This window comes from Suillus subaureus (assembly GCF_016647635.1).
Source record: "Suillus subaureus strain MN1 chromosome Unknown BJ212scaffold_21, whole genome shotgun sequence".
In the NCBI taxonomy this organism is placed as follows: domain Eukaryota; kingdom Fungi; phylum Basidiomycota; class Agaricomycetes; order Boletales; family Suillaceae; genus Suillus; species Suillus subaureus.
The window spans coordinates 243197-307974 of record NW_024538577.1 but is presented as its reverse complement, the minus strand read 5'-3'; the positions used below and the strand labels follow the sequence as shown (position 1 = coordinate 307974).

At 48.2% G+C, this 64778-nt stretch overlaps 20 protein-coding genes across 20 annotated transcripts; 11 read left to right on the top strand and 9 right to left on the bottom strand.

Moving 5' to 3' along the window:
• Positions 1 to 145: 145 nt before the first annotated feature.
• Positions 146 to 1939, bottom strand: BJ212DRAFT_365351 (chitin synthase III catalytic subunit-domain-containing protein). Its single transcript, XM_041343019.1, has 4 exons — positions 1353 to 1939; positions 1104 to 1288; positions 568 to 1053; positions 146 to 512 (listed from the first exon to the last, which is right to left on the bottom strand). The coding sequence occupies exons 1-4, from the start codon at positions 1498 to 1500 to the stop codon at positions 246 to 248; spliced, it is 1086 nt and encodes a 361-aa protein (XP_041191782.1). The 5' UTR covers positions 1501 to 1939; the 3' UTR covers positions 146 to 245.
• A 4133-nt stretch (positions 1940 to 6072) lies between these two features.
• On the top strand, positions 6073 to 8651 carry BJ212DRAFT_1362908 (cyclin-domain-containing protein). The gene is made up of 4 exons (XM_041335967.1): positions 6073 to 6552; positions 6604 to 7129; positions 7181 to 7865; positions 7915 to 8651. Exons 1-4 carry the CDS (start codon positions 6318 to 6320, stop codon positions 8323 to 8325), a joined length of 1857 nt encoding a protein of 618 aa, XP_041191781.1. The 5' UTR covers positions 6073 to 6317; the 3' UTR covers positions 8326 to 8651.
• A 387-nt stretch (positions 8652 to 9038) lies between these two features.
• On the bottom strand, positions 9039 to 10050 carry BJ212DRAFT_1362905 (uncharacterized protein). Its single transcript, XM_041335966.1, has 5 exons — positions 9860 to 10050; positions 9756 to 9807; positions 9630 to 9689; positions 9410 to 9553; positions 9039 to 9326 (listed from the first exon to the last, which is right to left on the bottom strand). Exons 1-4 carry the CDS (start codon positions 9911 to 9913, stop codon positions 9435 to 9437), a joined length of 285 nt encoding a protein of 94 aa, XP_041191780.1. The 5' UTR covers positions 9914 to 10050; the 3' UTR covers positions 9039 to 9326; positions 9410 to 9434.
• A 34-nt stretch (positions 10051 to 10084) lies between these two features.
• Positions 10085 to 14698, top strand: BJ212DRAFT_1463308 (meiosis protein SPO22/ZIP4 like-domain-containing protein; the record flags this gene model as incomplete). Its single annotated transcript, XM_041338946.1, has 29 exons — positions 10085 to 10206; positions 10269 to 10430; positions 10491 to 10565; positions 10618 to 10677; positions 10732 to 10782; positions 10841 to 11043; positions 11104 to 11158; positions 11208 to 11245; positions 11292 to 11474; positions 11522 to 11543; positions 11601 to 11704; positions 11757 to 11841; positions 11909 to 11960; positions 12017 to 12052; positions 12101 to 12261; positions 12324 to 12379; positions 12442 to 12691; positions 12747 to 12761; positions 12816 to 13053; positions 13105 to 13145; positions 13201 to 13355; positions 13406 to 13502; positions 13558 to 13601; positions 13647 to 13838; positions 13893 to 13952; positions 14004 to 14102; positions 14153 to 14341; positions 14392 to 14459; positions 14512 to 14698. The coding sequence occupies exons 1-29, from the start codon at positions 10143 to 10145 to the stop codon at positions 14696 to 14698; spliced, it is 3042 nt and encodes a 1013-aa protein (XP_041191779.1). The 5' UTR covers positions 10085 to 10142.
• Positions 14699 to 14812: 114 nt separating this feature from the next.
• On the bottom strand, positions 14813 to 16781 carry BJ212DRAFT_1482062 (WD40 repeat-like protein; the record flags this gene model as incomplete). Its single annotated transcript, XM_041340356.1, has 5 exons — positions 14813 to 14977; positions 15036 to 15216; positions 15271 to 15794; positions 15846 to 16484; positions 16536 to 16781. The coding sequence occupies 5 exons, from the start codon at positions 16779 to 16781 to the stop codon at positions 14813 to 14815; spliced, it is 1755 nt and encodes a 584-aa protein (XP_041191778.1).
• Positions 16782 to 16977: 196 nt separating this feature from the next.
• BJ212DRAFT_1300631 (uncharacterized protein) lies at positions 16978 to 17951 on the top strand (the record flags this gene model as incomplete). The annotated part of the gene is made up of 2 exons (XM_041333015.1): positions 16978 to 17024; positions 17087 to 17951. 2 exons carry the CDS (start codon positions 16978 to 16980, stop codon positions 17949 to 17951), a joined length of 912 nt encoding a protein of 303 aa, XP_041191777.1.
• A 2260-nt stretch (positions 17952 to 20211) lies between these two features.
• BJ212DRAFT_363811 (guanine nucleotide binding protein, alpha subunit) lies at positions 20212 to 22514 on the top strand. Its single transcript, XM_041343016.1, has 10 exons — positions 20212 to 20675; positions 20764 to 20793; positions 20849 to 20896; positions 20951 to 21246; positions 21303 to 21570; positions 21630 to 21701; positions 21758 to 21829; positions 21877 to 21989; positions 22039 to 22094; positions 22150 to 22514. The coding sequence occupies exons 1-10, from the start codon at positions 20586 to 20588 to the stop codon at positions 22152 to 22154; spliced, it is 1050 nt and encodes a 349-aa protein (XP_041191776.1). The 5' UTR covers positions 20212 to 20585; the 3' UTR covers positions 22155 to 22514.
• Positions 21964 to 22684, top strand: BJ212DRAFT_1362867 (uncharacterized protein). The gene is made up of 4 exons (XM_041335965.1): positions 21964 to 21989; positions 22039 to 22094; positions 22248 to 22546; positions 22617 to 22684. The coding sequence occupies exon 3, from the start codon at positions 22317 to 22319 to the stop codon at positions 22536 to 22538; it is 222 nt and encodes a 73-aa protein (XP_041191775.1). The 5' UTR covers positions 21964 to 21989; positions 22039 to 22094; positions 22248 to 22316; the 3' UTR covers positions 22539 to 22546; positions 22617 to 22684.
• A 2084-nt stretch (positions 22685 to 24768) lies between these two features.
• BJ212DRAFT_364751 (uncharacterized protein) lies at positions 24769 to 28524 on the top strand. The gene is made up of 11 exons (XM_041343017.1): positions 24769 to 25279; positions 25331 to 25790; positions 25839 to 26122; positions 26173 to 26307; positions 26364 to 26402; positions 26453 to 26572; positions 26628 to 26823; positions 26875 to 27158; positions 27207 to 28053; positions 28105 to 28377; positions 28439 to 28524. Exons 1-10 carry the CDS (start codon positions 24930 to 24932, stop codon positions 28342 to 28344), a joined length of 2955 nt encoding a protein of 984 aa, XP_041191774.1. The 5' UTR covers positions 24769 to 24929; the 3' UTR covers positions 28345 to 28377; positions 28439 to 28524.
• A 1288-nt stretch (positions 28525 to 29812) lies between these two features.
• Positions 29813 to 31334, top strand: BJ212DRAFT_1482058 (uncharacterized protein; the record flags this gene model as incomplete). Its single annotated transcript, XM_041340355.1, has 4 exons — positions 29813 to 30490; positions 30546 to 30994; positions 31046 to 31121; positions 31182 to 31334. The coding sequence occupies 4 exons, from the start codon at positions 29813 to 29815 to the stop codon at positions 31332 to 31334; spliced, it is 1356 nt and encodes a 451-aa protein (XP_041191773.1).
• Positions 31210 to 35594, bottom strand: BJ212DRAFT_1588349 (uncharacterized protein). Its single transcript, XM_041342426.1, has 11 exons — positions 35117 to 35594; positions 34281 to 35065; positions 34091 to 34223; positions 33996 to 34034; positions 33838 to 33942; positions 33587 to 33782; positions 33252 to 33535; positions 32438 to 33203; positions 32151 to 32386; positions 31862 to 32014; positions 31210 to 31777 (listed from the first exon to the last, which is right to left on the bottom strand). The coding sequence occupies exons 1-11, from the start codon at positions 35464 to 35466 to the stop codon at positions 31708 to 31710; spliced, it is 3117 nt and encodes a 1038-aa protein (XP_041191772.1). The 5' UTR covers positions 35467 to 35594; the 3' UTR covers positions 31210 to 31707.
• A 48-nt stretch (positions 35595 to 35642) lies between these two features.
• On the top strand, positions 35643 to 36906 carry BJ212DRAFT_1588348 (uncharacterized protein; the record flags this gene model as incomplete). The annotated part of the gene is made up of 4 exons (XM_041342425.1): positions 35643 to 35980; positions 36477 to 36599; positions 36682 to 36819; positions 36859 to 36906. Exons 1-4 carry the CDS (start codon positions 35867 to 35869, stop codon positions 36904 to 36906), a joined length of 423 nt encoding a protein of 140 aa, XP_041191771.1. The 5' UTR covers positions 35643 to 35866.
• Positions 36907 to 37113: 207 nt separating this feature from the next.
• BJ212DRAFT_1362828 (NAD(P)-binding protein) lies at positions 37114 to 38528 on the bottom strand. Its single transcript, XM_041335964.1, has 9 exons — positions 38397 to 38528; positions 38328 to 38338; positions 38210 to 38271; positions 38029 to 38154; positions 37943 to 37977; positions 37764 to 37888; positions 37523 to 37710; positions 37306 to 37476; positions 37114 to 37254 (listed from the first exon to the last, which is right to left on the bottom strand). Exons 1-9 carry the CDS (start codon positions 38482 to 38484, stop codon positions 37185 to 37187), a joined length of 876 nt encoding a protein of 291 aa, XP_041191770.1. The 5' UTR covers positions 38485 to 38528; the 3' UTR covers positions 37114 to 37184.
• A 316-nt stretch (positions 38529 to 38844) lies between these two features.
• On the bottom strand, positions 38845 to 40769 carry BJ212DRAFT_363440 (uncharacterized protein). The gene is made up of 2 exons (XM_041343015.1): positions 40466 to 40769; positions 38845 to 40400 (listed from the first exon to the last, which is right to left on the bottom strand). The coding sequence occupies exons 1-2, from the start codon at positions 40670 to 40672 to the stop codon at positions 39096 to 39098; spliced, it is 1512 nt and encodes a 503-aa protein (XP_041191769.1). The 5' UTR covers positions 40673 to 40769; the 3' UTR covers positions 38845 to 39095.
• Positions 40770 to 41785: 1016 nt separating this feature from the next.
• BJ212DRAFT_1482054 (uncharacterized protein) lies at positions 41786 to 43951 on the top strand (the record flags this gene model as incomplete). The annotated part of the gene is made up of 13 exons (XM_041340354.1): positions 41786 to 41892; positions 41943 to 42037; positions 42090 to 42130; positions 42180 to 42200; positions 42257 to 42404; positions 42614 to 42685; positions 42742 to 43069; positions 43122 to 43203; positions 43257 to 43363; positions 43427 to 43509; positions 43566 to 43576; positions 43628 to 43728; positions 43783 to 43951. The coding sequence occupies 13 exons, from the start codon at positions 41786 to 41788 to the stop codon at positions 43949 to 43951; spliced, it is 1365 nt and encodes a 454-aa protein (XP_041191768.1).
• Positions 43952 to 46823: 2872 nt separating this feature from the next.
• Positions 46824 to 47637, bottom strand: BJ212DRAFT_1300622 (uncharacterized protein; the record flags this gene model as incomplete). Its single annotated transcript, XM_041333014.1, has 3 exons — positions 46824 to 47193; positions 47250 to 47554; positions 47611 to 47637. The coding sequence occupies 3 exons, from the start codon at positions 47635 to 47637 to the stop codon at positions 46824 to 46826; spliced, it is 702 nt and encodes a 233-aa protein (XP_041191767.1).
• A 2633-nt stretch (positions 47638 to 50270) lies between these two features.
• Positions 50271 to 51218, bottom strand: BJ212DRAFT_1447591 (NADH-ubiquinone oxidoreductase 20 kDa subunit; the record flags this gene model as incomplete). The annotated part of the gene is made up of 6 exons (XM_041338419.1): positions 50271 to 50283; positions 50334 to 50448; positions 50504 to 50836; positions 50887 to 51030; positions 51089 to 51139; positions 51191 to 51218. The coding sequence occupies 6 exons, from the start codon at positions 51216 to 51218 to the stop codon at positions 50271 to 50273; spliced, it is 684 nt and encodes a 227-aa protein (XP_041191766.1).
• Positions 51219 to 51684: 466 nt separating this feature from the next.
• Positions 51685 to 54914, top strand: BJ212DRAFT_1300619 (uncharacterized protein; the record flags this gene model as incomplete). The annotated part of the gene is given in 8 exon segments (XM_041333013.1): positions 51685 to 51793; positions 51813 to 52110; positions 52312 to 52458; positions 52490 to 52511; positions 52853 to 53110; positions 53164 to 54636; positions 54687 to 54766; positions 54824 to 54914. 8 exon segments carry the CDS (start codon positions 51685 to 51687, stop codon positions 54912 to 54914), a joined length of 2478 nt encoding a protein of 825 aa, XP_041191765.1.
• Positions 54915 to 56156: 1242 nt separating this feature from the next.
• Positions 56157 to 56524, top strand: BJ212DRAFT_1362790 (uncharacterized protein). Its single transcript, XM_041335963.1, has one exon. The coding sequence runs from the start codon at positions 56320 to 56322 to the stop codon at positions 56485 to 56487; it is 168 nt and encodes a 55-aa protein (XP_041191764.1). The 5' UTR covers positions 56157 to 56319; the 3' UTR covers positions 56488 to 56524.
• BJ212DRAFT_1362789 (uncharacterized protein) lies at positions 56374 to 56895 on the bottom strand (the record flags this gene model as incomplete). The annotated part of the gene is made up of 1 exon (XM_041335962.1): positions 56374 to 56895. A coding segment is annotated over one exon (306 nt), but the record flags the coding sequence as incomplete, so codon positions are not given.
• Between the last annotated feature and the right edge of the window lie 7883 nt (positions 56896 to 64778).

Sequence of the window (64778 nt, the reverse complement as noted above, 5' to 3'; positions counted from 1 at the left end):
ATAAACTCCATCTTTACTCAGATCTGTGGTCATCTGGATATCTAGAGCAACATCAGAGTCCTGCGAGATAATGTAATGATCAGGTGGCCGGAGTCCCCGAAATAGTGCAGAGTATCTATCTGCATGATCATGTCACTTGTAAAGCATCCTGATCATGAGAGTGAATTAGAGCTGGTATCTGTAGAAAGTACCGTAAATCACTGTTGTCCATATCATCATTCACGTAATAGTCCTTTTCAAAGTCCTCAATAGCCTTCAGATGTTGGTGGATAAGCCCTTCGCGCGCCACCATATCCTCCTTGTCCGTAACCACCCTGGGCACCATACGCTTGCTTGCCGCCATAATATTGTGTACCACTAACACCGCCCACAAGGCTCGCGGCGCCAGCGTGGTAGCTTGATGCATCCTCCTCGTAATCTGTACTAGGAGCTGTAACTGAAGCCGTGAGAAGTGGGTCCTTAACTTCCCAAACCGCAGCTTTAGATCCAACAGAGAATTCCAGGTCTTCACGCTGTGTAAAATATATATATAGATAGACAGAACAAATAAACGGGGAACAAACGCACCGTGATACTGTCCCAGTATTTATAGACCATCATAACACTCAACAAAACACACAGAGTGAAGAAGAACAGGCCATCCAAGTAATGCGTGATGGCATTACATATGGTGACGCTGAAAGCGAACAGAAGAACTTGAGCAATCGCGTAGAACGCGATTCCAAAGATAATGTCACCGAGGGGCCAGCGGTCGTCAAGAGTCCGGAATACAAGAACGAGTTGTAATATCGTATATGTGGCGACGCACAGGATGGGCCAGATGAGGTAAACGACGAAGAGTGCGATAGGTTTTGATGGGGAGAATGAAACATAAGATTTGAAGGTGGCGATAGAGATGAAGAATGATCCTCCGAAGACGGCAAAACAGCATATCCGGAGGAGCCAAAGAGAAAGAGGTGTCCCGTCTTCAGCGAATTGGAACCCAACGAAGCCGTTGATAAGCAGACAGCAGTAGGCAGTTGCTACTAGACCTGTATAAACTGCAGCAAACCACTACGTACATTTGGTATAGGATCATCGCATGATTTTGCATGATAACTCACGGGATAGCTGACGTTTGCAGTCGGTATGATTCCCGAGTCTAGGAACATTGCGAGAAGTTCGATGACCATGTACAGCCAAAAGAACATCACGATCTCTTTTCGCCCAACTGCGGTATACTTTGAGCGAATATGATAGATCATAATTGCAGTCATGATTATTGCAACGATGTGAACAAAACATGTGGCTAAACGGATAAAAGTCAGCCTCGATCGGTGAGCACACTACACCAATGGTCTCGGAATACATACAAGGCTGGAAGATAACGGTCTGGCCGATTTGAACGTTGCGTGAGTAACATGTAGGCTCTATGCCTTGTCCAGAGGTGCCTATCAATGGACAAATGACGAGAGCAGCAGTGCTACACACTCCATCGAAAGAGCCAAACGTGATGGTCATGGTTCGGCCTAGATAAGGGTAATTAGAAGGGTGTTTTCTGAGCTTTTGATGGGTGAATGTCGGGTGACGTTTGGAGTGTGCGTTGGCAGGGCTCTGGCCTGTTACGTTCAACGCGCTTTGTGAAGAGATTGAACAAAAGTGAGCGAAGCGTGATTAGTTCGAACGATCCAGACAGGATATTTGGCGAGTCTCCAGCTAACTGGCCTGGAAGTAAACCACCTGGCGGGTGGTTGTGTGAAAAGACAGAGAGCGGGCTGGTCGCCCTATGTGAACGGGGTAATACTGTTCAAGCCGAGATGGCAGACAACGACTACAAGGTTGAATTATGATCCCACGCCACCTCCAGGCGAGTCCAGCATGCTTGCCTCTCCCTAAACCCAGTGCAGCAACTTAGAATCGACGACTTGTCCTCTCGTGGTCTTTCTAGGACATCATGATGTTCTCGTCGATCAAAGGCAGCCGGTACGCTCGTTATGTCCACCTGAAATGAAGTCAACGACACGACACGCCATTCCACTCCTCTACTACCACGGCGAAGACATGTTTCGGAACAGTTTCTTCAATAGACTTCTTTTGCCTTGGTGACCTTGCATAAACATTTCAATATAGCTCCTCAAGGACTCTACATTGAGGACAATCGATTCTGATTACAATTCAACACACTGTTTAGGAGAGGATGCCGCGCTCCATTGCAGGGCAATTCCTGATTAGGTCAGATTAGGTGCGTTCGCCCTGGCCCACACCCCGCCCATGCCGGATTGTTAACGTTGTACGGTTCGGTTGTTGGATGACCCTTTGCGGACTGAAGCAGAACAGAGCAACCGGTGACTGCAAGATCCGCGTTTTTTTTTTACGCAACGTGCGCCTGGTCAGACACGGTACCCGTTGATATCTCCCACCATGTCACACGTAAATAACGGATCACCTACATATGCCTATGATTTCGCCGCACTGTGGGGAGAATGTACGTGCACTGCACAGACGCTGCATTACCTTTGTTAAACTGTTCTGACATCCTTAGTCTGAATACCACGTGCCTCGCCATCACATCATACACGAACACGTGTACATAATTACTACAACAGCCCATGTTACTGGTTACAAGTATCAGTATTAGAACTCGGCTCTTCAAATCCAGACACCTTTCGTATTTCTAGTCTGATCATGACTTCTGCGAACACCGGAACACTAGTGCTGACGACATTGCACACGCTGATCTATGTGGGAATTTCGGGAATACAGTGCGTCACCTTGACTATTCAGTTTGGAGCATAACAGAAGTATCTCCTTTGGGAGTAAGCCGTTAGTATCTGAAGACTGTAGCTAACTGAGCTTGAGTCGTACGCCCACTCCCATGGATGGGGTAACGGCCTTGCTCCATGGTTCTCAAGGATCGTTTTGTGACACGCGATTTCTTTCGGATCGTCCGTTTCAAATCAACGCACACACCGGCTGTGATTCTTCGCAAGAAGTTTTCAGCGCCAACAGCGGCCAACAGCCACGTTGGCACAGAACCTTACTGGGTGGCGTCTTACGAACCTTTTAGTTTCCTAACATTCTAGGCCTTTGACTACAAAGTGTTACAGTACTAGTTCGTCTGCTGAGATACTCCGTGGTTCTATTGACCAAAAATGAGCCCTGGGCCAAGTCTTATTCGTTACCGCCAGACCAATGGCCACAGCCGAAGATCAAAAACATCGAAAACCCTTTTCCTTGCGTTCATCAAATGTATAATGACACCGCAGGGTCACGTACTCGCAAGTTTGGAAAGGTTTGTTTATAATCAGATCCGGATGGCCTGGCTCAGCCATTTTGGTGTGCCACAACTCAGTACTATGGATAGCAGCTTCTCGGAAGACTTCCTACAGCGGAACCCATGTGGAAAGTACTAGTCCGCACTACGCAGGCCGAAGCCGCGCATCCTTCACAAAGGCCATTTCGACCGATATTTCAAAAAACGGGTCTACCCTCATTTCGCGGGCTGAATTCGACCAAGATGTCATTTTAGCGACAGTGAAATGCCTCGGTGATTATAGGTACAAGCGCAGAATCCATTTGGTCTGAGCTGCGGAAAGTAGCGGCTAATACTGTTGTCAGCCAAACACGGCCGATGATGATTGAACGTGGCATTGTCAAATGTCGATATGGTTTCTGTGATTTGCGTCTCAGCCAACTTGGCTACGGTTTGCTCGCCTCCATGGGCTGGATTACGCGTGACAGTCATACTGCAGACTTGTACATGCGGCAGAGAAGACGTCAAATAGGGCCGGTTAACCCGTTGCGTAGCGATGGGGCCATGGCTGTTTGCCAAATCCGTGAAAGTTCATGGGGAGCGCCTATAAGTAGATTGCCGTCTATTCTGGACACTGACTCAGTACAGCAAGCCCGCTGAAAGTCCATGATGCGGCGTTGAGTCCAAATCTTCATATGTACGCCACTTTCTCCGCTTCAGGCGCATGGAAATCACTGTTGACTTGTGCCAAGTGATCAAGGAATCAGCACGATAGCGCCTTGCGGGGACTTCCTGTCTCCTGCTTAATACTTGCGATTCAATGGATGCGGCTGGGCTTACCGGATCAAGTTACGTTCAATTAACCCCTCGCCTGCCGCTGCGGCTGGCTTGATATCGAAGATGAACTTCGAAGTGATATTGGTGTTTGACGACTGCTTACCATCTTGGCTAACCGCTGCCCACTAGCCCTGCCACCTGCCTCAGCTTCATCAATCAAGCGAGAGCTTATGTGCTACGTTAGCCAACTCACACCCCAAATGTAAAACAGCCTTCCATGACGAACATTTGTTTGTACCCTCACGTACCTTAGCCACAAGGTGTCAATAGTGAGAAAAGCCCGTGCACTGATTCCGTAGCATACCCCCTGTATCGTGTACTATGTGGAAAATTGTCGAATTCTCCTGAAACACTCCTGAGAGCCACGGCTTTATAATTACGTGGACAAAGCGTGGCCTGGCCTGACGCGGCGATATCCATATTGATCAATATTGCGCGGCTACGTTGAATTATCTTATCTGTTTTTTTTTCAGGTCAAGTAATACTCGTGGCTGTACGCCGCAAGGCACCACGGGAACTTTATGAAAACAATGCTTTTGTCAAGCCTTTGTAGTAATTTTACGATCTTTCACTTCGGGCATGCATGGTTCACCAAGAAGATTCGTATCGCTACTCGGGGCTGCACTGTGAATGGGTGTGCCACGGCATGCTGTAGCTATCTTGGTACCTATCCATAAAAGTGACTCCAATCGGATGTTTTGTATGGCATTACCTGGCCCTTGATCTGAGCTTAGACCGGTAGGTGGTACTACCGCATCTCATCGTGTCACATTGAACCTTGCAATATTTTCCTAGAAACAATTGGGAACTTCTTGGAATTCTGCCGCGAGCATTTACCATGGCATTTTGACGGGAAGTGGCATCTTATTCACACCTCCATGTTATCGTAAGTTACCTCTACCAGAACATTTTTTGATGTATCATGGCTCTGAGGTGGTGGCACCCCCATTTTTAACACAAAGGGTAATTTGTTGACTTTTTCGTGTGTCCAGGTTGTCTATGCCAGGTTGACGGTAGTCCTGTGCCCGATCGGCACAGCATCCGACTCAATCACGGGAGAAGGGTGTCTGTAAATTAATAAAAATGACTGTTTTGGATGAACCAGGTCCGGAAACTTACCGCCTTGGAAGGTAGTATAATCACTTTCCGAAGTCGCATGCCATTGCTATGGATCGTTGGTAGTTTCTCAGCAGAAATCTCACGTCACAGCTGAGCACCGCGGGCTTGATGAAAACATGATCTTTCAAGTTGGTTCTTACCCATTGCAGTGTGCATCCTAACGGCGCCGGACCAAGATTTTTAGAGTTGATTCTCGTACTTAGTAGTCGGTGCAAGAAATCTGATAGATGATTAGTGATTACTCCGTTTGCCAAGCGCTAGCGGGATACACTAGCGCGAACAAGTTACCCGTTGAACAATGGATATGGGTAGGCTTCCCAAGTAGCAGCCCTGATGATCAGTGACTTGACCGAGTCCGGACTCTGATCCGGGTGTGGCGACAAAGAGTAGGTATTGTAGGGGCACCACCTCTCCATTGTATCTGTCATAATTATTTTACATATTGAAATAAAAACACCGAGTTTAACGAAATTGCCGCTTGCCGAATTGAGTAATTTTACTGATTACTGGCGTTGGCACACGCCAAGTCACGTGGGGGTGAAACCGAGATCATGGCTAGTACTTGTTCCAGCACGAACAAAGGAGACGATGAGACGCGGCGTCGATGGAATTGACCGCGGCCAGTAAATTTATAAGTGTGTTTTGAAGAAGGGAGCGGCATCGAAGTAGGAAGTCATGTGACTATGAGTTACCTAAATAGGAAGTAGGTTAGTGGTAAGGCTATGGGGATTCCCTGGGGAATCCCCTATGCCGTTGATGCCGATGAAAAAAATGTTAAGCAAGTAAATAAGGTTAAATCTGTGAAAATCAAAGAAATTTAACGGGTACAAGTCAATCTTAGCAAAAAAACGTCTAAGATCTAACGGAGCGCGAGCTGTTACTAAAGACTACGAAGCGGGCTCGGAGGCGCTGCAATTTTGTAGTTCTTCCAATTCAATCAACTCAACTCAACCCTTAGCATTCCGGGTGGCTAGACACGGTATCCCCTGTTTTTGTCTCTAAGCGGAATATGTCAACCATGTCCGCCAATTTTACACCTTCAAGCAATACATACGACATTTCCTTTTTATATATCTTCATGATCCCGACACTTGTATCTACAGCCCTCCCGAACTGAAGTTCCTTCCTCATGGCCCTTTATACTCCACCATCTTTGCCATTAACTCCTTGTAAAATGGGCTCATCATCACGTCCGTCCTTGCCCTCTGAACTCCTAGCGACTTGGTCTGCTTGGCGTCCATTAGGGCAGACCGGTCTCCTGACTCCTCCAATGTCGGCTTCTCTACCAAGGCTTGGTGCACCACAGGTGACGTCCTTGCCACCCATTACTCATTTTGATCGTCAGGTATCATACATGCATCCAAGTACGTGTTTCTTTCTTTCCTTGTCATGATTAGTTTTTGATCTAGCCAAAGTAACACCTCCGCGTACTCAAGACGCGTCGACCTGGTCGCGACCCGTACAGCAATTACACGTCGCTCGTGTCTCACCTGAACCGTATGCGGACGAGTTGGACCAGCACGTGCATCCCTTTGAGCAAAAGGTTGCAGCGTCTGAAGACGTTCCTCGACCCATTGATTGGTTTGACGACTCTCTAAAGAGATCGTCACATTATATCGCAGAGAAAACTTGCGAAATGATATGCTACCTATGGTTCTCTGGGTCACTTTCGAACTCTACATCTACCCAACCACTCACTCCTCCCTACTCCCCTGAAATTCCTGCCGCTACTTCTTCCCTCCAGCTCGCTGCATCACCGGCCTTTGTGTCCTTTATGCAGAAGTTGCTAGAAACCACCCAGGTCAGCCAATCGGTGATCGTCCTGTCTCTCCATTACATATGGCGACTCAAGGAACGTAATCGTTACACCGCTGGTTTACCGGGAAGTGAGTTTCGCATCGCAGTCGCTGCCCTCATGATGGCAAATAAATTTCTTGACGAGTGAGTCCGTCGTGCCTATTCATGTTATTGTGTTCTCAAGTTTTATTCTAGCAACACGTACACCAATAAGACATGGTCTGAGGTTTCTGGTATCGAGTTGGCTGAAATCACCCGAATGGAAAAGGAGTTTTTGATGGGCATTGACTTCAACCTATATATTTCGAAGAAGACGTACGATTCATGGATGCACCTATTGAGGGGGCTCGTCCATGCCAAAGAAAGAGAGTGTCGTAGATGGCGTCATACTCGCACTCGGCATCGGACGCCTCGTCATACTCAACCGATGTCTGCAGCACCAATTCGTTCCTACAGGTGGAGGTGCCACTCGATATCCCATCGTGCACGTTCAACCTCGCCCGAGCAACCTGTTCATCCTCGTACATATTCATCTTCGTATCATGTGACACCACCAAATCCCGTTGTGTCGCCATGTCTTGCCCCAGGTGTGAAACGCTCGGCTGCTGATGCGTTCTCACCTACATCGTCATCGTTTCACGGATTACCGCCCTTGAAGCGTCCCACTGGCATGACTTTGCAAATTCCAGAAACCAATTATCCAACTGCACCACATTCGGCGTCGCCAGTTGAATCTTTGCAGTCCTTTGCCAAGATGTCGTTATCATCATCGCCACACTCGGTACGGTCCGCACAGTCCAATCAGTCACACCAAGGTGATACACGCCCGAAAACTTTGGTAGCTGCGTACCGTGCGGAAGGACCCGTGAACGTCCCTCAAGTATGTGCTTTCTCCGTAATTCACACGATTTGTCTCACATTCGTGGTAGAACCTTTATTATTACTCGCTTGCTGGGTCATCAACTGACTATGCAGCGGAAGAGGAAAGGGTGCGTCGCAAAGCCCGATTGCGGTGTTACCAGCCTCAGCCTCCGCCTTCGCCATCTTATCCGCCACCTTACGTGCCACAGGACATTCAGTCCGAGTCAGTTAGCCCTTACGAAATACATGTCGACGTGCGAGCTGTGCCTCTTCCTCACCTACACGATGCTGTCTGGTCTCGTAAGCTTGCTCGGCCTCCTTCGTATGGCGAAAGTTCTTTGCAATTGCCCCCCTTACGGGAAAACGCAGTTCCGTCGGCTCCATTCGCCAACGCAGGACCACCTGGCGTCCATTTTTACTCAGCTTCTAGTCAGCGGGAATCACCCGCATATCCTTATAATTGGTCTTATGGCAGATAGTCCTCAGCTACTCATTTCTGTTTAATGCACACGATTATTGCATCTCATCGGTTCCCCTTTCACATCGAACTTCAACTTACTTAGCACTTTGGCCATATCATTTCGTTGCACGCAATATCATTCATTGACACTGACATACATTCTCGGCATCTTCATTTGTATTTCACTTACATTTCCACTCTGTTATCAGAGATCAACCAGAGATTACATTACCCTCATAGTTAGCTACTACTGTACGAGAAAGAATGCCAAACTGGCCAGTACTTCGAAGTCGTCGGAGCTCGTAGATTTGCTTGTGAACCAATTGCACGCTATATGAACTTGATATGATGTACTTATTAAGTCTACTAACAATGGCAAGTTGGCAACAATTTAGACAGTGCTGTCATTGGTGCGGCTTGACAGATTTATGGCCGAAACAGCCTAAAATTTCGATGTCAATGATATGATCTTCTGAGTCTGGAATGTATGTGCGCAGAAGCCATCTTTTTTCCGCATAGGTCAGTGAGAATAACGATATCATGTCTGATCATGCTCAGTTCCGCACTCCGCGGTCCCCATCCTGTCATCGGAGCCCTGTTACAGATCGCGCGCAAGACTTTTGATGCCCCTGCTACAAGTACGAGTTGATTTGTCTGCGTGGTATTTGGCACGGATAACTCCGTGTGCCTCCCGGGAGACATCCATTTCCCAGTACTTTGTACCCCTATGTCCTCATTGTAACGAGACTTAAGTTCTGGACACGTTCTCACCATAATCAACCGGTGCAGCTCAGAAATAGGTTGGTCAGTGTGACGAAACGAGCTAACTTCATACGAAAGTATTTAGCGTTCATCCCGGAGTAATCCATCACCACTGCAACCAGAATGGCATGTGTAGGAATCATATCACGGCTGGATGAATCAGACGGATACCAGTCTGATAGATACGCATGGATCTTTTCCGTCCTACAAAGGCATTGACAATGAGGGCTTTCATGTCGGACTTGTTCCTTACCACGCCTAGTAATAGCATGAGGACCATTTGGAGTTACATTTGACAGATTTCGACGCCATACAAATGCCATGTACCATCGCCAACTCACAGGTTAATAATGATGGCCTTCCGAATTATTTGGGGGGCCAGAGATCGGTTTCAGTGTCTGACGAGACAGATTTTGATCTCAATTGAGCCATGTTGGAGGAAAGGAACGCCTGGGTGAAGAAGTAACCGGATAACAGACCCGTCACTAAAGAAAAGTTCGTTTCGATCGAATTTCATATCAGTCATGACTTAGTATAGGTGATGATTTTGGGTGGACTTACAAGCACCACTGATAATAGTTTTGTTCCGGCCAAAGCCCATAAATCTTGAGCCGACTAGTGCTGTGACGCGAGTAATAGATATCAGACGGGCCGTTACAAGGCACATGGCATAATATCAAAACTTGCCTCCTGCCAGGCCCGACGTCAAGCCAGCAAACATCCCGTCTCTCCGAGCCTCCTGACGATATGCCATCATTTCAATGTCGATAATCGATGCAAATAACACGAACCTTCCATGCGGCTGCTTTGAGCTCTTCCACACCAGGCTTGTGATCTAACCCCATTGTCTGTGTTCGATTGTGCAGCAACAAGGCGGCCGTAAACGGTAGAAGTTCTAAATTAATTTTTTTGGAAGTACAAACAAAAAACTCGAGGAAAGGGGTTAACTTAACCGACCGGATTTGGAGTTATACTGATTTGAACGCGTTTCGTCACACCACGTTACGCTGTGACGAGACGCGCTTTACACGCCTTTACACCCATATTTTGTTATCGGAATAGTGATACTGTGATATGTCTCCTGTGGAGAAGAAGAGTCGGGCTCGGAGTCCACAGGAACTATATGACGAAATCAGAGGTATCAATCTCCGGCTCTATCAGACGTATTCACATTCCTGATGCTTCCCGCTATAACCCAAGAACTCTTGATCAAGACCAAACCGAAGCTGAAGGACGGAACTACCAAAGATGAAACCGTAACTGGGGATTTACATAAGATCGCATCGCTTGCACAGACATTCACAGAACAGCGCCTGAAGTCGAGCAAAAAGAGCCAGTTATCAGATTTTCTTGATCAAGAAGGTTCGTATCATTGTTCGGCATCAGTCCGAACAAACATGAAACCCAAGTGTCTCGTTTTAGGTGTCAGCCTGTGGAATGCATCCGGTGTGGTCCGTCTAGGCTCTGCGCTTGACAGCCGCGTTGTCGTCGCCGCTTGTATGCTTCTTTGTTTGCTATGATCGGTTTCACTTAACGCCAGGCTTGCCAGTACGGCTAGCTGGTTTTCGCCTCATGGAAGCAGGGTTGGAACCTAAGCCGGACACTGAAGGTTGGAAGAAGTTCGGAATTCTTGCGTGATTGTCGCTCATTTATGTCCTATCAGCATTATTACATATTCTTCAAATTGCGAGCAAGACTGGCGCAACCCTGTCCGGTGTGTTTTAACGCCAATATTTCGTATCTTCAAATAACATTGTGGGCCACGGATCCAGAACTCGGCCACAATGACACCGCATCGAGCGTGCTAGCTTGTGCGGCGAAGGTTATTTTTTCCTTGTTTATGTTAATTGTGGTTGGCATTAATTTTCTCTCAAAGTATGAAGAAGCGCTGAGAAATATTGACGACCCAAGTGGCACAAATCAACAAGCCAGGGCATGCGTTACAGCTGTCTACCTCTCAACTAGAATGGAAGCGGTGAGGACTCTAATCCTTGTGATATGGAGGCGTTGATATATTTAGGACCTCGCGAAATAGGCTTGGAGGGAAGGAAATGAAGGGTTAGCGGCCTTTATGGCTGACAAAGTCACAGGTTGTCCCTGAGTCCTTGTTGATATGAACCGCTCTGATCGTCCTCATAGAGAATGACGGACGGCTCGTGCTCCTGTCCAATCATGACGTAAGTCCCATTCGGTCAACTTACTTCTCATGGTAAACATTTTCAGCGAGAGACGCTTGCAACTAAGCTTCTTGACATTGGCAAATCACTTTTGAGAAGTTGCTATCAGGATAGCAAATTAGCGCCGGAAGAGAATAAGGCTAATGAGGCTATTCGATGGATGCAAAAGGCGTTTGCCGTCATCGAGCATCTTGATTGCGCGTCCAATGCTGAGCTCGCTGAGCTCAAGGTGACTATTTTCAAGTATACTGATCACTCCTTATTCAACCTAGTCAGAGATCGGTTCTCAGGAGTCTGGGTAAGTGAACTTGGCTCATTCTGTGGTACAACTGGGTTCAGATCGGCCCCCTATTAGCCCGTGGTTACTTCTTGTCATCATCCCAGGATCCAGAGAATTTGATCAGAGCGGAAACCGCGCTAGAAGAAGTTATTGCAACTATCAATCCTTCTGTAGACAACGTAAGTTACTGCCAGTGACGTGCTCAAGCGGTATTTACCCACGTTCCTGTAGGTAAGCTCCGAATACCAGCAACTCCGATGGATGAAGTTGGCTGTCATAAAGCGGCGAAAAGCTGGAGATACTGTTCTTCTTCAAGGTGAACTTTCCTGTACCGGAATCTTCCACATCTAGTGGCGAGTTGAATTACTCACGTTCTTCATTAGCCCTACAAGCTATCATTGACAACCTGACATATTCAGAAAGCAATCTTACCGAGTGAGTTTATGGGAATGCTGTAATCCACTCCGCTTTCTCAGATCACGTTTCAAAAGTGTCCTACAGGAACTTCGGACGCTTTCTCAGTATCAGTAAGTCGTCTGATACGGGAATGTTCCTTTGATTTAGTGTGGGCATAGCCAATTAGTCACGAGTGTAACTCAGTACTGCCTTCATCGGGCCTTGCAGTGCTCTTGGAGCACAGACGCCGTGGAAAGGCTTCTCATATCTCTCATATTCCATTGTTCCAAAGATGACAAACACGATAGAGCCATACAAGATCTGCATGCATCTTTCAAAGGTAAGTCTCGTTTCAACCTTGTTGTTGTACAGCTTGTGCGAATTATTTACCTTTCTGCGTAGAACTGAGTGATGTGGAGTTTGAGCTTCTCAAAGCTCCGGCCACAGCTTGCATCACGGTGCGTGAATAGCCTTCATTCCGCTCATTCAATTATATTGGAATTTTCGAACATTTCCATAGCTTTTATGGCAATACGGTGATCGCCATTACCATGCGGGGCGATGGAAAGAAGCTGCGGATTGGTTCAGTTGCGGCACACATTCTATATTTACAAGTTTGGGTCCTGTCAGCAGCTCGAGGTGTTTTCGGAAGGCTGCCCTAGCGCATCTTAAGCGAAAGGACTACGCTCATGCGGGGTCGATCATCCGGCGCTGTCCTGACACAGAAGCCACGACGCAATATGTAATCTTTCTTATTGCGGTTTATCAAGGTCTGCAAGCGCATTGCCTCATAGCCTGATTTTATCTCACCTATAGTCATTTCAGGACTGGAAGACGAAGGTATCTCCATTCTGAAGAAGCCTGGTCACCTCTAATCGGTCGGTCACTTATCAGCGATGATATCAATTCGCAATATGGTACACGCCGTGGACTTCGATCGCAAAATGATTTTATTGGCCTGCCGGCTGGCACATGACTTGGATATGAAAAATCTTCTTCTGAATGTGCTGAAGGCTCTTCTTGAAACGCTAAATTTCCGAGAGAACGTGGGGAACGTCACTGAAGCTATGACGTTGGTAAGATGTATAATCAGGCTTATCGTCAAGCTCCTTGGAGAACCCGCTGCCGATTTGTGAGTTTTTGCGGTGTTAAGCATCGAGATGCTGAGCTGAAATCGCGTCAGGGACCGCTTGGTTGCAGCATTACTACACCACCTGAAGATTGGTTGGTCGAAATTTATAGACTACTCACACGTATTCTAACGCGGTGAATGTGGAAGCGGTGACTATTGCAGAATCTTGTGAACAGCCTGCCATACTTGCCAGAGATGTATCCTGGCTCTGGAGGACTGCATACAACTGTGCTATCCAAGCTTGCTCGGATTGGGAAGACAGAGAGGATCAAATATCTGAGATCTTTGACGCAGCGAGACGAGTCAGTGATTTTTTGACAACAATTTTCCTGGGTTTAATCCCATCACGCAGCTTCTCGAACTCTACACTCTACACGCAACTGTAGATGTGGACCAGGCTGTCTACATTTACATAGTGAATGCCTCATTTGCATCCGCCTCGGGCCGTGGTACGCACCCTCGACCCTCCCTGGAAGACTACAGCAGCCATAATTTTCTGCACAGTTATGTCTTTCAGACGTTTGCGGTCGCAAACAGAATCGATTGAAGTACGGCAAGGTCCTCTCTCGAAACCTTCTACTGATTTGCTTCAGTCTGAGAAATACCACGATCTGTTCAACGAGATCAATCAGTCATTACAGCGCATTAGCAAGGTTTTGCGAGAGGAGAAGCTATCGCAGGAGGACCTTCCTCGACTTGAGTCATCCTTGCAGATTTTACGAGTTTTCATGGTCGAAGCGGCATGTCACTTGTCAGATTGGACGACGGTCCTGGCTACAATTGAGGAACGGTTATGATTCCCTGTTAACAAATCACCCAGGAACTTATTCTCCATGCAGGAAGCATCTCGCTCCGATCGTGATTCGTTGGAGACGTACGAGGCATTCGCTGACGCTCTAGTGAGACAGAATAGCTCATTCTGCGCATGATTTGTTCAACGTTACTCCTAGTGGGAGGACAAAAACTGTCCCATACATGGTAGATATTTATTTTCAACTTCACAATCAAGCTCATACCAGCCAAACCTAGTCCTTTTCACAGCGCTAGAGGTAGGTCCGCGTGGAAGCCGTCAATTACTTGGCTTAATTCCGCATTGTAGGCCACACTTCACGCATGTTTGGCCCGCGGGCACTTTTCTCTGGAGAAATTTTCTCGCTGGCTCCGAGCTATATGCATTATACTACTGACAAGAGCAACAGGAGCCGATCGATCCAAGGCAATTGGCTACGTGGATCAAGCCATCGCTGTCCTGGAAGAGCATGGCGACGCTAGGGACGGCGGTGACCTGGTAAAATTCCAGTCTCACAGTGTATCTTGGCTCACTCATTTATACGGAAGCTCTATCCTCTGGACGAGCGTCAGTGGCTTCTGAGCACAGCGTACAACACTGGCCTCGAGTGTCTTCAGTCAGTGGATATCTCATGGGATGTATGCTGACACAGGACTCATCTACCTTAGCGCATCCATGGTTGATGAAGCAAAGCGTTGGTTCGAATGCTCCACCATTATCTGCCGCTTCGTTCCCGATGGTAGGCAACGCGCAGAAAAGGTAGGCAAAATACGATGGAAAATTAGACCTCACGGCATCCCGCAACAGATCTCAACAACCTATAGCGACCTCCTGGCACGCTACCCGACTAGATGAAGCGATCGCACGACCATCAAACAGCTTTACCGTCGCGACTGGATCACCCCACATCTGTACTATTATGTGTGTCTGTTCTTGTATCTGTAGCAAAAACCAATGGACTACGCATTTTTATTGCTGTGAGAAATGACGCATTTGATAGAGTAGTACGCGACCGCGAGTGTTGCCGATAGCCAGGTACTCGCTCTCACGGGAGAAATCGACGGATGTTACGTGTCCGAGAGGGGTACTTGACGTGGGCCAGTTCCCAAATGCTGTCAATGACGGGCAATGGACCTATGTAATAACGCATTAAGTTGAATGAAAGCTTGGGAAAGATGCAGTATTGGCGCACCATTCGCATCTGATCTTTTTTATCGTTACTTGCAATAGCAAGTAATTGGGAGTCGTGATTGAACCGCAACGTTGAGATACTTGTTGTCAGGTTCCCAATCGTCTTTAAAGTTTTTGGTTTGCCTCCCTCAAGATCGACCGTACTCTCTGCATTGTAGACATTGACCAAACCTGTGTTTGAACTTGGGGGGGCATATTGTGAGTGTGAACACCCGCCTCACAAAACGAAAACGTACCCAATGGTCAGATATTTTCCTTGGCCATCTCCACCAAATAATCGACTGCCGAACCCGCCTTCATCCTGCCATCGTTTTACGCATTTGCGCTGCCCAATATTCCAAACATAAACCTGTGAATCTTCTGTCAAGCCCAGAAGCTCGCCTGCTCCGGCCTTCGACCACCACAGAGACTTCACATTCGCGTTTGCCTTGAGTTCGCCCATAACTTGCGCTGCACCTGATCGCCAATCGACAAGATGAACCTGGCCTCGCCGTCCTGCAACAGCGAGAATTTCCCCTGTTGGGTTGAAGGATGAAATCTCCATGCTCGCGCCTTGATCCTCACGACCCGAAGAGAATGTGGTGCCCCATAGGCCTCGAGGGGAGCGGTGGGAGGCTCCAGACTGAAGGTCGTACGTGTAATAGAAAGGTCGTGGACCAGTCATCAATATGGACGTGCCGCTGGGGTGGAAAACAGCATTGGTGATAGGAAGTGACGGGACGTGAAGAGTTTGGGCATGAGGATTCGTGAGACCGTCAATCTACCAACCAGGTTCAAATTTAAGTACAAAAACATGAGAAGCAACACTCACATGGAAAAGCCTCAAGCGACGGTCTGCACTTGCAGTCAAAAGGACGGGAATGTGAGGCGAAGGATGAAATGCAACTGTTTTTATTTCGCCATCCGCTGGCGCAGCTTGGTTAGCATCTCGCAATCGCTCAATCGAGAGTGTGCTCAGGAGGATAGCCCTTGACTTGGTAGTCCCCAAAATTCCAGCCGTTGATGCCAGTAGCTCCGGCACAACATCCTCCCCACTCTCAGATCTAGAAGCTGACGATCGTCGTCTCTTTGCACGTTCGCTTTTCTTGCGCGCAATGGATGCCCAATCTGGAGTTGGGTTTATGTGTTCGAATTGCCTGCGTAATCTGCGCTCGTATTCGCGTCCTCCCACTGTATCATCAGAGGGTGCGTCGCGCAGTTTGCGAAGACGGTTATTTGATGCAAGTGAGACTTGAACGTTTACATCGTCTGGGTCTGTCCAAGCGGGTGCTTTAGTTTTTTTGGGCTGCTGAGGGATGTCCTGGCGAATAATGGAAATTTCTTCGTCTTCATCACTTTCTGGGACCTCCGGTATTATGAGCTCTTCGTTATCTTCCACACCAGACTGTACATGGTCTTCAGGGGCCTGGCTAGACTCAGATAGTCCAGCATTGTCGTCCACGAAAAAAAGCTATATGTGATGTGAATAATGAAGCGTAATTTCGAGTAGTTCTGCACATACATCTGAGTCGAGCAAATTTTCAAACTCTCGTCCTACTTCATGTTGCCCATCCTCTGCCTCTTCATCAGATATTACCATGATTTCCTTGCCAGCTTTCTCAGGAGCATATGGGACACCGAATAGTAAGTTTTCGAGACGCCTCTCCTCATCGTCTTTACTCGCGTCATTGAGCAGGTTAGCACCTAGTGGGACTGGTTTATGTTGTATTTTGCCTGTCTTTTGACGTTTCCGAGGATTTTTGACCATCGTGACACAGTGTTATCACAAGTAATACTGTGGTGAAGACTTGGTGGATGTTGTGAGCAATGTGCTTCGCTCGAAAGCGCCGGTGGCTGTGTAGAGCTTAAAGATCTACTATCAATCGACCTCAAATCGTCGCTAGTTCGCTATCATCTTGCATATATGCTTAAATCTGATCATTCGCCACACACAATTCTCCCCCATGTGGAATCTGTCGAGGATCCAAGTCCTCCAGACCTTCACAGCCAGGTGCGGTGGTTCTTTTACTGAGATCGTTATCAAGCATGTATCACGATCTTATCAGGTTGTAGTCGATACGCAGAACCAACTGAGTATCAACCGTCTGTCGCGGACGTCTTACAAGTAAAACGGTACCTGCAGCGCAAGCTTCCTATGGAGCTTATTGACAGGATTATCGACGAGGGATGTTACTGGCCACACAGTACAGTCTACATCGAGCGGCCCATCACTGTTCCAATTTACAAAGACGGAAAGCGTTCCGAAGTAGGAATATATATAAGATCGCTCCCTATTGGCGTTCACGGCACTGAGGGCGACTTCAGGTTCGTTGAGAAGGACTTCGAAGACGGTGGTGCAGCTTGGGAGAAGAAGTTGCGAATTGGCGGACTGGACGACACCCTGCCGTCCGCACCGGTGCTATCAACGCATCCGTGCAGAAAGATAGAGTTTCAGCTTTGGACTCATGATCAACGATTGCGCAAGCAGTTTCCTCATACATTCACCGCATCATACGTATGGTGCGATGTCAGCATAGAGAAATTACAAGCACCCATTTCTGACACCATCGAATGGCCGGCACGTTTTCTCTTCGACGAGTGCAACGCAGAGCTATCGATCATCCCACGAGACACGGGCAGTCCGTTCTTTCCTCCCAGCATGAAACTGCTAAAAAATCTCGCGGCAAAGACTTCAGGATCAGACCATACCATGTTTTGGCACGCCAGTGATTCATTTGACAAGGATGCTGATGGTGACTGTTTTTGGCAGTTTCTTGATAAAACCTTCGACAGGCAAGCTGCCAAGACCGCAGAAGTGGGGAAAATGGTGCGCAGCTTGCAAGTAGGAGATTGCATGACCCTGTTGGCTCATGCTCGGTTTCCCGACTCCGAAGCTACAGTTCATGAGGCCAGGGTCACTGTGTATTGGGCGGTGTAGCATGTCACTTTATCTTCCAATTTCAAAACATGCTGTACCCAGCAGATATACCGAACCTCCTTCAATTCACCATTACTTACGAGCCGAGCTCATTTACACTACTTGCTACGTTACAGAGAAGGAATCTGTTCGTTACAAATTTCCATGACATGTTCTATGTAGTGGGCCCATTCCACGTCGACTTGCAGTAGGTAACTTAATTAGTCATATACATAGATGGGCTACCCCCCACTAGTACTGCGAACACACTCTTTGTATGTCTCAGAGCTTCTGAGGCAAGCGATGCCATACCATGGAATGAACAGATTATGATGAGAGCGAGATGATAACAGGGGTCCAGGGGCTCGGAGCTATACCTAGGTCTAGCCAAATCAACAATTCGAGCACAACTTTGAAAGCAAGCCGTGACTACCCGGTTAAATATCGACCGTGTGTTGTGGGCATTGTTGCGAGTAAAACGAGACATGCGACCTGAGCTGCGTGACGGGATTACTGACGAAGCGTCTTACTGGCCACACGGCCCAGCTCAGATCAGTCTACTTTGAACCCAAGTCCAGCGTTCCCATGTATGGAAAGACAATAGATCTTGTGGATGGCATATAATTCCTTCTTGGACTTGACGAGATACAGCTTTACATTGATGGCGAATACCGGAGCTTAACGACGTATGAGGTTGGCATAGGGAAGTTACACGAGAAGTTTATCCTCCCAAAAAATTAATAATCGAATGGCCAGCGCGTCTTCTAGTCGAATATTTCGACCCAGAGCCATTTGGTGTTCAAAGATACGCCGCCCGCCACTTCACAGTATTGCTGTGTGGGATGACAAATATTACAGGACATACCATTGATGTTGTCTGGCACTTTCTCAATTTCCGATGAAGAATCTGCAGAGACCATTACAAGATACAATCGTGGCCTGAATGTACAATTTTTACGCAGCTTGCGAGTAAGAGATTACATTACCCTGCAAGTTCAAGCTAGTATTGCCACATTGTTCCTTAGTTGGTGCCGTATGCATAACCAGAAGTCCGACGGACAAGATCACGGCGTGACACAATAGTGTTATCAGCGTGCGGCTGGAAAATACTTGAGGCGGTTTGGCAAGGTGTATAGTATAACACATTCTGGGCCTATGAATGCTGATAATTAGCCTGAAGATCCGGGCTGTATTCTTTGACAAGCGCGTTAGGTACGATTCATACAAGCGAAGGGTCGAGACAACTAACAAAGGGAGACATATAATGGTTTCTCCCGAACCGACTTGTGACATTGTGATCGGCTTGGCTGTCAGAGTACTTGATTATGTCAAGCAACTCAAGACGGCCCTTGCATTAGCGTATTTCCTTTGATCACTTACCTTGGAGGTCGTTGTTCACAGGCCTGGTGCGGGTACCAGACGATATAGGTCACATCCGCGGCATTTGCGGACGCTCCGTAATTGAACCACGCCAGCCGTTTCGTAATACGATACTCCAAAATGTAAGCAATACATCGTTGTCGGTAGGAGGGGCTGTAGTAGGGGGGCTCCATGCTGTTCGGCGAAACCGTGTGTAACCTAAGTAGGAACTCTTACGGAATTAGCCATGGACAATCATCTCACTCATACCTGTTTTTCGTGAGAGATAGTGGTTTTTTCGAATTCCTCCTGTGTGTTACTTAAGTAGGCTCATTAACCTGGGTGCACCTGGTTTATAATTCTTGATTTGAGGCGGCCACCTTCTCATGGGACCTTTTTCGTGGTATTTTCATCTTCTGTTCCCAGTGGGGAAAGGGCTGGATGATCGGGTTTTCAGGTGCATGTGCTCAACTTCCAATGTTGATTCCCTTGCACAGCGGACGTTTCTAAGGAGTAGGCCGTATCACAAGGGCACAAGGGGACTTTGATTGTGCGCGAGAGTCTCGGAGTCTCCTGGTTGGTCGAATTTGTTGCCACCATCGTGATGAGTCGCGGCCTCCGCTGCAACGTCGGCCGTTACTAGCATAATCTCAGCCCTGCGGTTATTAATCACTCGCTGCCAATCTCTATTTAGAGTTGGCATCTATTGTACGTACCCTCTGAGACATACAGCTGATCTGAGTTCTTGTACAAGTCACGTACAGCAAACGTACAGCACAAGATCTTATCACATTCGCAAGGCTTCATGTAGTATGGAGGGGCTCAGCTGAGCGATGAGACCACTAGTGAACCAGCGTAGTATTACAGATAATTTTGAAAGAATGCATCCGCGGTTTAGTCGCCATAACTGAGATTGCTGGCTTTGAAGTTTGAAAGAAGACGCAAGACGTTAGCCGAGATAGGATCTTTCCCCCGGTCCGCGCTCACCACCACCCCTTCAAGCTTCACTCAGTCTCAGGTAGACTGCACCCTGGTCTGCGCTTGCCTTTTTTTCGCAACACGACATTGTCTCTCCCTGCGCTGGAATCCGAAACACGCCAATCACTAGCACTGCCAGCGTGTTGACACTTGTTACTGGTTCACTCCTCTGGAGCATCATATTCAGCTCTCCTCCCACTCACACAGCTATCAGCGCCTCATTCGTCATTCAAACCATTCCTCAGCCGTAGGACTTCACTGTTGGATTCGTAGCCCTACTAGGGCCCTCCATTCGTTTCTGCTCCAGACTAAGAAATCATGGGTGCATGCATGTCAACAGGGGGGATGGTGGATGTCTCGGATGATGATAAGCGGAGGCATAGAGAAGCAGAGAAATATCTCAAGGAGGTGAGTCTGCGACGGAATGATGCTGACTTTCGCTCGTCGTTCTGCACCTGTCACTGGTAATATGATATTGACCGTATCCATCATATAGGCCAGGGCCAAGATGACTTCCCAGGTCAAAGTACGTTGTACACCCAAGTTCCTGTATGTTATTCACCTTCATCTACGACACCTAGGTTCTTCTCCTAGGGTCTGGCGACTCAGGAAAATCGACAGTTCTTAAGGTAAGTTACTTCTCCTAGCCCACTTACTGTCAGTTCACGAAGCTTCTTTCGTAGCAAATGCGACTGATCCATCGGGTACCATTCTCAGCAGCAGAAATTGAGACTTATCGTCAACTAGTGTTCAACAACCTAACGACGGGCATGAATTACGTGTTTGAGGCTATGGAGGACATGGAGCTCGAAATTGCGGAGGAGAACCTACCACACGTGGAACTCATTCAGAATGCCAGGGATATCCGTGAACAAGAGCCTTTTCCTATGTCATACTATGAGCCCTTGAGAGATCTTTGGGCTGACGGCGGGGTCCAACAGGCATATAGCAGAGGGAACGAGGCTGCTCTTCCTGAAAAGTGAGCCCCGTGTTGTGTGTCTTGTTTCCTTCGAGACTTTACAACTCCCGCTACAGCTTGTCATACTTTTTCTCCTCGCTGGACAGATTATTCGACCCATCATATCACCCATCCGAACAAGATATCGTCCAGTGCCGAGCTCGCACTATCGGAATAACCGAGACAACTTTCCATCTCAAAGACCACGAAATGCTTATGGTCGACGTCGGTGGTCAGAAGAGCGAGCGGAGAAAATGGATTCATTGTTTCCAGGATGTCACCAGCATTCTATTTCTGGTCAGTCTAAGTGGGTATGACCAATGCCTTGTCGAAGATCGGGATGCGGTGAGTTGTTTTGCACATCGTGAACTATCTGAAGACGAACCATCGGTTTCTTATTCTAGAACCAAATGCAAGACGCTATGACAATATGGGACTCGATATGCCATTCGCAATGGTTCAAGCAGACATCGATAGTACGCTAGGTTACCCTCGTGATTTTGAAAGCTTTTCACGCGTGTTGCTGCATCAGATTCTCTTTCTGAACAAGGATGACCTCTTCCAAAAGAAGATCCTCAACTCTAACATTAAAAATTTCTTCCCGGTAAGTTACTCTCCTCCGATTGGCTGTTCCTACTCAATGTACTTCAGGATTACGAGGGTGAAGCAGGGGATGCAAAAGCTGGACGAGATTACTTCCGGCGACGTTTCACGCGGCTCGCTCACAAAGCTGGACGTTCTAAAGAACGCGAAATCTACATCCAGTAAGCCTTTTCTCTTATTCGCTGAAGACGCAGCCCTAACGCCAGAAAGTGTAACAACTGCAACTGATACGGAAATGTTGAGAGTAGTGATGGCCGCTGTCGAAGGTCAGTTACTAAGCGGATATCTTTAGGATCGAATTACTAATTCCTTGCTTTCCAGAGTAAGTTCCTCCTTCTATTGATCCTTCCCTACCCGCCAGTGATGTCGTCCAACCGTACGCTCATCCATTTCCCACCATTCTTCCCTTTTCTCTCATAGCATCGTTCTTCGATCCAATCTCCAAATCGCGGCGCTAATTTGATGTTTCTTTTTTTGCTCTTCATCTTATGATTTATCCATGTGATCATCAACGTTCGCATCTCGCTATCGTGCTCCAAAACATATTGCTATCGCCGGGACACAATCTTGCATACTCAACGTTAATTTTCCTCTACAATCTTACCGTTGCAACCAATCTCTCCTCTATCTGCTGGTCAATCACGTTATCGTCCGATTCTGTGGGCTTCTTTTACGTTGTTCGAAAATCACCAATATTAGTGCTGTCATAAGCAAAAACGTGAGTTAGTCCCCCCTCTCCGATCGAATAATTTTTTCGCAGGGGCGCTGATGGGCTCCCTTGTCACCAGATCCGCGAAATCATGCTTTGAAGATTGTCACCCCAATTGGAGCCTGATGGTGATTAGGCTGCAGGCACGATGTATCAGTACCCCAGGAAGCGGAACCTATCTGTGGCAACATACCATCTAAAACAGGAAGACATCCCGCGCACCTCAACGACTAGTTAGCACTTATTTTACTCATTACAGAGCAGCGTGCCTTCACTTGTCGTTCTTCACACATGTCGTATGTCCTCCTTTGACATTTCTCCCAGAGCTATGTGATCAAGCTGTTATACATGCCGCACCTGTATTAGGATACTGGGTCATGTGATTTCACTTTGCTTATGATATTTATTAATCCTTTTCTTCATCGAACGCTTGGTTTAACTCGATGTATTTTTCATTCGCTTTTTCTTGCACTTGCTGATCGGCTCTGTATCGTTCTTTATGATATTTTGGCTGCCAACATGTATCGCTACGGGGCAAGAATGATGACAGTGGGTCGACTCCCCCTGATAGACTAGTCTGGAGCGCCGCGCGAGTGCTCAAGATCTGTTCATAATTTGTACAAGCTTCGTACCGAACTGGATATTGTATCAACAACTTTGATCCGAGGTTACAGTGCACCCTCCACGCGCGTTCGAAGTTTGATTGTCTTCGAAGTATCGGAGGAATTGCGGAGGAAAGGGTTAATTCTGACTCGGGAACCGCCGACTTGCGCGGGTTAAACCTTCCTGCTGCGAGCCCCATTTGCTAGTAGCAACTTATGCGGGCCATCGGCGGCTTTCTGGGAAATATAATCGAGTAAGCGCGGAATTAATGAATTGTGGATTCTTGGCTTAGTTCCGACATCACCACATCAATCACTTTCGAGGTGCCATGTGGTGATTCTTGGGATGCGAAGTGGCTCTGTGCCAGACCATATCAGAAGAAGAGTGCCATCCATCAATGTAGCCGCTTGATGAGCGAAGATCTGTCAGCAAGTTCTCTATGCAGCTTAAGTCGAGCGATGACACCTGCACTCGGCTGCGCCACCAGTGCGCCACCAAGGTTGAGGCTTGGAGTCTTTCTCAGGGAGGCGAATTCACTCACAGTGCCGGGAATGCCAAGATGAGCCTCGAGTGTATTTTGATGGTTAGCATGTAACTCCTTTCTGTCCGTGCGACTTAGCTGTGTGACTAGCATCACTAAGTACTAGAGTAATTGTGGCCAAAGTGTCGTCATACCCCTGTTTCAGGATATAGTGAGCGTGCGCGACGTCGGACGTGTGATGAGTAACCGAACCGACCTGCTATTAGAGCCGCGACCAAATACGAATTGAAATACTTCCACAATAAACGGCCGAGATTTCGAGATCGTGACGCAATACACGAAACGTGCTATCTGTGGAAAATACAAATTGGAGAAATTTAGACGCGGTGCAGACCGCGAAACCCGTCGAGGCTCATACGCCATGGGTAGCGGTGCCTGTTAAATATGCCATCGTGTTCGAGGCGCAGTCCGCAGTTATGTGGATGCTACCCTTGCGTTGTAAAATATAAGGATATATTTGAACATTGGCACTGGCAGATAGGCTGTGGTGAGTTTTTTTTCCGATTTCAGTATGCCCAGATAGCCATACCCCATTCTTTTCATCAAGCCGAGTCCCACTCCAATGCCAATGGTCCACTCGGTGCCAGTGTGATTATCAGCGGTGATACTGAGACGGCTGGCGACAAAACTGGTTATAATGTTGACTAAAGCAGCAACCACGCTAGGAAAGTCTTCGAGGTGTATTTTCAGCACTTCTATGGGCAGTGCAGGCGGGTCAAAGATAATACCATCACGTTCGGTCTTCTTGAGAATTCTGAATAATCTCCTTACAGAGTCAGAGGTGCCACGATTGGTTGACGAGCCGCAGATGCATGCTGGTGAAGATAAATAGTGGGATCTGTCTTATTCATAGCTCGTCTGCAGAAACCGCAGACAATGAAGTCGGAACTCTTGATGTTCGAAAGTTTTGCACCATCCTGAATTAGATTCTTGATTATCTTTGACGTGCTAATGAAGCCAACCTGAGTGGGAATTGAACAGAAGAGTCTGGCCATTTCATAGGCCGACTACAAGGACCGCAGGAGCGAGATTAATTGAGCTGCTGGAAGAGCATATACACAAAGCATACTCAGGGTGAGAACAACTAAGTACTAGTACGCCTTTGACAAGTGCGTGGACAAGAATTCACGTGACCGAATACTGACCAACTTGGGATCATGATTGTCCTTCGATCAATTGCATACTAAACCTAGTATTAAGTAGTACGTAGTGCATCTAGCTACCCCAGTCTACACCGCTCGACTTATAATGGCTTTCGGCGAGGTTGTACACTACGTGACCCAGCCCACAGACTGGCCTGAACCAGTCCGCGGTATTGCTTCCCTATTGTCACCATTTCACTGTCCCAACTGGCCAAGTAATGAGCATCTTGCCAGCACGTCATCCTCGAAGTTCCCGGAGCCACTTTCTTCCAATGAAGCACCTGCACCGGGATCATATACTGCAAAGGATTTTCAGGCCTTGATTCACTCGACAGCCGCAGGGTTAAGCGCACTTGCTGAGCTTCCTCACTACGGTGGCGAGAGATCCACTGTTCCCCATTGGTCTCAGCTTCTCCATGCACTGGCAAACACACTGTCTCCAGATGTTCTGATTCTGTAAGTGACGTGCTCGTCATGCATTGAACCAACATTCGAGTATCCCTACAGCGAAGATGCACCGTTCATCATGCCACGGTCTCAGAACATGACGAGTCAGCCGTCAAATCTCATTGACGGACATGCGACTCTTCTTGCTGCACATGCAATCTATTCTACGCCTAGAACTCCTTCAGACAGTTCCACCACCAGCTCACGAGACGAGGAAGACAATGATGAATCGATGTCTTCTGCAAATTTTGACTCGTGCGACGGTTCGGTTGACTCACTCGACCTGCCATTGCAAGCGCACATGCTTCTGGGTCGAGGCAGACGCCTTTCCGCTGTGGTGCCAGTCTTACTAGTCGCCGACTCCCATAATATTGTTCCCCTACTTTGCAGTGCTCTTTACCAGAGACATGTATGGGGGATCAGTCAGCCTGTGGTCGGCCTGTGCTGTTCCAGCACTGGTACGATTGCCACGGCCATCTTCGGATGGCTCGACTCCGATCAGTCAGAAGAAGGCCGCATGGCAAGTCCGAAATCAATGCATATCTTTCCACGCTCACCCTTCCTGAAGCCTACAGCGCACCTCGCTTTAGCAGCAGATATCCGCCTAGATCCCTCGATTGGGGTGTTTGACTTCAGTGACACCCGTTCTGCCATCAGCCTCGCGCAATTTGTTTTGGGGTTGCGGACTCATTTTCAAGATATCAAGGATGCCACATCGATAGAAGCAGTCGATTCTCTGACTCCGTTGCACTGGAGGTCCGATTTACCCGAGTTTGAAACTCAGTTTTTGGGACAATTGGACGAACGAGTGGCGTCCTGGACCCACCAGGTACACGTGCAGACGAGTTCCAGGCACGAGTCTTTATCTTGAGTGGCAAGTCAGAATATTAATGGTTGTTTAGCGAGGCATCATCGTCATCTAATCCTCGTACTCCGTCCCCGACCTTGGATACTGCGGTGGTATCATATGAAACGATGAGTTCTCCCTTACTTCCTACCATCGTCGAGGATGGACAAGTTCATGGCCCAAATATCCGGTCAATAATTCGACCTGTGTCACGCTTATCAATGCACAACTAACTCGAAGCTTTAGGCTGTCTAAAGAGACTCGCGCGACGAACGTGAAAGGACGGTAAGTTCGCTTTAATCACCCTGTTGACGATCTTATTTTGCCTGCAGAAGAGGGTCGCAGCCATCGTCCTCAAAAAAGTCATCAAAGAGAGCCAGTCCATCGCCACAACCGCCATCTGAGGTTAGGAGTTCGGCTTCATCGCGTGCACCCAGCCCATACCCAAACTCGCAGTATGGAGTTCGCTTCTTGGCTGACTAGCGTTAAATGACCGTTTCTCGTCTCCAGGTTTGCCGCATTGTCTGATACCGGCCTTGAGGACGGTGTGTCAATATCCAATTGGCTGTTTGAACGCCATGCGTTCACCGTCGGTCGAATCCCAGTCCGCTCTGTGGAACTAGCGAATAGGACCGGAATTAATGCAATGATCGAAACGTATGATGAAATGACGGCGTTTACCTGGTCTGACAACATCAAAACCATAGTGAGTCTGCAGTATTACATTTACTGCTGCTTCTCATCACGTCGCGCGCAGCTCTCGAGTGTCGAGGTAGATATCTTTGTATCGGACATCAGAACAGAACTATGCAACACGAATGGCAATCCCAACTGTCAGTCCAGCACAATCAATGCTCCCTCGTCGGAGGATATCGAGTTTATTTCATGCCGGATTTCAGCACTGTTGTACGCTGTGAAAGGTGCTCGCCTATGTGATGATGTCGCAAAGTTGCACGGCGCCAACGAAGCCGATCGGCGTCACGAATGGGATGCTCTACTTCTCAACTTCTTCCAACCTGTTCCCAAGCAACGGGATGTATTGTGCGTGGTTCATATGCCAGGCCATCTTCATTCTCACTATTTATCTAGGCTAGAGCGACAGCTGAACTTCACTCGTAATCTTGTTGCCGATGACCCTTCTTTTGCGACACGGACCATCGAGGTCGCTCTCGAATACCAGAACTTCTGTCTTGAACAGCACCGGTGTGTCCGTCTCACCGCAGAGACCTCTGGCAATTGGATGCAGACTGCAGCAGCACGAGATCAAGCAATCCAATTTTCTGACGATATTGAGGGTCGCGATATGAAGGGGAGTTTTGCTAAAGTGATTGCACATCACTCCTCTATGGATCCGATCACTGGAAAATGTGATGCTATCCTCGTCATTCCATGTTCCGGCGTTGCTACTGCCATCCTCGGGCGCATATCTGGTATCGACGAGCAAGAAAAGCTCCTGAAACTTTTCATGCTAGTCCAGGGTCCAAAGCCGGAGAAACTTGGCGGGAGTACGGGGGAAGCCTCTTACCAGATTGAAAAGACCGTCGGTCACAGCCGAAAGACCACACCCGGTAAATCACTTCAGGTCCCCTCCTCATCTCGTGTATCAGATTCCACCAAACCCGACCGAGCCCAGTTGCAAAATCCGTTTCTTTATCACCCTGATGCCAATCGAGCGACGCAGAAGAAAGAAATAATACCTTCCCAGGATACATCCTGTGACGAACCTAGTAGACAAGACCTACTACTGCCAGTGCTGTTGGCCGAGTACAAGAAGAGGGACGAGTCCGCAATTTCGACAGCCATGAATCAGATGAAGACCTACCTGGTTTCGGCGGTTACCTTCCTTTCCGAGTTCGGTATCACAGACCAGCCCGTCTTTGGACTGGTTGTTAATGGCGCGCTGGGTGCAATCACAATGGCATGGAAGAGAAACAATGTATGTGTTGCCTCTGTTCACCATTTCCGAAGGAGCTCATCAGTAATGTAGCGAATCTACGTCATGGAACGGAACGTCCGACACTATGATATTAGAGACCCTCTTCAGGCGCTTCAGTTTGTATCTATTCTGCCGCGCCTCGCGCGTTACGGCCTGGGCCTCCGCCGTCTGCTAGAGAAGCAGCTTCAATCTAAGCCGTGGTCCAAGTCGGCCCAGCGGCAGGAAGATGAAAGATTGGCAGCAGCTAAGCGGGCAGAGTCAGAGCAAGCGGTCGCACAAGATCGCAGGTGAGGCCATGCAGAGAGAAAATAGAGATTGGAACATGTACGACTCAAGTGGAACGTGATAGCCTTGCTTTTTGTACTCATTTACAATATTATACCAGTGTTTTTGTTCGCACTTGGAATATCACTTGACCGGTCCAAGTACTGTTTGTCGGTGCTCCGCTACACTCATAGTTAAGTCTCATACAGGATCAATCGACATGTCAGGCGCTGCTCGGTCTTCGCTGAAGCTTGCAAGTTCCATCCAGAAGTTGTTATGTGATCTTCGGATCCTGATGGATTCTGATTTGAACCCTCCCTCGAAACTCAGCCAATTCTCAAATGATGGTTGCCATGGCTGAATTCCCCGTGAACACAGCCTGAATCTGAAAATCGACACACACGATAAAGATAGATGGTGTATAGATCGATCAAAATGTTTTCACAAACAGGTGGGATTCGAACAATATCCCACTGCCACTGGTCTACATGTTCTCGGCCAAAGACTAAAACACATCTTCGAGTACTCTTGTCAGCTTTGTGAGCCGTGCTGCTGGCACAAATACTAGTAGGCTTGCCGCATGAGCTGTCCAGCAGTGTTTTATAATCAGAATGACTCCACATCGCGCAGCTACTCATAAACTTGAAAAGATCAGATAATAGAATGACCGGGATACTATCCCTCACGGCTGTCATCATCATCCCAAGGGCCAAAGTCGTCAAGTAACGCTTTTGTCACAGCTGCCATTTCCAAGTCCGCTCGGCAATGCCTAAGATGTCAGCACTTAAGTTAGAGCGAAAAATTATGCTTGTGATTGACTAGTGGAATATAGTATGGAGTGTGGGTGTAATCATAATGGTTGTATGGTACAGGATGTGCTACATGAGAACGGGAATCATGTCCTCCATGATGCGGCAAATGAACTTGATGCTGGTGTGGTATAGAATGTCTGGAAAATTGCCGATATGGTGGTATGCTACTGCAATGGGATTAATATTATAAGATCTTGTAGAACTTGTTCGTGATTCCGCCTAGATCCACTGCTCGTGATTTACCTTTCGGGCGGCTATCTTATCGACAGCCGAGCGACAAGCTTCGTCACAGCCAGTCTGAAGTCGTAGTATTGGTTTAGAACTCCGCCACGGCAACGTTCGGCTGGCTGTCACCAGCGTGACTTTGGCTGCTTTCGAAGAACTTCACCATTTCTTCATGAAAATCAGTCGTTCAACCTCGCAATGAACCGTACATGTTAGAAATATTGATTGAAGTTAGGTCGTGACGACTTATGGGGGTGACAACGACTCAGCGCTCAGCCGTGAAGTATACCGGTTCTCTCCATTCCTTGCTCTATTCGGATTTTCCGCCCCTATGATAAGTAAGTATGGATTGTCGTTGGGTGATAGCTATCCCCTTCAGTCGGAGATCAGAGACCACGGGCGCTGCTCTGGCGTTGATATGCCCTGACAACGTAATATTCCTTCAGTCGTCGATCGAAATGTCAGAGATTACGGGCCCCGCAGCAGCTGCTCTGGCATCGCTATCCCCTGACAACGTAGTTTTCCTTCAGTCACTCCCTAAGGCAGAACTTCATGCTCATCTTAACGGATCTATACCTATCAAAACCATACTGGAACTTGCACAGCAATATTCGTCTTCTGGTGCACATACAGCTGATGTCGCAGATGCTGTCGAGAAACTCGGGTCTGGAGCTGACTTTAATGAAATATCTGACTTTTTCTTTCTGATGTCTGTTATCTATGCTCTGACATCAACTCCGGAGGCAGTCGCGACCGTTACTCGTGCAGTCCTCCAATCATTCCTGAACTCCACAGGCGATGGCGCGGAAAGCCCTCAGTGCACGTATCTTGAACTACGGACTACACCTCGCATGACGACACACATGACGCGTGAGAGGTACCTCACAATTGTGCTTGATGAAATAGAGAAATATCCTGCTACTCAGGCCGCCCTGATCGTGTCCGTCGATCGTCGCATGAGTGACTTGGACGTCGCAGAATGCGTTAGTCTCGCCATCGAGATGAAGAACAGGGGCAGAAGAGTTGTAGGTATTGATGTATGTGGGGATCCACGCAAGGGCAACATGCAATATTTCACTCAGCACCTATCAAGAGCTAAGGGCGCCGGTCTTGGGTTGACCGTGCACATCGCGGAGGTTTGTGATGTTCACTCTGGTATATGCGACTCAACGATGATGTTCGGATTTGTAGCTCACGGAGAATACAACTGAGGATTCTCTGGCACTCCTCAGTTGTCGTCCGGATCGACTCGGACACGCGACATTCCTTTCAGATGAGCTCAAGGCTTTGTTCTTTGCGGACAACCCGCGGCCTGGGACAGAATCCAGCTCATTGTCTGAATGTGCACCGGGCACAATAGACCCTCACACACCAGCCGAACTCAGAGATCTTACTCACCCTCTCGACCCCAGATTTCAAAATATCGAAGAGGGTTATTTTCTGCGCTTCATTTCAGATAGCGCTGAGTCCGAGGGAGCGAAACTGCAGATGTCCTTCTGGGCCGATGCAGAGAAATTTTCTGAGCGAGCTGCGATCAAGGATATTGAAGAGACGACTAAACAAGCAGAGTCGCCCAATAACGCTCGCGCGAACGGACAGTACAAGCCATGCATCGAGATATGTCTGAGCTCCAATTTGTTGTAGGACCATGCATTGACTCTGCGAGTTATCGAATCCAATCATTCTTCTAGAGGCAAATCTGTCGCATCCCTCGACGCGCATCACATCCACTATTATCTGAAGAACGACCATCCTATTGTCATCTGTGTGAGCACGCTATCTTACGCCCCACAGGTTCTTTCGTCTGATGTTTTGCATTATCAATAGACCGACGACACACTCCCTTTCAGAACGTCATGCCTTGGAGAGTACTCTTTGCTTTTAGCGCAGCCTCCGCTAGGTCTTGGCTTGAGCAGAGATGATGTAGCTAGAATCGCGCGGATGGGCATGGATGCTGCATTCTTGAGACCTCGTGATTGAACTAGATTTCAGTCGCGAGTATGACGTCGAGTTTAGATGGGATAGATCCTGGCTCTAGAATACTGCTCGTATCACAAAGCAGGACGGCACATCGCCTGACCTGTGAAGAAGAAAGTACCTGTACGATACCTGTGAAATGGAACGAAGTGCCACCGGCCTTCCACTTTGAGGGCTTCGCTTTACCAGGTGATATTGCTGATGGACCTATCACTTCCATCGATGTGCTCATCAGCACAAGAAGCGAGAATGATATATTTAATGCATGATCGTTCCGCTCGTGAATTGTTTGAAGTTTCGATATTCTAGGAATGAAGAAATGTCGCAAAATAATACAACCGCATAGCAAATAGTTGCCATGAAATATAATGCGACACTAAATTCCTCGTCCGCCCGTTGCCTCCAGCGTATGGCCAGTCATGTACGATGCAAGCGATGAAGCAAGGCTGAACAGACCATCAGTTAGCTAAGGTACCGAGATAGAAGCTGGAACGTACAAAGCATGCCTGCGGCCGTCTCGTCAATAGCACCTTTCTGCAGAGAGGAATATCCACGAAGCATTGATGTTCCGGGCAGCAGCGCGTTGCTTTGCTCCAGGAATGCTCAGTGCAACATTCTGACCATCGATCTTAACGGTTGCACCGTCCCGCCCAACAACCCAAAAAAGGATGAGGGAGCGGCCTCTACCACGGATGTGGCCCCACACGACTTATATTGTAAATGGGTGAAAAAAAAGTTGGCCCGTTCCACTTGTACCGTACATCCAATCTCTATTTCCTCTCTGCACGGCCTCACCTGCGATCTTGTGCGACCGCTTACTCCGATTCTGTTCGCTTAGTTGCCGCCAATCTTTCGTCTTCCTGCCGTTGGGCTAACTTGGACCACGGCTTAGATTGAAGCTGCTTCACATCTATAGTTGCGAGCTGCTTCTCTAGCAGACGGCGGAGGCCCAGGCTGTAACGCGCGAGGCGCGGCAGAATAGATACAAACTGAAGCGCCTGAAGAGGGTCTCTAATATCATAGTGTCGGACGTTCCGTTCCATGACGTAGATTTGCTACATCACTGATGAGCTCCTTCGAAAATGGTGAACAGAGGCAATACATACATTGTTTCTCTTCCATGCCATTGTAATTGCACCCAGCGCGCCATTAACGACCAGCCCAAAGACAGGCTGGTCTGTGATGCCGAACTCGGAAAGGAAGGTAACCGCCGAAACCAGATAGGTCTTCATCTGATTCATGGCTGTTGAAATTGCGGACTCGTCCCTCTTCTTGTACTCAGCCAACAATACTGGCAGTAGTAGGTCCTGTCCACTGGGTTCGTCATAGGATGTATCCTGGGAAAGTATTGTTGCTTTTTTCTGCGTCGCTCGATTACCATCAGGATGATAAAGAAAGGGATTGTGCAACTGGGCTCGATCGGTTTTTTCAATCTGGTAAGAAGCTTCCCCCGTACTTGCGTCAAGCTTCTCCAGCTTTGGACCCTGGACTAGCATGAAAGATTTCAGAAGCTTTTCTTGCTTGTCGATACCAGATATGTGCCCGGGGATGGCAGTAGCAACGCTGGAACATGGAATGACGAGGATGGCATCACATTTTCCAGCGATCGGATCCTTAGAGGAGTGATATGCAATCACTTTACCAAAATTCCTCTTCATGTCGCGACGCTCGATATCGTCAGAAAATTGGATTGCTTGATCTCGTGCTGCTGCAGTCTGCGTCCAATTGCTAGAGGTCTCTGCGGTGAGACGGACACACCGGTGCTGTTCAAGACAGAGGTTCTGGTATTCGAGAGCGACCTCGATGGTCCGTGTCGCAAAGGAAGGGTCATCGGCAGCGAGATTACGAGCGAAGTTCAGATGTCGCTCTAGCCTAGATGAATGGTGAGAATGAAGATAGCCTGGCATATGGACCACGCACAACACATCCCGTTGGCCGAGAACAGGTTGGAAGAAGTTGAGAAGCAGAGCATCCCATTCGTGACGCCGATAGGCCTCGTTGGCGCCGTGCAACCTTGCGACATCGTCAGAGCTGCGGGCACCTTTTACAGCGTGCAACAGCACAGATATCCGGCATGAAATAAACTCGACATCCTCCGATGAGGGAACATCGATTGCGCTGGACTGATAGTTGGGATCGCCCTTCGTGTCGCATAATTCCGTCCTGATGTCCGATACGAAGATATCTACCTTGGCATTCGAGAGCTGCGCGAGACGTGATGAGCAGCAGTAGTGAAAGCAATGCTGCAAACTCACTGTGGTTTTAATGTCGTCCGACCAAGTAAACGCTGTCATTTCATCGTATATTTTAACCATTGCATTAATTCCGGTCTTGTTCGCCTGTTCCTCAGAGCGGAGAGGGATCCGGCCGACTGTGAACGCATGGCGTTCGAACAGCCAATTAGATATTGACACACTGTCCTTAATGCCGGTATCAGACAAAGCGGTAAATCTGGAGATGAAAAACGATCATTGAATGCTAGTCAGCCAAGAAGCGGGCTCCATACTGTGAGTTTGGATATAGGCTGGGTGCATGCGACGAGATCAAAATCCTATCCTCAGGTAGCGGTTGTGGTGATGCACTGGTCCTCTTTGATGAGAGATGCGACCCCCTTCCTCTGAAGGTAAAACAAGATCATGAATGGAGTAACTACAGTGAACTTACCGTCCTTTCACGTTCGTCGCGCGGGTCTTTTGAGGCAGCCTAAAGCCTTGAGTTAGTTGTGTGTTGATAAGCGTGACATAGGTCGAATTATTGACCAGATATTTGCACCATGAACTTGTTCATCCTCGACGATGGTACGAAGCAAGGAAGGACTCATCGTTTCATATGATACAACCGCAGTATCCAAGGTCGAGGGAGTACGAGGACTAGATGACGATGACTGTCTCGCTAAACAACCATGAATATTCTGACTTGTCATTCAAAATAAAGACTCATGCCTAGAACTCGTCTGCACGTGTACTTGGTGGGTCCAGGACGCCACTCGTTCGTCCAATTGTCCCAAAAACTGAGTTTCAAACTCGGGTAAATCGGACCTCCAGTGCAACGGAGTCAGAGAATCGACTGCTTCTATCGATGTGGCATCCTTGATATCTTGAAAATGAGTCCGCAACCCCAAAACAAATTGCGCGAGGCTGATGGCAGAACGGGTGTCACTGAAGTCAAACACCCCAATCGAGGGATCTAGGCGGATATCTGCTGCTAAAGCGAGGTGCGCTGTAGGCTTCAGGAAGGGTGAGCGTGGAAAGATATGCATTGATTTCGGACTTGCCATGCGGCCTTCTTCTGACTGATCGGAGTCGAGCCATCCGAAGATGGCCGTGGCAATCGTACCAGTGCTGGAACAGCACAGGCCAACCACAGGCTGGCGGATCCCCCATACATGTCTCTGGTAAAGAGCACTGCAAAGTAGGGGAACGATATTATGGGAGTCGGCGACTAGTAAGACTGGCACCACAGCGGAAAGGCGTCTGCCTCGACCCGGAAGCATGTGCGCTTGCAATGGCAGGTCGAGTGAGTCAACCGAACCGTCGCACGAGTCAAAATCTGCAGAAGACATCGATTCATCGTTGTCTTCCTCGTCTTGTGAGCTGGTGGTGGAACTGTCTGAAGGAGTTCTAGGCGTAGAATAGATTGCATGTGCAGCAAGAAGAGTCGCATGTCCGTCAATGAGATTTGACGGCTGACTCGTCATGTTCTGAGACCGTGGCATGATGAACGGCGCATCTTCGCTGTAGGGATACTCGAATGTTGGTTCAATGCATGACGAGCACGTCACTTACAGAATCAGAACATCTGGAGACAGTGTGTTTGCCAGTGCATGGAGAAGCTGAGACCAATGGGGAACAGTGGATCTCTCGCCACCGTAGTGAGGAAGCTCAGCAAGTGCGCTTAACCCTGCGGCCGTCGAGTGAATCAAGGCCTGAAAATCCTTTGCAGTATATGATCCCGGTGCAGGTGCTTCATTGGAAGAAAGTGGCTCCGGGAACTTCGAGGATGACGTGCTGGCAAGATGCTCATTACTTGGCCAGTTGGGACAGTGAAATGGTGACAATAGGGAAGCAATACCGCGGACTGGTTCAGGCCAGTCTGTGGGCTGGGTCACGTAGTGTACAACCTCGCCGAAAGCCATTATAAGTCGAGCGGTGTAGACTGGGGTAGCTAGATGCACTACGTACTACTTAATACTAGGTTTAGTATGCAATTGATCGAAGGACAATCATGATCCCAAGTTAGTCACTATTTCGTCACGTGCATTCTACACGCCCATGCACGTGAGGTACGTTTAATTGTTTTTACCACTGGTGTATCATACACTCTTCTGCCGCCGCAACCTGGCCCTGATGTGCCTTACAAATCCAACATCTCCAATGTTTGTAGACGACCTATGAGAAAGACAGACCCTGCTATTCAGCTTCCACTCAAGGCGCCTTGATTAGCACGTCGAAGATAATCAGGAATTTGATTCAGGATGGAGCATCTTCGGATATCGAGAGTTCCAAATTCTTGCGTGCGGTGTCTGCAGACGACCTATGAATAGGATAGATCCTACTCTTCAGCAGCAGCATGGATCCGTGGGTTGTCGACCAATCATGTCTGGGCTGCAAGTGATATGGAGGCATTCAGCTGTTGTTCGATCGAATGAGGTATGTTCTGACCACTCATCGGACTGTCATAATGGTGTACCGTAAAGTTTGACAGTTGCAGAACTCTGACATTTGCCACCCCCCTCCGAATCCGTTCGTTGCCATCGACAATGGGCACCAGTATCAAGATGTTCTTACGCAACTCCCAACCAAGCTCCGAGTGCTGATAAGGAAGTGACAAGGTGTCCCTTTGTTTCTATGAGGGTATGTCAGCCGATGCACATGCAGGTGCAAGGTGGCCCGGTAGTGAAAGGTTCGCGTGCAAGGGCAAGTTAAAGATTCCGGTGCATCACTTCCCTTTGTCCCTGCACCTCACTATTCAAACAATCATACACCCATGTCGGAGTCCGAGGAAGTAAAAATGGAAATGTCTTTCTCGGCCAATGCAGAGAAATTTTCTGAGCGAGCTAGGATCAAGGATATTGAAGAGATGATCAAACAAGCAGAGTCGCCCCAATAACGGATATACCTGACTCGAAGCTCCAATCTTTTGTAGGACCATGCATTAATTCTGCGAGCCATCGAATCCAATCTTTCTTGTAAACGCAAATCTGACGCATCCCTCAACGCAAAGCTTATTCGCCATTATCTGAAGAATGACCATCCTACCGCCATCTGTGTAAGCACACTATCCTACGTGTCATGGCTCTTTCGTCTGACATTTCCCATTATTGACAGACCGACGACACACTCCATTTCAGAATGTCTTGCCTTGGAGAGTGCTCTTTGCTTCTCCGCTAGGCCTTGGCTTGAGCAGAGATGATATAGCTAGAGTCGCGCGGATGAGCATAGATGCTGCATTCTTGAGACCTCGTGATGGAACTAGATTTCAGTCTCGGGTACGATGTCGATTTAGATGGGATGGGTCCCGACTCTAGGATACTGGTCGTGTCACAAAGCAGGATGGCACACCGTCAAACCTGTGAAGAAGAAAGTACCTGCGCGATACCTATGAAATGGGACAGCAGCGCCACCGGCTTTTACTTTCAATTCCAGAGGACTTCACTTTACCACGTGATATTGCTGATGGGCCTATCACTAGCTCGATGTGCTCATCAGTACGAGAATCGAAGACGATACATTTAATGCATGATTATTCCGCTCGTGAATTGTTTGATCGAAGTTTCGATGTCCTAGCAATGAAAAAATGTTGGATAATCATGACTGCATAGCAGATAGTTGGCCATGAAATAAAAATGCGACATTAGATTCCTCGTCCGCCCGTTACCTCCAGCGTATGGCCAGTCACGTATGACGCAAGCGGTGAGGCAAGGCTGAACAGACCATTAATTAGCTAAGGTCCTGAGATAGAGGCTAAAACGTACAAAAGCATCCCTGCGGCTGCCTCATCAGGGGTAGCACCTCTTTGTAGAGGAATATCCACAAAAGCATTAACGTTCTGAGCAGCAGCGCGCTGCTTTGCTCCAGGAATGCCCAGTGCAACCTTTTGGCCGTCAATCTCAATAGTTGCACCGTCCTCTTTTGCCGCGGTCAACCTGGATCCTGTTAGGTGCAATAGCGGGAAAATTCGGTACGTCATACCGAGTGTGCACGAGGCCATATGCAATGGTATTCGCACGAACACCAAATGGTCCCCACTCCTTTGCAATAGTCTTAGTGAGACCTACAACTGCAGACTTTGCAGCAGCATAATTTGCTTGGCCAACATTTCCATGCAGACCGGAAGTCGAAGAGACGTTAACGATAGAACGATTTTCCGCCGGATTGCTCTAACAGTTTGTTATTGTACGGGACTCACTGGACTAAGTACACTTGAACGAACCTTGACTCGGAAATAAGGTGCAGCAGCACGAATGAGGCGGAATGGTGCACGGACGTGGATTTTCATGATGATGTCGTACGTCTCGTCCGGCATGGTGTGAATCATCTTGTCGTGTGTGAAACCAGCTACATCATATATCAGATCAGAAGGCACTTCATGACTACCTCGAGATCGCTGACCGTTGTTCACGATGTGATTGATCTTGCCATACTGCCTGGAGTGCGATCAGAAATGAGGACCACTCGTATGGCGCAACAGCACTGACTTTACAGTTGCGTCCACGATTTTTTGTGGGAAGTCGTCTGCGCCGACATCTCCCGCGACAGATATTGCGTCGCCACCTGCAGCCTTGATCTCGTCCACTACAGCCGCAGCCTTATTGGCGTCAATACTAAGTAGGATAACGGGTTAGACTTTGTAGAATCTGGAACGCATTCGGGACACACTCGCTAACCACAACCCTGGCACCTTCCTTTGCAAACAGCAGCGCTGCGCTGCGCCCGATACCCTACAAATTCATGTGTTCATCAATATTATCTCCCCCTTGATCACAAAACTCCTTGCCTGTCCGCCACCTAACCGTACGTGGCCACATTAGCACCACAAGTATCATGGAATATAACACAAACTCACCAGTGATGATAGCTACCTCTCCTGAGAGAAGCCCACGTCCATGTGCATTGCTGAGGTGACCAGACACCTGTGCGAGACGGTTTGCCATAAGTATATCGTTGGGATGTCAGTGGGTGCTACGTCAACAATTGCTTCTTGAAGCTGCGAACCGAACTCGAGCTTCTTATTATCCGGCTCGGCTATAGCCATTACCGATGCCAACAACTCGTGAAATTCGGGGTATGTGCTAACATTTATTCACGTTCGCGATAGTTTGGGAGCCCGAGTTCATCACCGACGTCGTGGTGCTTTGAATTAGTGGTACAGATTTCACATGTCCCACAATTGCCGGAACACGCTTCAGTCAATCTTGATAACTGAAAATATCGTCAGCAGCTTGAAGAGCACTGGGAGGGTCATGGTCCCCGGAAGCACACTGGAGCACGAGCAAGATCCGAGGTGAGCAAGCCTAATTGCTCTGAAATATGATCAACGTCAACGTCAACGTTCCAAGTTACAACTATCGATCGTTCGTAGATCAGTAACGCAACAATACACCTCCACCGTAGCAAACTACCTGAACAACACTTTCGTACAACACTCGAGCTAAATATCTGCTATTACATGCGTAAATTATGCGTGGACAATCGTACAACATCGTACACGCGTCAAAACATGGTCTGGACGATTGATCTTGCACTGATATTAGCAATATCATAGCTAATCCGAGTCTTGTCGTCTCCGTTTAGGCGGGCGTTGCTGGGGAATCGTAGATGCAGACCCAGAAATCTTGGCTGAACTAGGATTGGTCGCTCCTCTTTGCGCGTGCCTCGCAGCTCTCGCAGAAGACCCATTGACAAGACCCATGAAGAGCGCGTCTGCATCGGCCTTGAGATCCCATATACCATCCATCTCCACATTAGCAAGCCTGCCAATATGGCGCTCTGCCTTTAATAACAGAGCCTCTCGTTCCTCCTCCGTCTCAGCATCTACGCGCAGGGCTCTCAGAGTCCGTGCGACATACTGACAAGCGGTGTACTTTCGCATACTATTTTCATGTTCTGAGGCTGGCGTTGCGCGAGGAGTAGGGAGATGGATAACTTCGTCAAGTTCTTCGCGGATGTCCTCGAGTTGTTCGTCTCGTCGTTTGAGGTTACGTTGGAGCCTTGCGACCTCCTTCTCCTGTGCTTCCAAGGCGGACTTAAGTTGTGCAATCTCCTCTTCAGCGTGATCCAATTCGCTTGCGAAAACAACTGGAATCTCATCGAATTCCTCTTCGATTCCAGCATCGATTCCAGCAAGTGTAATGACTGTGGGTACAGGATTAACATCTGGAGGCACCGGTGGTTGAGGCTGAACCTCTCTGACGGGTGGGTCATTCACATCAAGTGATGGCAGACGCTCTGCTACGGAGGCGGGTGGTGACCATAGAATACTGGGCGTCTGTTCGTTAGGTAATACATCCTGTATGGTGACATGAGAGCCTTGGGGAATGACAGGCGAATGGTGAATAGGAGTTTCAGGTGTTAGATCGGACTCCACCAGATGGGTTCTTTTTTCGTATGCACCTCGGCTGGCAAAAGGTGGGAGTTTGATCGTCAAGCCGGTAGGAGCGTTTTGGGGTAGTTGCGGTGGATTTTGAACGGTAGGAGGGTGGGCCGGGGAACGAGGTTCGAGGTTTGGGGCAGGGGCAGAAATGATTTGCGAGGGACCTGGTTCTTGATTATTCTTGGCTCGCGCACGTCTAGGTGTGGACTTGCGTGCTATACGACGAAGGTTTTTTTCGGTGGTACTCCTCCATAGCTTTCCGGAAACTGGGAGTTTTGAAGGAGAGGCGTCCGCCTGCTGCACGAGCCCCTCGACCTGTTCAACCGTCAGCTGAAGCACTTCAGCCGACTTTTCAATCTGAAATTGGCGTTTTCGTGGACATGGTTTGGCCCTTGAACGTGCACATGGCATACAACGCAACGAACCCTGCCGCGATGAAGGGTAGCACTCGCGTGATTGTGACACACACGCTGCACACTGCAGAACAGAGAAATCGGTAAGCTGTGAGCTAAGAACATAAGAAGTTTAGAGGGGGTTCATACCGCAGGCTGTCTTTCAACCCATTCCACGATGACATGAAGCGGCCATATCGTTTGCCAGACCTCGTGAAGTTTTGCCATCAGCTCCGGGTTATCCGTGACTGTTTCCGTCCTATCTTCCAATAGTTCATCAACTTCTCGTTCCTCGTCTACTCCCATTACATCCATGATTTCGGCATAATACCCACTTCCCGTTGCAGTTTTGGGCATGAGAAAAGTGTCTGGGTGTGATCCTAGTGTCCACTGTCGATGTGGAATATGTGCGAGGTGAAGCCGTGAAGATCTTTGTCACGTGTACATTTTCGGTTGCATCTCAATTAACTCATTACTACCATTTAAGTTCTCAAGTTACTAGCTTGCCAGCTCGCATTTGAATTTTGCATTTCAAAGCTACTGGTTCCACTTGGGAACAGAACACAGTTGCCGCAGGACGTTTCCACAAGCAACTTATACCGGGCCCAACGGTCAAGTATTGGAATGCTCTACATACTGGCGAGTCATCCGAAGTCTGAGGGAAACTATTGCAAGACTGTCCTACAATCCAGCCCCTCTACGTTGTGACCGCGACTGGAAAGACTTTGATTCATCTCATGGTGGCTGGCTGTGGCACGCATGTTGCCCTACACCAGTTGCACTCATCCTGGAAGGCAGTGCTCTTATCTTCAACGGACAGCGCGCAATAAAATCACAGCGCATTATCTCTCGTATAAGGCATATCTCGTGTGGAGCGGTGGTATTGGTGAGGGACACTAGCATTTTCTTGGAACGGGTCACAAATGTACTGTGCAGAATTTTGCGACGTCTGCGTGGACTACCCCATAGCATAAACAGCGCAATGTTTGTCCGTTCGGCAGGCCAGGCCAATCCATCAAGAAACGTGTTTTCTATTTGGTCTGAACTCCAGTTGGCCGGGCATCCTCTGGCGAAAAAGCTAATGATCATGACATCACATGTAGCAGACTGGTCTGCCGGTCTTCAAAAAGACGTTGATACGTCTGGTGAGTGTCTAATTTTCTTTACTGTATAGATAAATACTTAAGATATTTATCATAAGGTTAACATGAAGAGAATCCCTCGACCTCAGCAGCTCACAGCTTCTCTTTGTGTTACGACAACGGACCTATTGCAAAAGCCTTCGAATGATTGGTGCACGTTATATAAAAGCATGATAGGAAGAACATAACGGCGCCGGACATTCCGTGCAGAATTCCAAATGTCGGCGTTACACGACCCATAGCATAAAGGGCGCAATCTAGGATCACCGGTATAAGTCAAGGCCTCCAATTATCTAGATGCATATTATCATAGTGATTTCGCTGTGCCATGTTCATCCCCAAGATCCCTACCAAGGATTCGCCTGACTCGTTTGAATTCTGGTGGAAAATGACCACCAGCGCATTCCTTGTTCTTGCGGGGGGCGTCTTCGCTGGGTGGGTCGCTCATTGAGTCCAGCAGATGTTGATCCAATTGATCTTGGCAGATTAACAATTGGTCTCATAGGGCTCGACGAACTTCATCTCCGTGTATTAGCCACCTCATCAGAGGAAGAGGCGGAACGGACAAATGCACAGATTGGTGCGTGCAATATCTGACAGGTGTCATCCAACTTTCAGTTGATGATGCTCAGTGTTGAACCTCATGCAAAGAGGTCGCCACTGGGTGCTGGTGGTAAGTCTATACTTGCTCTCTATTCTTCTCACTCTCAAGCTCGTTCAAGGTGCTTCTTCTCAGCAATGTGGTTCGTATCATCGAGTATATATGATTTCGTTTTGCATAATGAGGGTCGTCTTTTAGATCATCAACGAGAGCTTGCCAATCTTTCTTGACAGCGCGGTGAGCACATTTTCGGCATATAGCCCCTCTTGGTCCAGAGTAGATAGCCTTATCAATAATCAGATTGGAGGAGGTTTACTTGCTATAGTAATTTCAGCGACTGCCATTGGTAAGTAGTAAAATTCACGCATCAAATCCAACTAACCGGATCGTCTTCAGTTATATTTGGGTATGCGTGCCGTTCATTTTGAATATCATGAATCGAGAACACTAACATCGAAACCTTCCTTTCTTGGCGGACAGAGAGTAAGTACAATGTGGCGTACACTGTGGAGTTGTTTTTGAAGCTACTTACCAAAAGGATCATACCTCAAGCAGTTTGCGCGAGACACGGTCTCGCCATTGGCGCACGATGTGCGCCATATGTTCTTCTTCTGATGTATCTCTTTGGTATGTACGCTGTTTTGATTACCAGGAGTTTGTAAATGACCTCTCCCTGGGCACAGCACCCGTCGCATATCCAATCGCAAAAATTCTCGACCGTGCCTTAGGAGTTCACGATGCGCACACCTACAAGAAAGCTGAACTTAAATCCTTTCTCCAATTCCACCGTACTGGCCAGGAGCCTTTGCGCGATGATGAGATTGACATTCTCAACGGCGTCCTAGAGCTCAGCAGTAAGAACGTGGAGATGGTCGTGACTCCTATTTGTGTCGGTATTTCTGATAATTCCTTTTGTTGGGCGCTCAGCACTTACGGTGGGTGTTCATTATTGCAGGATGTTGTCATGTTGAGTTCGGATACAATTCTGGACCACTCCACTATTGACGCTATGTATTCGGATAACTGCTTTTGTCTTCGCAGAAGCACGCTCACATTTCTTCAGCCTTGCCAGCGGCTACTCCCGGTTTCCCGTGCACAAGCCAGGAAATCCGCTCGCATTTGTGGGCCTCCTTTTGATTAAGAAGGTGCATCTGAAGCCACACTTCGTCTGGATAGCTTATTGACAGTCGCGTGACAGTTGCTGATGTATGACCCCGCACGAGGGCTTCCTGTCTCGCACTTTCCTTTGTCCATCTTACCTGAGGCCTTACCATCAATCAACTGTTTCCAAGCGCTCGATTATTTGTACGCTCTCACTACGTGTTTCTATTCATGCAAGTCAGGTGATGATGGAAGCGATTTTTTTAGCCAAACGGGACGTGCGCATTTATTGTTGATCAGTCGGACACCTGGTTTACCTGGCGGCGGAATTGGTGTGATTACTCTAGAAGGTAAAACCAATCATGTGCACTTGTCGCTGCCTAACAATTTTTATATTTCGGTCAAGATGTCATCGAGGTATGGTATTCGTTTAACTTTCTCAGGTATATGATCTGATGTTTCTCCCAGGAAATGATTTCGGAGGAGATCGTCGATGAAACTGATCAGTACGAGGACAACCAGAATAAGCGGCATGCTCAGCGTATGATCAACGCTACTGTCATGAGAGAGTGCGTCTGTATCTTGTTGTTTGGGCTCGATTATAATTCCCTCCTTCTATCTAGCATTGTTGAACTGGATAGAAGTGTATTCACGTGGACACCTACTATCGAACCCACGCAGGTAATTTCTGTGAACATCGAGACCGTGCCCCTCCTTCCTGGGTCAAGCCAGAACGACTTCCCTCAGGCTTATCGTTATGTTTATAATTCAATCGGCGAATTAGAACACTAGAATCATCAATATCCAGGAAGCTGTGCATCCCATCTATGTTGAAAAGCCACATTTGCTAGGCATCGTTCTGTTGTCTAACGTTTAAATGCTCATCAATCGAGCTCTTGGCATCCGGCTTTCTTTTCTCGGAGACCTGATTATGATTGACATGTGTCTGCGTGACTCGCTTCTGAGACAAATGCAGCCAGGCCCTCGCGAAGGTTTTGGAACTGTGATATCTTGTTGTCGAGGCGCTTGCCCCTTCCACCAGCTTCTCTCATGGCAAGTCCAGCATCAAGATGAGCATCCTTGTTACCAGCAGTACTCTCGTATCATAATGCCTGTACATTGGATCGCATTCAATTAATGTTTTAGGTTATATCATTTTCCTAACTGTCAAACTTACTCTGTCCTTAGCTTGCGCGCATTCTTCTGGCCGCCTCCGGACCTATCAATATTTCTCGTTTGGTGGTGAATCCCGACAGTTTTGGTCAGTTTGTCAAGAATCAGCCTACGCCAATAGAGTCTTATCATATATACCGTTCCTGTATTTACACTCACTCCATTAATGTTCAAGAGTTCCCTAGCCCCTGGGCGACTATATTCGCCCGCCTTACTGCGCGTACTTTACAGTACATGTTATATTATCGTGTCGGTTTTGATTTCAACTGGATGCACGTCCGAGTCAATCTCAGATTCAATTAGAGTTTCAATTGTTTTGGAGTGTTTGGTCGGTCTATGCGCACGCTACGAAATCCCGAAGACGAGTCGAAAGGCTTGTAGTCTGGTCGTGTAAGGATTCCATATTCTCTACACCCCGACCAAGCTCTAAAATGAACACCAACGAACCACGCGGTCGCAATCGTCCACGTGACTCATTGATGCGAAGAGCGCAACTCTTCGCATCCGAGTTACGTGGATGCATTCCTTCATCTCCCTTGTCCATTTTCTTTCGTTACCTTACCTTGTGCTCAGACCTCACCATCTCCTTGTCTCACCGAAGTATTTTCACCTCGCCTTACGCTTCATGTTCTCGTTCCGGCCTAGTCAAGTATTCGAAAACGTATATATACTGCTCATGTACTCTCCTACCTACAGCGAATCTTAGAGTCAGATCCCCGCTCCAAGAACGACCGAAAAGTCCCTCAGAAAGTCTCTGTCACGGCCATTTCCCAACTAGTCTCGAAACTATCCAACTCGTCCCTCTTCAGAATCGTTTTATTTGCAATTCCCTACCGAACTCACACTTAGCCTTACAGTCGGTTTCTTTGTCGTCTCTAGGCCAAACTCACAAGACTCATTCGTCTACGATAAGGATTAGGCCTATCTGTAAAACTTCTCCATCGATGGTCATAGATGGTGCGCGGACCCCTGTTTCACACGATTTATTTACTCCCATTGAAAAAAGGCTTAAGTTGAAGGAGAGACTTTCTAAGTAGAATTAGAGGTACAGGCGGTAGGGGTGGCGGCAGCCTTCTAAACTGCTAACAATCCGCTTTACTAGCCCTCCCCACGTTAACAGCTGCCCTAGGGGACGGTGGACTGCAGCAAGGTGCGAAAATGGTGGTCAGTCTGGAACTACTCCACATAGACTAAAATTCTATGTCTGTGCCGCCTCGTTCCTCGGCGGCTTAGAAACGCAGCTAGTGGGTGAAACTGGCAGATCGATAAGGGCGCTACAACGACACGTCGACACTCGCCCATTTCAGACGCCGATACCAATACTTGAGAGATCCATCCGTTGACTATAAAATCAGCCTCACGCACTCGCTTGCCCTACCGCTGACTCAGTGACCCGGTTGTTGGTACCAGTATGTACCACAAATATTTGATCCTGATACTAATACATACTCATCTTGTAGCCTAGGTCGCTCTTACCTATATGTCACTGATTCCCCGGATATCTTCTTATACATACAAGCAGAGAAGGTGTGTTCGTCTGTCGAGTGGCCACGTCCGCGAGAAAAATGGAGAGAATATCAGTAACACGATGGCGGCAATAATATTCTCCCGATCTTCTCCGCTTTATTCGTTTTTTGAGGAAGACTGCGGTGTTCAGGCTGTAGGTGAGCTCATCTATGATGTTTGCATGAGTGAAGCTGAAGAGAATTTGCAGAAGAGACGACTCGACGCGAACTGCTTCCGCGGGATCAAACTGTGCAAGTGCGCTCCCGTCCTCGGGGAAAACAGGGCTCGAGGTATTTCAATGAAATATCTCTTTCTCTGAATTTTGGGTTGCAGGTCAGTTTAAGTTTATCTGTTTTGTCATGCAAGCATGCAGCTGAAGAGAGTTCGGAGAGGATGTGATGACTCGACACATTACTCCCGCGGGAATAAGCACTGCAAGTGTGCTCGTGTCCTCACGATAGCAATCGGGGTACACTGCAACTTGCATCTCATGAAAGAATCAGTATACTCCGATCGCTTTCGCTGGAATTTTGGGGTACGACCGGGGTGTTCGAGTGTAGGCAAGCTTATGTCTATCTATTCATGCGTCGCTGTGACGTGTGACGAAAGTAAAATCGTGTCTCTACAGCACGCTAGTAGGAGCTACCCCGGCGTCGTCGACACGACACGACACTTACGTTTCAGACACCAATATCAATCCAACCAGAAGCCCAATCGATCCATCAACGAGCATTCATAGTACGTAATGATCAACCAATATATCCGGCTGTCGGTGAGAGAGGCAACTCTAATTACACTGTTGTTATCAGTTGGTCGAGATATCTATGCTAAATGCATCCATGCATCTCAAAGCCATGTAGTGGTACACGTGGTTGTAGGCGTTCGACAAAAAATGCAATTGGTTCGGTATTACCAACAGTACAGGAACAACTATCAGGAGACACTATAACAGTACTGGTACAACTTTGTATCAAACGATAGCAGTTCAAGCAAGTTCCCAGTCTTCCCCATTATCCGTGTAGAAGAGCTCCTTCAAGCTCGGATCGCTCTTAGAGGGGGGCCCCACAGTGAATTTGTTCAAAAGGTCGCTAAACTTCAACCCCACCTGAGGAGCAGGGGAAAGAATCACTTGACCGCCGTCAGTGATGTGAATGGACAGACTGATGGTGGGCAATGTGATAGCGATCTCGTCAGAGCCAATCATGACGATCCCTGCACTGCCCTTGTTGCTGATATCAACACGGAAGCGAGTGCGTTCGTTGCGCGAAACATAGACCTCATTTGAGGCTGTGCCGTCACACAACAGGGGACAGTACCAGTACTCGTAAGGGGAGGTTTTGGAGCGAATGAAGAAACTTTGGTAGGGCCGCTATCAGCGACATGTGGATCACCCTACAAGGAACTAACTCACGAGTTCCCACTGATGTGGTCCACAAGATGATCAGGCGACGGGATGACGCTCAACTGGCGACCACCTAGGTCGTCCATCAACAAGAAAATCACCTTGTTGAGGAATTCAGTCGCAACCCCAGCCGTGACGAGGGAGTTGGCCGCGTTGGCCTGGTTCACGTCATGGAGGTAGAATTGGGCGTTAACACGCCGGATACTGTTCGCGAAACTAACGACGGAGGAAGTGGACACGGCACGCCACCACTCGTCGGCAACCTCGTGGCTAGCAAAGGCCATTACGTATCGATAGCTCCAGGTGTCGGTGCTCTGAATAGCGATTTAGCACGACATCACAGACATTAAAGAATGAATTTTTGGCCAACCTGTTTTACATATGCGTAGAAAACCATGACTGTACGTTCAATAGGAGAGATGATTTGTTGATTGAGGTTGGAATGAAGTGAGTCGCTCGAATACTGCACATTATATAGGGAGAGCAAGTTATTTAGTTGGGTTGATCATGATATCACCGGAAACGAGCTACTAATGATGTGCCGGGTCTAGTGATGCTGAATACTGCAAAAACCCTGCAGGGAAGGCGGGGAATTCATGCAGTGAGTATGTGTGCCGGGTCTGGTGACAATGCCGGGCCCGAGGCTCTCAAGCTGTTACGGTCGACCCTATCCTTTTTCTTACTTCCTCGTATGACCCCGCAATATGGTGCCTGGTACCCTGTTATTGTTCGAACCTTCTCGCTGGTTCCTTCCAGTAATACTATGCAAGGCCCGGCTTCAGGTCGTGGGCCGAGCCGAGCTGAGCCCTTCCGAAGGGCTCATGAAGGCTTAAGGCCCGAGTTGAGGTATCTGCAAGCCTGAGCTGGGCCCTCGAGCCGCAGCTTATGATCAGTGGGTAGTAGTACTAAGTACTTTATGCAGGTACTCACTTCTCTAGGTTCTAGCGTGTTTGATGTGCTAAACTTTCACTTTGTCGCTTACTTAATCATCTGTCATATGATTCGCCTGTCACCCGATCCATGCTCGCTTCGGTTCCTCACCTCAAACTTACGAAGGACCAATTTCTCCATGCATCAATCCAATCGATCCAGCTGAGATCGACCGTTCCGCCACATTGTTCGCCCCCGCAACGCCCCCAGCAACCCCAACACTTGTCTTTCGTGATCAGCCCCAGCAAAATAGAAATTGCACGGCAAGTGTAGATTCCGAATGCCGCGCCTTCATATTGGTACCTGTCACTCAGGACCCACTTTCATTTGACTTTCCGGTGGTCGAACCTGTTTCTCCGAGGTCCCACTGGCAGGGACCTGCCAAACCAACATCGGCTCAAAGTGCCGTGAAATCCCAAATTTGTGATTCAATTCATGCACCATCCGGCCACCAGACTACTTACATTGTCATCATCCCCAATTGGCATGCCCCAAAGGGATGCTCAATTTAGTAAAGTGTTGATGTCTTACATTTGGGATCCAAGCTAGTCACTGAAGGAGGGAATTGAAGTGGAAATTGGATGGACTTACCGCGACTCGTACTGTAATTGTAACTCACCGCCTCGTGATCAGCCATTGTGACCACCACCCTGGAACTTTCGTTGCGAAAGGAGCTAACTTGCACCTCACATCAGCACTTCCCGGGGTTGGCAAGATATTGGCTGTCGCGCACTAGCCAGGAGCAGCCGATTGGTTGTCCCAAGCTTCATGTACGTGACATTCATTTCTGAATACATCACTGCTGATAGCAGGGCAAGCATGGGCCATTAAGATCTACAGCGGAAAGACTTGCGCAGGACGAAGTGGGAGCTGCTATGAATTACGAGCGCCAACTTTGTATCCGTGTCAATGAGGTATGACGAGCTTTTCTGCTGAAGTGATGTTATTGTCACGAGATGTAGATGGGAGTCTCATCCACACGTCAGAGTACTCAAAGTGATTGGACAACACAACTCTAGTGGCGGTGGAAGTCATGTTGCGACTGTGAGTTCGATCAATGATTGTATGGAGGTTCTGGCTGACGCACGCATAGCTGGACTTTTGGACCAGAGAACAAATGTCCCACAGCTTCATGCATCCACAAGAGTACTTTGAAGTCCCTGCGTGTCTTACTATTGAGAAGCTCGAGTCACTACCGTAAGCCGAGGCGAAAACTCAAGACCAGTAAGTTCACCAAATTGAATTTCGAACTGCCTAATACGGTTTGAGAATACTTACACCCACATAATTTAGTAACGCTGCGGTCGGATACCATCCACCACTAGCACTCGCTGATCACTGATCTGAGTCAACAATTTCGATCGATGATGTATTGGTCGATAGGGAACTTGCTGATGAGCGCTTGATAACGGGATGGAAGATCTGTTATCTGACGGGCCAGGTGAGATAAGCAAACGTTTAAACTCATAGCCCACAATTTGCAATCGTAGCATGCTGCTAGTAACATAGTGCGGCGCGCTTTTTTAATTATGCAGGTGAGAGAAGTCGGCCATTTCACATTCATCGAGGGTTTGTGTTGGCCATGACACCGTCACGGTGGCGCTGCCTCCCAACCAGGATGCATCAGGCAGCCAATAAGGTGAGGTGGGAGTGAGTAGACCATCCACGTGCGAAGTTGCGCACTTGTGCATGCGCAAAGGCTTGATCGCAGTTGTGCACCCCATGCAAATATCACAGTCATGGATGTCGCCCCTGCAGAATATGATTAATACAACCTGCATCCAGCAGAAGCTGAAGGACGTCTTCAAATTCTTCGTGGGCGACAAAGAGACAGCATTTCTCGCTCCAGAAAGGTGTGCGTCGGATAAACAAAACGCAGTGCTTAAGCTTATGTTTATCACGACTTGATACTCTGACTTCCTTGCATGAAGTGAACTGTGCTGAAGGTACCTGCATACTACGGGGTCTCCTTCACAAGATTGTGGACAAGGAAAGAAAATGATGCACGCCAGCCACGAGTGATATATTGATATACGAAACGTGTTGAGTAAAGTGCTAGTTTATGTACGCTGTCGCCGAACTAGGCTCGTACAGATCATCTTATTTGCGGTACCTGGAATGTAGCCATTAGCATGATCCATGACAAATAAGAGTACAACTCACCAAAGCACATTCTTCCTGCTTCTTCTCATTTTGCGCTGAAGTTGCAACATACCATAAAGCAACGCTTCAGCAGTTGGTGGGCACCCAGGGACGTAGATATCCACGGGCACAATGCCTATGAGACAAATATTAACTGGGCCGCCGTTGGACCAGAATGAAAGAATGCTTACGATCGCAACCACGGACAACAGCGTATGAGTAGTGGTAGTAGCCACCGCCATTTGCGCAAGATCCCATGGACACAACCCATCTTGGCTCAGGCATTTGATCATAGACTTTACGGAGAGCAGGAGCCATTTTGTTTGTGAGGGTACCAGCGACAATCATAACGTCAGATTGACGCGGAGAGGCACGGAAAAGAATACCAAAACGATCCTGGTCATAGCGAGTAGTAGCCATGTGCATCATTTCGACAGCGCAACATGCGAGGCCGAAAGTCATGGGCCATATCGAACCCTGGCGTGCCCAATTGACAACTTTGTCTAATGTTGACAGGACGTATTCTACAATCCGATTAAGCCTACTCAGTGAGAAGTGCATGAGGCATACTCACCAGCCTTGTCCTGGGGTTGCTCAAGGCTGAGTTGATTTGAGCCATGCATTGCTAATGTGGTGATCGGTTCAGAAGCAGAGGAGACTGAAGTAGGTATAGTTTCTGGGGCTTGCGGAGACTTCGACGTGTGCACAGAGCGAGTGGCTGTATCAGAAAGGTTAACTTAGAAAGGGTTCAAGAGTAATTAATTGATGGAACATACCATAAATCCCGAGAGCGGGTCTGAGTGCTGCTACTTTATAGGCATTGGTAACTGCACGAGAGGCCTATGAATTATATTGAGTAGCACAACACATGTATTCACCTGGAGCTCTTAAAATGCCGAGCGACATGACGATCAGAGGAGAAAAGTTGAGCTCGATTACTGTTGTGGAGTCTGCCATTCTGCCAGCTGGTTTGGCAGAACCGGTTCTGCCCGGCAGATGGCTATGTTGTGGGCAGAGCTCTGCCGTTCTGCCACATGACAGGGCAGAACTGGCACTGCCAGGCAGGTGGCAGAACCTCCTCCCGGGCAGAATGCAGCGGAACTCAGCACCGTGGGAGGATGTACTGTATAGTATACAGTATCAGACCAGTGTATGATAGCGTGATTTGATCCATTTAAATTCTCTGCAATGCCTACAAAGTCTGGAGGCCGGCCTCTGAATGCCCTCATTGAAAACAACTTCAAAAAGCGGGCGAGGTTGAACGGCTCTTTTCAGACCTTGGTGCCACGCAAGCGCTGCAATCTCTCTGTTGGCACATTCGAGACACTTGGCAAAATTCGCACTCACCTTCGCTATCATATCCACTTTAAGAATGTCGCTGACGGCAAGCCAACACAACGCCGTCATGCTCACATGTGATACAACCGAACTTCCAGGCATTGATACAGATGTTGCCAAGCAGCTCGAGACCGACTTTTCATGTTCCTCCACTTGTGGCAGCCTCTGGTGACGATCTCGAAGGCCCCGAATCAACCTCACTTGACGACATTGATGCCGAGTTTGCTCGACTTGAAGATATTCGTAATGCGGAAAGGACGCAGAGTTTGCTTCGGACTGTGATGTGGATAGGAAGGAAGTTTAGAAGGGAGTGTTCGACTTTGCAAAATTGCAGTGTTGACGAGGGATTAGTACCTGCGGCAATGGAGGACGAGATTATGGTCACGGATCATGATGCAACTGAAGATGGGGCATGGAATATCAATTCCATGTCGCTATCGAGCGGTCTCACATCCATGTAGTTAGTACTCTAGTACGACGAAAAAACACGTGAAACCAAGAGCGCGATTTTTGTCCAATACGGTCCCCCATACCTGCGCAGTCCAAGAGAAACAGATTTCGATTCTGTTGTGTAGTGCTGCCGCGGTCCGGTCCAGAACCACGGTTCGAACCGAACTTTTGGTCCGGTTCTCCGTGGTTCGGTCCATGGTTCTCTTGCCAGCCAGAACCGGACCGGAAAGCGGTTCTGGGTTCTGGGTATTCCCAAACGGTCCAGTTCTGGTCCGACCTTCCCGAACCTTCCTGAACCGAACCTCGACTTCGACTTCCACTACGATGACGACGGTGTCCATGTCGACGTCAAAATATCGTCTTCGAGATTTGCACTATTGGTTAATCAGGCTACCGTTAGCCTTTTTGAAGGTAAGTACTAATCAATAGACTCTCAAGACTCGGTAACCACGTGTTTACATAATTCGATGGACACCAAGAATAAGCAAGTCGGGGGCTGGCGCAGGCGTGTACCGTTACCACGGTGTCCTTGTGGTCTCAGCAACACTTATACGCCGATCGTTTCACTTTCTTCGAGACCTTTGATCGAGGCGGACAAGCTGCTACTACGTACGGGGCCTTAATAAGTCTCTTCCTGACATATAGTACTTGACATGACCTGTCAGTCGAGTGGAACATCATATCAACCTGATAGCAACTCCGAATCGATATCGCGATTTATGAGGATTTGAACATTCAGATGACCTTTACAGCCATGTACCCGAATGCATCGCGCTTTCGCAATCACTGAGTTGCTCGTTCACATTCTCTGCGAGGTGTACAATAATGACGAGGGACTTGACCTCCGCCGAGGCATCAAGGACATGGCTAGGGTTTCTCAGGTCTGCAAGACTTTCCGAGATCCTGCATTGGATTTCCTTTGGAGAAATCTCGACAGCCTGCTCCCGCTTCTTCGGCTGCTTCCTCTTGAAATTCACGAAGAGCATGGTGATAAAGCTCGGCTTTCAAAGGTCGTCTCGTCGGCCCGTTACCAGCCACCTTCAATTTGCTGATTTTTCTGCAGGTTCTTGAGGACCTAAAATCGTCAGAGCGCCAGCGTTATGTCTCAATATCCAGCCGCGTGCGCAGTCTGTCCTTTTCGGAGCCACGCGAGCCTATCTCTCGCAATTTAATAAACGATATTGTCAAGTATAATCTCTTCTTAACTCCTCGCGTAGATGTCCTCCGCCTTCGCATATCGTCCGAGGCTGGCCTTCGTCTTCTCCCAGCCCTTATCACACCTGAATTGACCGACATCTCCATCTCTTTTGACGAAAATCTGTATATTTTCGATCGCCCACTAGATTTAGGCGACCTCATCAAGTCGGTATACATGACCATCTTTCGGTGTGCGCCCAAGCTTGTACATTTCTCTGCAGTTGATTTGTACGAAGTACTGCCGTTTTTGTCACTTACTAAGGCCCCGGGTCAAGGTCATCTGGATATATCATGTCTTCAAAGCCTGACACATGCATCATTCCACATAACTGTCGCTTCCTTACCGCAAGTCCTCGATCTAACGTCACAGCTTTCCAAGCTGAAGGACTTGACCATTCAGGCTTGCGAGAAACCTTTCGAAGAAATTCCCCGCCTCTCCTCCCTCGCGCCAGAGACATTCAGCTCGCTGAAGAACGTCACGTTTGATGGCTCTCCCGATATTATCAGCCGCATATTCTCTGCATTCCCAGCTAATCGTGCCATCCAATCCGCGATTCTACGGATGCACGGTCTTTACACCAATGCCGATATTGCACTGGTACTCTTAGGGGTTGTTGCAGCGGTCTCCAAGGAGTCATTACAAAAGATTATAATGACTTCCGTGCTTTCAAGCAACGACCTTGCATATTGGGATGCTGATTCGGGAATCGACACTCGCCAGTTCATACTAGACATACATGCTATTGAGCCCGCCCTGCAGTTCCAGAATCTCGAGATCTTTTCGGCCTGTCTAGGTATCCCACTCTATCTCACAGATGAAGACCATCTGCGCATCGCGCAGACATGGCGCTCTGTGCGGCTACTATATCTATCGCCGATCGTCCAGCGTGTTGTCTGGACCCACAAACCTCCAGCCAGCATTGCGTCCTTGGTGCACTATGCACGATATTGTCGCCACTTGAAAGCGCTTGGGTTGTGCCTCGATGCATCTACGGAAGCCAGTATCGATGCATGCGTGCAAGCTATGGACGCCTGCGACAACATTTTAGAAGCAAACACCACCCTCTCATCCCCCTCGATCCAGATGATCGAGTTTGGTCCTTCATGGCTGGAGTGTAACTTCGACCCTGTGCAAATCAACTCTCTAGCCAAAGTATTCACTAGGCTTTTTTCCAACCTAGCTGCGTGTCGCGCGTGCCGGACGGAGGAGCTTGGGGTGCCGCAGTCTGCGTGGACTTGGATAAAAGTGCAGACACTGTACGAATACATCCTCTTTACGGAACAGGGCTGCAACGTAAATACCCACCGGAGCGTGTGGAAGTTGAGGCTGTTTTCCAAGGTGTGTCGTATGTAGTTTTCTCGTTGCCGGGTATGTAATTGTACCTCCAGTGGATCTTGGAATACGGAAAAGATTATGAGAAGGTGGCCCTGGCGGTACCTGGTTCATCCTTGGAAACTGATTTCGATGAGTATGTTCTCTTTTGATCTACGGGCTCACTTCCACACACTGAGCTTTTGTGTTTCAGTGATCAGAATGCGGAAGCGTTCAATCAGATTATGTACAAGACAGCAAGGGACGAACTCGCGAAGATATCTAAAGAACATGAGGTCATTTGAACAACACCCGCAAAGTGCAGGGCGTCATGTCTATCGTTAATGTGGTCTTCATCTACCCAAAGTGCGGTCATTTTAGGAGCACATGAGGACCCACGCCTTGTTACCATTGTATTAGCTGTCTGGGGCCACAGAATAGGATTCCCCTATGATTGTGAGTTGAGGTCCAGAAGCGGAACCAGACTAAGTCATTAGGCGAGTTGGCGGTCATATTGTTGGTAGTGCCAATGAGAAGTCGACGAAGCCTCGTCATCGGTTTATCAGGTGAATCGCACAATTCACCAGTTTGCTCGTTGATTCGAACCCGCTTCCTCGATTAAACTCGAAAATGTTTCAAGAGACTTTGATTTGAATCGAGTTACAACTATGACCTAGTCATCTGAGCGCAGCGTCAAGTGTGACAAATACTAATCAGCGGCAACTGGCGGTCTACCAGCACCCTCAGAGGGGAGCACATATCTACACACGAGGACTGGTTTGTCGTCAGTGGTAGCAAGGTCTTGGGTGGCGTCGGTAGTTACATCATCGTCACAGTTGGTACGAACTTGAAGAGCTTCGTTGGCTTGGCGTGTATTTCCCTTTGCTTGCCAACACCCCAGTTAACCCCAACTCCAATAGTGATCAGGACAGACACAGAGAGCACCCCGCTTCAATTGAAGCTCAATGTCCTGGCGGAATTAATTACGAACATTGGAAGCATTGCTGGCATCGTTATCTTCTCTACTCTGATGAGAACTTCCTGGGATGTGTCTTGGACTCCTGCGGGATGATGACCAACTCCTCCGTCATCTGCGCGGACAAGACCAGTACACTCATTTCGCTGGTATAATAACTGTCCTGCAGGATTTGTCGAGGCGGACAGGTCTGGCAAAGTGTCTCCTCAGCTCGAGGATTCATTGCAGTACTCGCTCGACTGTAGTAGATTCACATTGTGACGCATTTATCACGAGTTCAATGCAGAGTTACGGTACTCAATTTCCTTAGACTCTTCCTGTCGAGTCTCAAGAAACCAGCTATCGAAGAGTTCCTTGACGAGGATACCCATGGTAACTTCAACACCCTGGTGCACTTGCGTCCAATACCATCCTCAATTCAATGTCATCTATGATGCCGGAACCTCTCCTACTCTTGGTATTGCCTCAATTTCATCCTCCGTTCGTTGCTCTTACCCGGTGCTTATTTCCTCTAACTGTTTTTTCATACCTGGCAGCTTACAAGATCCTTACACACATCATTTTATGGTACTCTCGTTCTCACTGCCTTCGTCGTGGATATCGCGATTACATGGTGTACTGTACAGTGAACCCTTGCAATAAACTATATATTTCGTCCCACCCTATTTTTAGCCCACTTTGAATGTACTCAGTGCAACGGGAACTTGAACGGCTACATATGCACCGCAACAACGATGTCGCTCGGTCTAGCTTCTCAGTCTGCTAGTATGAGGAAGCACCGACGCTATGCCACACTTTTACACAGTCCACGGCACACGCGCAACCGCATCTCTGATGGAATCGGCATGCCTTGTCCTTCGTTATGTGCCCTCACAAACCAGCACGAACATCATGCATCATAAGAGTCGTGCAATTAGCTCTTCAATAAGTCGTTCGCTCAGACAACCCTGAAATCGGACTTTAATAAGTGCGAGGAACAGAAATAGCTTTGAAGAGTCTCACTCCTCTCGGCACTGTTGCCAGTGTTGTCCATGTGCCATGCGGCTCAAATCAAGCTCAGGACCTCCAGGTATCACTAATGCAGTCCCAGGGCTCCAAAATGAATGTCGAGAAGTGGGTGGTACCCAGAATAAGAGCCGATGTTTGGGTCCTACCACCCATCCATTGTCAACATTCAGGACAAAGGGGGTTGAACTGCGGTCGTCATGGGATGCTCCCTCAGTCAACTCAAAAGTGCTGCGCAGCGCGCGGACGGAATTGGGCGAGAAGCAAATGAAATGATTGTTCGAAGTGCTCAATGTCGTGGTAGTGGGGGCCTCGATCGTGGGATGATCATCTGAGAATGCTGGATGATCTGATTCGGCGCACTGTTGCGATGGCTGCCTCATCGCTGCATCCCATAACCGAACAGTGTTATCCCAAGAACCAGTGGCGGTGCGAGTACCGTCCGGCGAGAACAAGACCGAGGTAACTGAATCAGTGTGCCCCTGCAAGGGCTCACCAACTGGCTTCCCCGTCGCTGCAATCCACAGCTGAACAGTCTTATCCCTTGAACCAGTGACGATCCGAGTGCCGTCGGGCGAGAACGAGACCGAGTTAACCCAATGGGTATGCCACAGCAAGGGCTCGCCGACTGGCTCCCCCGTCGCTGCATCCCACAGCCGAATAGTGCAATCCATTGAACCAGTGACGATGAGAGCGCCGTCCGGCGAAAATGAGACCGACCTAACTGAATCAGTGTGCCCTTGCAAGGGCTCACAAACTGGCTCCCCCGTCACCGCATCCCACAGCCAAGCAGTGTTATCAGAAGAACCAGTGACGATGCGAGTGCCGTCCGGCGAAAATGAGACCGAGTTAACTGAATCAGTGTGCCCTCGCAAGGGTTCACCAACTGGCTCTCCTGTTACTGTATCCCATAGCCGAACAGTGTGATCCCTTGAACCAGTGGCAATGCGAGTGCTGTCCGGCGAAAATGAAACCGAATTAACTGAATCAGTGTGCCCCCGCAAGGGGTCACCGACTGGGTCCCCCGTCGCTGCATCCCACAACCGAACAGTTTGATCCCTTGAACCAGTGACGATGCGAGTGCTGTCCGGCGAGAACGAGACCGATACAACTGCATCAGTATGCCCCCTGAGCACGGTCTGAACAGCCGACCAGTTCGCATCATGTCCAGATGCTACACGAAGAGTATTCGGAAACTGCGCAGAAAGCTTTCTTGATAGCGGAGAGTTGGCAGGCGAGAATGGGAGTGCTGATACATACAGATGTGGCGTGCTGTATAAAATCAAGCCGCCGAAGACCTGAATGAACCTCTGTACGTCCATCACAGTCGATGAGACATCTTTGAATTCGGGATGATCCTGTGGTTGCGCGTGAGCGCTTTATCTGGCACTCAGTAGCATCGTACTCACCTTCAGCCACTGGGGAATGTGTGGGAGGGCAGCAACAACACTGAGCGCGTTGATGAGAGCGAGTAACTCGAGCCAGAAAAATAACCGCTCGTGGTCGAAGAACAATTTCACTTCTTTCGCGAGCTCCACGTCGAAGACTGTGGTTCGTACGTGTGAAGCCCAAAATCGAGAGGAATATGACAGATGTGGGGGGATGCATTTTCGAACTCGGTCTTGCAGCCCGAGATCTCCATGATTAGGCAGATACGAGGACTTTAAGTCACAGATATTGAAGCGAAGACCGTCTTTCATCACTCCAAGTGACGCGAATGCTAGGTCGCGTTGTGCCTTTGACATATCGATGAAAAACTCTCCACTGGATGTTTCGTCCGTTAAGAAATCATGGAAGGATGTGTGAAGGGGTCGGATTGGGGAATCTGGGTTGGTAGTGCCGCTGAGGAGGGAGCCCATCCTTTTTACCACAAGCTCCACGTCGGAATCGTCTTTTTGAGTTGGAAAGTGGCGCCTCATGGCGCTCAGGGAAGCTAAAGGAAGGGGTTCGGCTGTCCCTAGTATTTGTCCCATCACTGAGCGAAATCTCGCTAACGCAGTCAAACGCAGTTCCTGCGAATGCAGAGATGTGTTCCGGGGTATGATATTTGTTAAAATGAGGCGATACATGTCATGCAACAGTGGGCTTCTCTTAGCAGGATTGCGTGACACCACAGCCTCGTAGCAATCCTTCGGATGTACCATATCGGACTCTTTGATGTATCCGCAGGCGAGACGCGCCCACTCGAAAAGTCCACCAGCTTTCTTAGCGAGGACCGCGAGCTCTCTATCCTGCAAATCCAGTCGTTCCAACTCCTTGGATACATAAGCACGGATGTCGCGCTCGGCGAATGCTGTTGGAATATCATCCATCGACATCTGTCGAATATGCCGAACACCGCGAAACTCGTCTTCGATGTCACCAAGTGGGCGAGAGGTAACGATAAAGCGGAAGTTGTCTGGGAGGTCTGTAATTTTGGGAGCGGAGGGGTTTTGATGTTTGCCAGCTAGAATGTGGAGGAGGTCTTTCCGTGTCTCTACTCCACCGCTCTCGTCCAGTGCATCGATCATGATCACGATGGGTTCCCCAGTTGACCCAGATGACTTCTCCACTGGTTCGATAAGAAGCTTCTGCCACTGCTGGATGATATCCGCCGTCTTCTTGAGTGAATTTGTGGTCTTAACTGCATCTGCCAATGCCCGCCTCATCTCCGGATCACGGTCAGCCAGGTCGCGCGCGATCGTCGAAAAAATCTTTTCATGGCGACGATCTGCTTCTCGCTGGCGATCGAAACAGTAACAGGAACCAAGCCCTCCCACGTCGTTGACCCACTTAGCAATGGTATGGCCGATGGCCGATTTGCCCTTGCCTGCAGGGCCAGATAGCCACAGCACGCGCTGAACATTGTCCCCAGTGCTGTTGACCCGTTCCATGATGTCGGAAAGGATTTCCGTGCGGGTCCCTTGAAGGCATTCTTTTCTGGTGTCTAGCCCCGCACCATCTGCATAAGTCATACTGCTGAGGTCCAATGTTTCTTCTGAAAAGGTATGAATATATGTCAAGTCACAAGGACGTCGGAACTCTTACCCATACAATGGACGTGTATGGCTATGTCATGAACATGTATGGATACGTCGCGAGCAACCTGGTCCCGAAAATTTTGCATAAGCCTATCGAACACGTCATTGTACTTTTGGATCGTATCTGTCGTTTCCGAGACGACGTTCTTTCTAAGTCTGTTCCCTGTGATGATGGTAAAACTCAAAACGGTGCAGAGCGTAACAGCTTGTTAAGACTCACAAAAGTTCTTGGTCTTCGAATAATTTTTGATAAAATGGGCACATTCACGGGTCTGCTGAGAGAATTTACCAAGGATAGCGTGCATCGACAAAATTTGGTTAAGCTTCTCGTCTTGTGTTATGAAGCTGTAAACTTCACACAACTTCTCGAGCAGTTTGAGTACCGCTGTGTCGCGATCTACTTGAGCTAAAATAATCTGCACAAATAATTTCTGAATAACAATGGGGGATAGGGAGAAGATGAAAACTTACTTTGGCTGCACAAGACAACACGCCCAGTGCCATCTTTGCATATGGATGTACCTGTGTCCCAATTAGTTCGGTTCCAGTCGAGAGGAGGGCCTGCATACATCCGCAATCTTCCCAATAACTTCGTCGAATATCCTGAGGGATTGGAGATAGGTGTCCTGGAAACTATCAGCAGCATTGAGATCCCCTTCTGCGTCTCGAAGAACAGAAACCACGGCTGTCGCATGTCCTGAAAGTGAATACATGTCCTCTACAGCCTCTTGAGCACTCTGAAGTGCCGGTTGGGTATCAGCCTCCACTTCCACACCAGACGGAGTAGCCTGAACCTGCGCGACCACAAGAATTTAGAGAGTGCAGAGACTGGAGGGCAAGCATGAGAACCTACCGAGGTCGATGAAGCACTTTCATGATTGACATTCGGGGGAACAGGGCTGCGGCTGCGTGAATCCTTCGAGCGCTTATGGCAATCTTAGTTGTATTCCAGGACACTCATTATCACACATGCTCATGAACTCACCGAGACCCTTAACTTGTTCGCACCATCCTTAACCTTTTCCAGAAACCGACCGACTCTGCCACGGGGTCGGTGCTAGACGAAGGATGCGTCAATGTCAGTGTTTGCAGTAGAATTAAGCCACATACCGAACCCTGACGAACTGTTGCTTCGGTATCTTGAGTCGAGTTCTTCGATGAATTGCCTTTGCCTTTGTGCATTGTGAAGCGAAGTAAGTTGGTTAGAAGGGCCCTACTAGTTGTCAGTTATATAAGATAACAGGCCATTATTAGTACAAGCCTCGAGGCATTGCACTGCCAGCTGGACCATATTCAGCAGTTGTTCGGCAGAGTGGAATCGCTATCCAATCCGCGATTCTACGAATGGCACAGTCTTTATATATATACCAATGCTGATAATATTGCACTGGTACTCTTAGGGATTATTGCAGCCTGAGGAACGTCACGCGTCACGTTTGATGGCTCTCCCGATATCATCAGCTGCACATTCTCTACATTTCCAGCCAATCGCGCCAGGATTCCAATCCGCGATTCTACGGATGCATGGTCTTTACACCAATGCCGATATTGCACTGGTACTCTTAGGGATCGTTGCAACCACGTCCAAGGAGTCATTACAATGACTTCCATGCTCTCAAACAACGACCTTGCACACTGGTTCAGGAATCGACACTTGCCAGTTCATACTAGACATACATGCTATTGAGCCCGCCCTGCAATTCCAGAATCTCGAGATCTTTTCAGCCTGTCTCGGTATCCCACTCTATTTCACAGATGAAGACCATCTGCGCATCGCGCAGACATGGTGTTCTGTGCGGCTACTATATCTATCGTCGATCGTCCTAGCGTGTTGTCTGGATCCGCAAACCTCCTGCTACCATTGCGTCCCTGGTGCACTATGCACGATATCATCGCTGCTTGAAAGCACTCGGGTTGTGCCTCGATGCATCTACGAAAGCCAGTATCGGTGCATGCGTGCAAGCTATGGACGCCTGCGAGAACATCTCAGAAGCAAACATCACCCTCACATCCCCTTCGATCCAGGTGATCGAGTTTGGTCCTTCGTAGCTGAAGTGTACCTTCAACCCTGTACAAATCAACTCTCTAGCCAAAGCATTCACCAGGCTTTTTTCCAACCTAGCTGCGTGTCGTGCGTGCCGGACAGAGGAGCTTGAGGTACCGCAGTCTGCATGGACGTAGACATTGTACGAATACGTCCTCTTTACGGAACAGGGCTGCAACGTAAATACCCCACGGAGCGCGTGGAAGTTGAGGCTGAGGCTGTTTTCCAAGGTGTGTTGCATGTGGTTTTCGCGTTACCGGGTATTTGGTTGTACCTCGGACTATGGAAAAGATTATGAGAAGGTGGCCCTGCATCAGGAAATGTACACTTTACTTAATTCAGCTTGACACTTGAAAATTTGCGCTAAGTCAGCTAAGACGACTTCAAGTTACTTCGTTTTTACTTAACACTACTTACTAGTCTGACCGAGAAAAAATGCAAGGCTATCAAGTAATTAAGTGACAAAGTTTGCAAATAATAGTGGGAATCAAAGTAGTTTTCTAAACTCGCTAAAGCACTCGGTAAAGAACCGGCTAAGCGTTCTAGCACAGCCAACAATGATGGAGTCGGCCGGCATCTAGTATCGGAGCTCAAATACTAATGCCTGCTGTCCACCAACATGTCCGCTGTTCTGCAAGGCTTCAAGCAGATGCTCGAAGTTGCCCAAAGGCGATGGAGTTACCCCCCCATCCATCCACATCCCATGGAAGAGGGAAGGCTTGAGGACATGGGTCCAATCCTGCTCATAATCAGGCTCCTAGGACTGCTGGACTGAAGATAATCATCCATTGGATCAAACCTTCAGATCTCCACCACACAGACACTCTGGTGCGGCATCTTTCCACTAATTCTGCAGATGCCCATGTACTATTCTACAAGGGGAAAAAACCGCTGCTTCTAACAACGATGAGCATCCTTCTGGAAAGGACAAAGGGGAAATCCATTGGTTCTTGGCAAAACTGATCTTTGAGAAGGACTCAGATTATTTGGTGGCATATGCTGAGGACCCAAAGAAATTTGACATCATGGTGGGCAACTGCATCATATCATAAGTGGTTTCTACCACTCAGATGACTGTAGCTACTAATTGTTACAGTCACATATGCCCCTATTCATTTTTCCTCATTACTATCATTGTATTACATCATGAGCCGTATGATGCCACTGCTAGACCTATCTTTCACCTTTGTATTACATCATGATCACCGCCGCCGTCATTAGATGACTCATCTCTTATCTTTGACTCATTTCTTATCTCTGACTCATTGTTGACTTACACCTGCCCTAAACCGTCTATAGTCATATATATAGTCAATGATGTACTTAGTAGTTCTTTACTTTAATCTTACTAGGTTTTCACCTGGATCTTCTCTCATTTAGGACTTCCAATCCTAAGTCATCTGAACTGATATTCAAGCTGGAGACACTCTCTTTGTCTTGTCTTATGACCCTTGCATTTGCAAGGTCTTGACTATAACTTCAGCCGTTGCTTTTATCAAGCTGCTGTTGTTACAACTATCCTAGTTCGTAACAAAAGATTAAAGTACAACACTGACCCTTTCCATCTGAAAGGTGCCAGAACCCAGAAACCAGAACTAGGCAGAGAGAGATGTAATGTCCCCTGCAGATCAGACACATCACTAGACCAGAATGCTTAGGATGTCGACTATCCCAGAACTTAAAGCCAGAGCTCCCACAAACTATGATGGAAGTCCTCAGCAAGCTTCATGATGGTTGTTTTCTATTAAGGTGTACTTCACCCTTAATGCTACAATCTACAACACCAACAAAAAGAAAGTCATCACCACCCTTGCATACATGACTCAAGATAGTGCTATGGGCTGGGTGCTCACCTTCTACACTGAAGTTGAGAACTCCACTTCCAAGTCTTATGGAACTTTTGCGAACTTTGAAATAAAGTTCAAAGAAGCCTTCATACTGGCTGATGCCATTGGCATGGCCATGAATAAGCTCCATACCTTGAAACAGACAGGCGATCTTACCTCCTACATTGCCAGCTTCAAGACCCTTGCCACACAAGCCTCTGTAAAGCAAGATGCCGTCTTGATCATGTTTTTCAACGATGGACTAAAGAAGGGGATTGGCAACTCTATCTACCAGATGGAAACCATCCCCACAGATTTCAATAAGTATGTCGCTGCAGCCATTAGGCTCGATAGCAACTGGCAGAGAGGTGCCATATTCCATAAGAACAATCGCACTACCACCAAGCCGAATGGACAATGATACATACCCAGACCTTCCATTGATCAGCATGACCCAAATGCCATGGAAGTAGATCGACTCACTGAAGCCAAAAGAAGTGATCATATGAGGAAAGGGTTATGCTTTACATGTCACCAGAAGGGACATATGACTAGAGCTTGCCCACAAAAGAAGAACGGGAAAACTCCCATCCATTGTGAAAAGATAGAGGATAGTGACAAGGAAGATGAAGATACAATGATCCATTGCCTTGCCGAGGGTTTTTGATGTGGAAGACTGGATCGACATCAGTATCTTCTGATGTACCTATCAGACTTGTACAGAGTATTGGAATCAGAAAGGAACTTCGCATTCCCATTTCCCTAATCTCTAAAACTTGTTTGAAAACCGTTGAAACAACAGCTGTTGTTGACTCTGGCACCACCGGAACATTTATCTCTGAAGACTTCATTAAGCTTCACGGTATCAGAACACACAAGCTTACAAAACCATTCCGAGTCACTACTGTGGATGGAAGTTATGCAAAAGGGGGTGCTATCACCCACTATTGCATCCTCATCATCAAAATCAGTGAACGATCTATGATTGGAAAATTTAATATCATGCGATTAGGTTGCCATGATCAGATTTTACTCAGAATCCCTTGGCTGTGTGCCATGGACCCAATGATCCAATGGAAAGCAGAAACCCTAGAACTTCTTCATACCAAGAAGAGCGATTTGATTGAAGAAGATGTTGACACTGAACGAAAGAAGAATGGCCTCCCACCTCTCTTTCAGAAACTTGTTGACAAAACATTGAAAGATTCCCATCTCAAGAAAGAACCAGTTGTAGTGCCGCTGAAGATGCCTCCTGCAGAGATTAAACCAACCCCCTGGGCTACCATAGAAGAAATCCT

Excerpts from the sequence above, each read along its gene's own strand:
- BJ212DRAFT_365351 (XM_041343019.1), bottom strand. The coding sequence starts at position 1,500 with ATGACCATCACGTTTGGCTCTTTCGATGGAGTGTGTAGCACTGCTGCT. Across the intron at positions 1,054-1,103 it reads CTGCAAACGTCAGCTATCCC|TGGTTTGCTGCAGTTTATAC; the intron begins GTGAGTTATCAT and ends AAATGTACGTAG. Across the intron at positions 513-567 it reads AATACTGGGACAGTATCACG|CGTGAAGACCTGGAATTCTC; the intron begins GTGCGTTTGTTC and ends TATTTTACACAG.
- BJ212DRAFT_1362908 (XM_041335967.1), top strand. The coding sequence starts at position 6,318 with ATGGCCCTTTATACTCCACCATCTTTGCCATTAACTCCTTGTAAAATG. Across the intron at positions 6,553-6,603 it reads GGTATCATACATGCATCCAA|TAACACCTCCGCGTACTCAA; the intron begins GTACGTGTTTCT and ends ATCTAGCCAAAG. Across the intron at positions 7,866-7,914 it reads GACCCGTGAACGTCCCTCAA|AACCTTTATTATTACTCGCT; the intron begins GTATGTGCTTTC and ends CATTCGTGGTAG.
- BJ212DRAFT_1362905 (XM_041335966.1), bottom strand. The coding sequence starts at position 9,913 with ATGGGGTTAGATCACAAGCCTGGTGTGGAAGAGCTCAAAGCAGCCGCA. Across the intron at positions 9,690-9,755 it reads GACGTCGGGCCTGGCAGGAG|CACTAGTCGGCTCAAGATTT; the intron begins GCAAGTTTTGAT and ends CTCGCGTCACAG. Across the intron at positions 9,554-9,629 it reads AACTATTATCAGTGGTGCTT|TGACGGGTCTGTTATCCGGT; the intron begins GTAAGTCCACCC and ends ACTTTTCTTTAG.
- BJ212DRAFT_363811 (XM_041343016.1), top strand. The coding sequence starts at position 20,586 with ATGGGTGCATGCATGTCAACAGGGGGGATGGTGGATGTCTCGGATGAT. Across the intron at positions 20,897-20,950 it reads GAAAATCGACAGTTCTTAAG|CAAATGCGACTGATCCATCG; the intron begins GTAAGTTACTTC and ends CTTCTTTCGTAG. Across the intron at positions 21,990-22,038 it reads GAACGCGAAATCTACATCCA|TGTAACAACTGCAACTGATA; the intron begins GTAAGCCTTTTC and ends AACGCCAGAAAG.
- BJ212DRAFT_1362867 (XM_041335965.1), top strand. The coding sequence starts at position 22,317 with ATGATTTATCCATGTGATCATCAACGTTCGCATCTCGCTATCGTGCTC.
- BJ212DRAFT_364751 (XM_041343017.1), top strand. The coding sequence starts at position 24,930 with ATGGCTTTCGGCGAGGTTGTACACTACGTGACCCAGCCCACAGACTGG. Across the intron at positions 26,403-26,452 it reads GCGACGAACGTGAAAGGACG|AGGGTCGCAGCCATCGTCCT; the intron begins GTAAGTTCGCTT and ends TGCCTGCAGAAG. Across the intron at positions 26,573-26,627 it reads AGCCCATACCCAAACTCGCA|GTTTGCCGCATTGTCTGATA; the intron begins GTATGGAGTTCG and ends TCTCGTCTCCAG.
- BJ212DRAFT_1588349 (XM_041342426.1), bottom strand. The coding sequence starts at position 35,466 with ATGGCTTTCGGCGAGGTTGTACACTACGTGACCCAGCCCACAGACTGG. Across the intron at positions 33,204-33,251 it reads CTCGGCCAACGGGATGTGTT|GCTAGAGCGACATCTGAACT; the intron begins GTGCGTGGTCCA and ends CCATTCATCTAG. Across the intron at positions 31,778-31,861 it reads ATATTCCTCTCTGCAGAAAG|CCTTGCTTCATCGCTTGCAT; the intron begins GTGCTATTGACG and ends TGGTCTGTTCAG.
- BJ212DRAFT_1362828 (XM_041335964.1), bottom strand. The coding sequence starts at position 38,484 with ATGGCAAACCGTCTCGCACAGGTGTCTGGTCACCTCAGCAATGCACAT. Across the intron at positions 37,978-38,028 it reads ATCGTGGACGCAACTGTAAA|GCAGTATGGCAAGATCAATC; the intron begins GTCAGTGCTGTT and ends ATCGCACTCCAG. Across the intron at positions 37,477-37,522 it reads TATGGCCTCGTGCACACTCG|GTTGACCGCGGCAAAAGAGG; the intron begins GTATGACGTACC and ends AACAGGATCCAG.
- BJ212DRAFT_363440 (XM_041343015.1), bottom strand. The coding sequence starts at position 40,672 with ATGCCCAAAACTGCAACGGGAAGTGGGTATTATGCCGAAATCATGGAT. Across the intron at positions 40,401-40,465 it reads GGGTTGAAAGACAGCCTGCG|TGTGCAGCGTGTGTGTCACA; the intron begins GTATGAACCCCC and ends TCTGTTCTGCAG.
- BJ212DRAFT_1362790 (XM_041335963.1), top strand. The coding sequence starts at position 56,320 with ATGTCGCTCGGTCTAGCTTCTCAGTCTGCTAGTATGAGGAAGCACCGA.